Genomic DNA, 69,089 nt, shown 5'->3' on the forward strand with positions numbered 1-69,089 from the left:
ATAATAGAGATCAAAATCTTCATTTAAAAAAACGACAGACAAATCCAAAATTTCCTTTGACCATTATCCCAAATCCTAGTCCTCTCCTTCCAGGGATACATACTGTTTCACTTTGGTTATGTATTCTTCCAGACTTTTTTCCTGTGTATTTTACATGGATATATATTTCATGTGGAAATATGTAGTTGTAAGATTTTTAAAACATAAATGTATCAAATGATTTGTACTATTCTACATCTTTTTTCACATTAACACATTACAGAGAACTTCTCACATCAGTATGAATAAAGCCATCTCCCTTTTATAACTGGCAAACAGTGGCCTGTAGTATGGAGGTAATGGTTTAACCAGTCTCTTGTTGCACACACAGTGTTTCCATTTGTTTTGGTTATTACAATGTTTCATTGAAAATTCTTTATGACTCTTAGTGCTATACAGGAGTATCTCTTTGGGGTAAAAAAAAAAAAAAAAAAAAAAAAAAAATTAAGTAGGCATCACTCAAGAGATTGAGACCTGAGCTGAGATGCTGAGATCAAGAGTCAGATGCTTAACCAACTGAGACTCTTCAATAAATATTCAAAGAGTGAACTGCTAGGTTTAAGGATATGTACTTTTAAAATTTTAATATGTACTTAAAATTGCCCTAAAATGATTTATATTCCCACCAATTTGTGTGAATACCTTGGACAATTCCCCATACTTTTGCTAACACTTGGTATTAGCAGTCTTAAATTTTTGCCAATAAGAAAGATGAATAAAAGTTATCTCCTATAATAACACACACATACATGTATATGTATGTATTTATATAGATATGAGTGTGTATGTATGTATATGCCATTTGTATGTCCTCTCGTTTATTTATTTATTTATTTATTTTTAATTTATTTTTTTAAGATTTTATTTGAGGGGCATGTGAGTGACTCAGTTAAGTGTCTGCCTTCAGCTCAGGTCATGATCCCAGAGTTGGGCTCCCCCCTCAGTGGGGAGTCTACTTCTCCCTTTCTCTTTGCCTCTGCCCCTGTTCCTGCTCTCTCTCGTGCACACTCTCTCTCTCAAATATATAAATAAAATGTTAAAAAAAAAGGATTTTATTTGAGAGAGTGTGTGTGAGCATGCAGGGGGTGGGAGGAGCAGAGGGAGAGGGAGACTTTTTTTTTTTTTTTAGATTTTATTTATTTACTTGACAGAGGTCACAAGTAGGTGGAGAGGCAGACGGGGGTGGGGGGCCTCGGGGAGCAGGCTCCCCGCTGAGCAGAGAGCCGGATGCAGGGCTCAATCCCAGGACCCTGGGATCATGACCTGAACTGAAGGCAGAGGCTTTAACCCATGAGCCACCCAGGGACCCCAGGAGGGAGAGTCTTAAGCAGACTTTGCACTAAACACAGCCCAACATGGAGCTTGATCCCACCACCCTGAGATCACCATCTGAGCCAAAACCAAGAGTTGGAGGCTTAACCGACTGGGCCACCTAGGCCCCTCTACTTTGCCCATATTACTATTCAGTTTCCTAAGTAATTTTCCCAAATCATATTATGCCATATCTCCCATATCATACACACACACACACACATAACCTTCTTTGTGCTACACTTTACATTTAATCCATTTATTTTTTTTTAAGATTTTATTTATTTATTTGACAGACGGAGATCACAGAGAAGCAGGCAGAGAGAGAGGAGGAAGCAGGCTCCCTGCTGAGCAGAGGGCCCGATGCGGGGCTCGATCCCAGGACCCTGGGACCATGACCTGAGCTGAAGGCAGAGGCTTTAACCCACTGAGCCACCCAGGCACCCCACATTTAACCCATTTAAACTAAATCTTGTTAGCTTTGGTCTAGCCTGCCTTCTCTTTGCATTCTGATTCTGCTCTCCAACAATATATTCATTATCTCTCCCATATTCTTCCTATCAACAAATGTGACCATCTGTCATCAATGTTCTTTTTCCTAAAATTAATTAACTGATTTTTAAAGTAATTTCTATACCCAACATGGGACTCAAACTCATGACCTCAAGATCAAGCATCAATGCTCTACCAACTGTAGACCACCATACACAGCCAGGTGCGACTGCCATCAGTTCTAAACTAAACCATTTGTACAAACGTTGAACATGACAGCTCCCAGGTCAGAGCCAGGTGGAATGTACTAGAGACCTCTAATTTGGTATTAATCTATTATTAGTTAATGGGATTCTGGATAGTACTCACATTGCCTTTTCAGCTTATAACAATCAGGAGCCTGGTTCAGTTGGAACCTGCAGCTGCAGGTCCCATTGTCAGACTTTATAGAAGAGAAGTCAATCTGAGTTCCATGTCACAGGCCAAAAGGAAAAATGCTGAGGGGCGCCTGGGTGGCTCAGTGGGTTAAGCCTCTGCCTTCCACTCAGGTCATGATCTCAGAGTCCTGGGATCGAGCCCCTCATCGGGCTCTCTGCTCAGTGGGGAGCCTGCTTCCTCCCTCTCTCTCTGCCTGCCTCTCTGCCTACCTGTGATCTCTCTGTCTGTCAAATAAATAAATAAAATCTTAAAAACAAAATTTCATTCATTCTTCAGTTTTGTATCACTTTCAGCCAACCACAGTTCCAGCCTAACAGATCCTTTGTGGCTTCACTTTTTACCTGGTCCACCTGAGGCTCCATGGACAATGATCTACCTCAAGACACTTGCCACACCCTCAATTACCTTTGTCTTTTGTTCTTTGGTCCCAACTGCCTCACCACTCCCCATTTCTAATGCTAATCTTTGTTTGTTTATTAAGAAATACTTACCAACTGCCTACTGATGTGCCAAGAGTTGTTCTGGGTATTGGGGATAGAGGTGTGTTTTCTCTACTACCAGTTCTAGGCTGCTGCTTTATGGATACCACTGATGGGAGTCAGAACTAGTACTCATGTGATTTCCAGCCTTAATGTGGCAGTCTGCATGGGAAGCTAGATTCCTTGTGAGTTTCCCAGAGCTGTTCTCCTCAAGCCCCTCACTGTAGTCCAAGCCTCTGGCTTTTGTAGACCACCTTGCATTCCACCTGAAAAGGAGTGGGCACCCCATCTTGCCTAGTTAAATGATAGGACTCCTTATAGAGGCTTTAATTCTGCCCTCCCATCTGTCTCTTCTGGAATACCGTGCCCTATCAATTGCCCCTTCTCTCTTCCTTTTTTTTTTTTTTTTTAAAGATTTATTTATTGGGACACCTGGGTGGCTCAGTCAGTTAAGTGTCTGCCTTCGGCTCCTGGGAGTCCCAGGATCAGGTACTACATTGGGCTCCCTGCTCAGCGGAGTATCAGCTTCTCCCTCTCCCCCTCCCTCTGCCTGTGCTCTGTCTCTCTCTTTCATTCTCAAATAAATAAAATATTTTTAAAAAAGATTTATTTATTTGAGAGACAGTGTGTGTGTGAGTGGGGGGAGGGGCAGAGGACAAGGGAGAGAATCTCAAGCAGACTCCCCACTGAGCACAGAGCCCCACTGGGGGCTCAGCACAGGGCTCAATTTTATAACCCTGAGATCATGACCTGAGCCAACATCAAGAGTCAGACACTTAACTGACTAAGCCACCCAGGTGCCCCCCCTTCTTTCTTCTTTCTAATTTCTTTCATGCCAGAAGATCATTCTCTCTAACCTATAAATGTTTGAAACCCCCATTCTTAAAAAATTCTTCCTTCTTTCTTCAACCCAAACACCCTCTGCTTTCTCATCACTCTAAAATTTCTTGATAAAGAAATTTTCAATTACTATTTACTCTTTAATCCAGTGAAATTCAGCTTTTGCCCTCATTAATGTACAAAATCTATTCTCAAAATTACTTAATTGCTAAGTACAATGGACTATTTTCAGTCCTTACCTGAATTTTGTCCTCTCTTTTCAGGGAACTCCTTTCTTTCTACTTTCATACAGTCAATAAATATTTATTGATCACTTTCTGTGTGCCAGAAAATAGCAGTGATAAGATGGATCTACCCTCTGCTCTCATGGAACTTTGTAGTGAGGGAGGCAGGAGGGTGTGAGGGCATCAACATTCAACAAAGAATCTAGCAGTATAACAGACCAGTTACCCTGACAACTATTCCACAAAAAAAACACCTCAAAACACCAGCTCAAATATAAAAAGCAAAAGCATGAGTCCGAAAACATAAGGCTGAAATTGGTGAATATTCTAGAGACATCTGCTAACCCCCAGAGACAGAACTTCCATCTTAATGGTTTCTCAAGGGATAGCAGACAAAGTCTAGGGCTTGTGCAAAAAGAGCAACTGGATTGGAATGCCCCAAAACAAGGCTAGGACTCCTGCAGACTCCACTCTCAATGGAAGGGCAAACTAGAAAATATCCACCCTGAGACAAGAGATGGAAAATAAATGTCCTTATCTCAGTCTTGGCTCAAAATGAGAGGAAAAAGATCTCCCCTTAGAATTTACAAGTTAGTCCTCTCATGGGTTTATAGCCTAAATTCATATTACCTGAATAAGCAGAAATACATAAGCTCAGATTTTATTTTAAACTCATTTACAAGTTGGTAGTATCCCTAGACACCTGAAAGAAACAAACAGGGATGCCTGGATGGCTTAGTCAGTTAAGTGTCCAACTCTTGATCTCAGCTCAGGTCTTTTTTTCTTTTAAGATTTTATTTATTTATTTGACAGAGACACAGTGAGAAAGGGAACACAAGTAGGGGAAATGGGAGAGGGAGAAGCAGGCTTCCCACCAAACAGGAAGCCCAATGTGGGGCTTGATCCCAGAACCCTGAGATCATGACCTGAGCCGAAGCAGACACTTAACCAAATGAGTCACCCAGGTGTCCCTCAGCTTAGGTTCTGATCTCAGGGTCATGAGGTCAAGCTCTACACTGGGCCCCATGGGGTCCATGCTGGGTGTGGAACCTACTTAAAAAAAGGAAAGAAAAGAAAAGAAACACAAATCCTCTCTGAAGAAAGGCACCTTCAATCCAGACCTCAAAAATTCCCTAAAACTTCTTCAAATAGGAGTTCACAAATACAAATCCCAAAACACAAGGCAACAGGAAATAAGGCACCGTGGATGAGAATGAGCAGAAGTTATAAATAGCAGAACTAAGCCCACAGAGACTTTGGTTACCGGAATCATAATACATCATATAAATAAGTATGTTTAATAAATTTAAAGGAAATGTAAGTATGACTGAAGGATAAAAGACTATAAAAATGATAAGAGATTTTTAAAGGTACAATTAAGATCTAGAAATTTTGGGTGCCTGGGTGGCTCAGTGGGTTAAGTCTCTGCCTTCAGCTCAGGTCATGATCTCAGGGTCCTGGGATCAAGCCCCGCATCAAGCTATCTACTCAGTAGGGAGCCTGCTTCCCCCGCCCCCCGCCCTGCCTGCCTCTCTGCCTACTTGTGATCTCTCTCCCTCTGTCAAATAAATAAAATCTTTTTTAAAAATCTAGAAATTTAACATATAATAATTAAAATAATTTAGAATTATTAAAACAAAATTATTCTAGATGCTGTGAAGGAAAATTAAGAATGCTATAACATATAATAAAGTAGATTGTTTTTCCCCAAATGCATGTGTTGAAGTCCTAATCCCCAGTAGCTCAGAATTTGACTATATTTGGAAATAGGCTCTTTACAGAGGTAATTGAGGTTAAATGAGATGGGGGGGGCTTTCATCCAATGTAACTGGTGTCCTTACCAAGGGAGTTGGGACACAGGTGTGCACAGAGTAAAGAGCATGTGAAGACAGAAGACAGCTACATGTGACAAGGACTGACGCCTCAGAAATAACAGCACTGACGATACCTTGATCTCAGACTCCTAACGTCCAGAACTGTGAGAAAATGAACTTCTGTTGATTAAGCCCAGAGCACTTTATGTTATGGCAGCCCTAAAAAACTATTATCTCTGATTCTTCTTTGATGCGATCTCTTTTCCTGTCCACTCCTTAAGTTTTGATATTCCTCAGAGTTCTGTATGGTTCTCCTCCCTTTCTCTATATAGTTTCTATGCAGGGGAAAGGGCTCTAAAATTAGTTCTTTTCTTTTTTTTTTTTAAGATTTTATTTATTTATTTGACACACAGAAACAGAGCGAGAAAGGGAACACAAATAGGGGGAGAGGGAGAAGCAGGCTTCCAACAGAGATCCTGACACGGGGCTCATTCCCAGAGATCCTGACACGGGGCTCATTCCCAGGACCCTGGGATCAGGACCTGAGCCACAGGTGCCCTAAAATCAGTTCTGCATTCAAATGGTAGCCACCACTTAAAAGTTGACTGTAGGGGGACACCTGAGTGGCTCACTCGGGGGAGTGTCTGACTCTTGGTTACCACTTGGATCATGATCTAAGAGTCCTGGGGTTGAACCCCAAGATCTCTCTCCTCCCTTGCCCCCTGCCCCACTCATGCACACTTGCTTGCAAGAGCTCTCTCAAATAAATAAATAAATCTTAAAAAAAAAAAAAAAGGTGACTGTAGGAGCGCCTGGCTGGCTCAGTCAGAGGAGCATGTCATACTTGATCTCAGGGTTGTGAGTTCAAGCCCCACACTGGTTGTAGAGATTACTTTAAAAAAAAAGGGGGGGTGGGGCACCTAGGTGGCTCAGTTGTTAGGCGTCTGACTTCCGCTTAGGTCATGGTCCTGGGGTCCTGGGGTCCTGGGATCGAGCCCCGCATCAGGCTCCCTGCTCAGCAGGAGGCCTGCATCTTCCTCTACCACTACCCCTGCTTGTGTTCCCTCTCTCGCTCTCTATCAAATAAATAAAATCTTAAAAAATAAATTAATTAAATAAAATCTTTAAAAAATAAAAATAATAATAAAAGTTGACTGTAGATAAGTTTCTGAATCTATGTTTAATTTTCTTCTTCTGTAAAAATGGGGATAATTAATTTTATCTCACAGAGTTGTGGGAGGAAGATGATGATGAAGACAGTACCATTTGTTCAGTACTGATTATGTATAAAGGACTGGGATAATAATTGTTTTACCCTCTTTATTCACTTAATCTTCATAATAACCCAGCAAGGTAGCTATTTTACTCATCTTATAGATAACAGAAACAGGCCAGAAGGTTAAATTACTTGACCAGAATCACTCAACTACTAAGGGACAGAAGCAGATTAAATTCAGTCTCTCTGGTATCAAAGCTATGCTCTGTGAAGATAGCTAAATTTTAAGGTAAAGTAGAAAGGAATTTCCATCCTTTCCAATGAATTTTCCATTTCATCAGAAGGAAAGAACCTCAGCCAAGACAGGCATGTTGTCTGTGTGAATTTTTAAGTGGTTAAAGTCCCAAAGTACAGTCCCAATGTCTTCTCATGAAGTCCATGTGGCTGCCCACGCCTCCATGCCCTCACATATGGTTTCCCTTTCAGAGAAAACTGGGGCCATCAATTACAAGTGCCCTACCCACGCATATCTACTAGAGTTACAGCATCCAGCTGACAATAAATATTATTTTTCTCCCTTTTACACTGTCATCTATCTCTTAGTAACTCCTGAAACAATATCTATAGCCTTGTCAATTTCTGGAGCCTCAACTCTACATTCCGCCAGCCTCTTAGATGCCCAACCTACGATTCTCACCAGCACTTCAGGCTCAATACATGTCGTCTTCCCCAAGAAATCTTGTTTTCCAAATATATACCTTTATCTTATTAAAAGCTTACTAGTTACCCAGTCTCCCATTATAAAAATCTTAACAGTTATCCCAGTTCTTTCCTTTCTCTCACGTCACATCCAATCGAGTATCAGATCCTGCTACTTCTACCTTGAGAAATGTTTCTCAAACCTAGGTCTCTTCCTCCTTTCCTGTTCTAGATACATTCATTCAAGTCCTTGTCAAATCTATTCCAGACAATAATGATAACCTCCTAGCTAGATTTCCAGGAACTAACCTCTCCCAGGTCTTGCCTATGGCTCTCAGATTATTCAATCCTGTCATTCCCTGCCTAGAAAGCTATCAATGGCATTTCACAGTCAATCTGGCGCCTGCCACTTCCCTGTGCTCCTTCCCACTGCATATTAACAGCTATGATTTAGGGACACCTGGGAGGCTCAGTCGTTAATCGTCTGCCTTCTGCTCTGGTCATGATCCCAGGGTCCTGGGATGGAGCCCCATATCAGGGCTCCCTGCTCAGCAGGAAGCCTGTTTCTCCCTCTCCCACTCCCCCCGCTTGTGTTCCCTCTCTCGATGTCTCTCTCTCTCTCTGTCAAATAAATAAATAATATCTTTTTTTAAAAGTTTGGTTTTCTTATCTGCTTATGCACTGAATGTTTTGATATGTTTTGACTGAAGTATTTAGAGAAAATCTGTCCTTATATAGATAAGTAATTGGAAAAAGGAAGAGAAATTTTAATATCTTTTCAGATAATTTTGGGTATTCTTCTTTGATAGTACACCAAAACACGACAAGTAGTAGTTACTTCAAGGTGAATTGTAATGTGGTATTTGAAACCATATCAGTGAACTTTCTGTATTCTATTAATTAAAACCCATTGGTGTATCTTGCAATTTTTAAAAAGACTTTATTTATTTATTCGAGAGAAAGAGAGAGAGAGGGAATGAGTGGGGTGGAGGGACAGAGGAAGAGGGAGAAGCAGTCTCCCCAATGAGCAGGGAGCCCAATGCAGGGCTCGATCCCAGGACCCTGAGATCATGACCTGAACTAGATGCTTAACCCACTGAGCCACCCGGGCACCCCGTATCTTGCAATTTGAATGAATCTTTTATCCAAGCATGACTTTAAAACATCATGTATTAGGTCATTTGGAAAATACTGGTTCATTCAGTTATGCAGATATTCTAAATGTTGACACATTTCATTACCTAATTAAAAAAAATTGATTAAGGGGCACTAGGCTGGCTCACTCTGAGGAGCACACACCTCTTTATCTCAAGGTGGTGAGTTCAAGCCCCATGCTGGGTGAAAGAAAAAGAGAAAGAGGGGGGAGCCTGGGTGGCTCAGTGGGTTAAGCCTCTGCCTTCAGCTCAGGTCATGATCTCAGGGTCCTGGGACTGACCCCCCACAACGGGCTCTCTGCTCAGGAGGCGGCCTGCTTCCCCCTGCTTCTCTGCCTACTTGTGATCTCTCTCTGTCTGTCAAATAAATAAATAAAATCTTAAAAAAAAAAAAGAAAGAAAGAAAGAGAGAGAGGGAAAGGAAGGAATAAATTTAAAAACACATTTATTAAGAATCACAACCAATCCCATCAGCAAATCTTTAAGCACTGGGAAGCTGTCAAGCTCACTGTAGTAGGTGTAAGTTTTCCAAAATTAAAAGTTTTGCTTGAAATCTCAAATTTTATCATTGGTACAAATGCTGTTAGTTGTTTTCCTTAAAGTGACTGGCTCACTATGTTTATTTTGAGAAAATACCAATTCCCAGGAGGGAAGGAAATAATAAAGATCAGAGTAGAAATAAATACTTAAGAACAATAAAAAAGATCAATGAAACTAAGTGCTAGTTCTTTGAAGAGATAAACAAAATTGATAAACCTTTAGCCAGACTCATTAAGAAAAAAAGAGAAAGGACTCAAATAAAAGAGAAGTTACAACCAATACCACAGAGACTACCACAAGAGACTAGTATGAACAATTATACACCAACAAATTGGACAACCTAGAAGAAATAGCTAAATTCCTAGAAATGTAGTTTTCGAAGACTGACTCAGGAAGAAATAGAAAATCTGAACAGACCAATTACTAGTAAAGAAATTGAATGTATAATCAAAAAATTCCCAAGAAACTAAAGTCCAAGACCAGATGGCTTCACAGGTGCATTCTACCAGAAATTTAAAGAAGAGTTAATACCTATCCTTCTCAAACTATTATAAAAAATAAAAAATGGGGCGCCTGAGTGGCTCAGTGGGTTAAGATGCTGCCTTCGGCTCAGGTCATGATCTCAGGGTCCTGGGATCAAGGCCTGCGTCGGGCTCTCTTTTCAGCGGGGAGCCTGCTTCCCTCCCTCTCTCTCTGCCTGCCTCTCTGTCTACTTGTGATCTCTCTCTGTCAAATAAATAAATAAAATCTTTTAAAAAATAAATAAAATTTAAAAATTAAAAAATAAAAAATGAAAGAGGAAGAAATGTTTCTAAATGAACAGAATGAGGAACACAGAAATAAACCTACACTTGTATGGTCAATTAATCTACAGCAAAGGAAGGAAGAATATACAATGGGGAAAGGATTCTTTTCAATAAATGATGTTGGGAAAACCAGACAGCTAAATCCAAAAGAATGAAACTGGACCACTTTCTTAAAACATACACACAAAAAAACTCTAAATGGATTAAATACCTAAATATAGGAGTTTTTAAACATAAAACTCCTAAAGAAATAGAGGCAGTAAATTCTTGGGACATTGGCCTAAGCAATATTTTTCTGGATATCTTCCCCCACACAAGAGAAACAAAAGCAAAAATGAAGTAAATGAAAGTAAAAAGCTTTTGCACAATGAAGGAAACCATCAACAAGATGAAAATGCAACCTCCTGAGTGGGAGAAGATATTTGCAAATGCTATATCTGATAAGGAGTTAATATGTAAAATATATAAAGAACTCATATAACTCAATACCAAAAAAATCATAATCCAATTTAAAAATGGGCAAAGGACCTGAATACATTTTCCCAAAGAAGACCTACAGATGGCCAACAGGCACATGAAAAGATAGTCAACATCACTAATCATTGGGGAAATGCAAATTAAAACCACAATAAGATACTACCTCACACCTGTTAGAAAGACTAATATCAAAAAGACAGGAAATCAATCTATTTCTACCATAAATACTAAAACAAACAAACAAAAAGACAGGAAATAACAAGTGTTGGCAAGGATGTGGAGAAAAGGGAACCCTTGTGCATGTTGGTGGGAATGTAAATTCATGCAGCCACTATGGAAAACAGTGTAGAAGTTCCTCAGAAAATTAAAAGTAGGAATACCATACAACCCAGTAATTTCACTTCTGAGTATTTACCTGGAGAAAATACTAATTCAAAAAGCTACATGCACCAATATGTTCACTGCAGCATTATTTACAATAGCTAAGATACAGAAACAACTTAAGTGTCTATCAATGGATGAATGGATAAAAAAATTGTGGTATATGTCCACAATGGAATATTACTCAACCATAAAGAAGAATGCATCTTGTTATTTGGGACAACAGACAAAGACCTAGAAGGTTTTATGTTTTCATCTTTTGTTGTTGTTTTTTTTTTCAAGATTTTATTTATTTGACAGAGAGAGACAGTAAGAGAGGGAACACAAGCAAGGGGAGTAGGAGAAGGAAAAGCAGGCTTCCCGCGGAGCAGGGAGTCCTACACAGGGCTCATCCCAGGATCCCAAGATTGTGACCTGAGCCGAAGGCAGATGCCCAACAACTGAGCAACCCAGGTGTCCTAGAAGGTTTTATGTTAAATGAAGTAAGTCAGACCAAGAAAAATACCATGTGATATCACTTATATGTAGAATCTAAAAAACAAATAAACAAAACAAAACAAAACCCAGAAACACTCATAGAGAACAAACTGGTGGTTACCAAAGAGAAGGGGAGTGGGAGATGGACAAAATAGGTGAAGAGGATTAAGAAGTACAAACTTCCGGGGCGCCTGGGTAGCTCAGTGGATTGGGCCACTGCCTTCAGCTCAGGTCATGATCCCAGGGTCCTGGGATCGAGCCCTGCATCGGGCTCTCTGCTCTGTGGAGAGCCTGCTTCCTCCTCTCTCTCGCCGACTTGTGATCTCTATCAAATAAATAAATAAAATATTTCAAAAAAAAAAAAAAAAGAAGTACAAACTTCCAATTATAAAAGAAATAAGCCACTGGAGTGAAAAGTACAGCATAAGGAAGATAGTCAATAATACTGCAATAACTTCATATGGTGATGGAAAATAACTACACTTCCATAGTGAGTATTTTGTAATGTATATGATTTTTTTAAAATTACTATGTGGTGGACCTGAAACTTAATATATCAACCATACTTCAATCGATCAACCTGTAAAAAAAGAAAAAAAGAAACTAACGGCATCTGGGTGGCTCAGTTTGTTGAGTGTCTGGGACTCTTGGTTTTGGCCCAGGTTGTGATCTCAGGCTCGTGGGATCAAGTCCTATGTAGGGCTCAGCAGGGAGTCTGTTGGAGAGTCTCCCCATCTTCCTCTGCCCCCACTCCCACTCACACACACACTCTCTCATTCTTAAATAAATATTTTTAAAAGAAAAGAAAAATAAAAGAAAGGAAATAATTGCCCAAGGTCACTGATGTGGTAATTGGCAGCGCTGAGTTGATCTGATTCGAAAGGCCGTGTTGTCACGCAGCCCCCTCTACTGTGTATTTCTCTGTGGCAGCTCCTTGAACACACCACACTGTTTCCGCTCTGTGCCTTTGCACAGCTTTTCTCTGCTTAGAATGTTTTGCCTCATGTACTCCCAATGAACACTCACACACAGTTCAAAACCCAGCTCAAAATCACTTTCTCCCAAGGCAGAGTTAAACAAGGCACTGTTCCTTCCTCTGGGTGCTTATACATTTTGCTCATAAGTCTACTTTTGGCACCAAACATGGTTTGATTTTAATGTCCTTGTATTTGCCAATTTTTTCCTCTATGGTTACTGCTTTTTATATTGTTTAATAATTTTTTTCCTACAGAGTTCATGAAATATTCTCCTATATATAATGTTTTCAATTTCAATCCCCCTGGAATATTTTTGTATATACGGTTATGAGGCAGAGATCCAGTTTTACTGTGTTCTATATGAATATCCAGTGTCCTAGCTCCATGCAGTGAGCAATCTGTCTTTCCCCTACTGATCTCCAATGCTGCTTCTCTTACCAAGTTTCCATATACATGTAAGTCTACTCGTGGGTTCTCTATTCTATTAATCTGTTGGTCTCTCCCTGCTGATACCACACTGTCTTTTTTCTCTATAGACTCACAAGTCATGTCCAACATGTTGTTCTATTGTCCTTTTTTTTTTCTCTCTCAAGAGTGTCTTGGCTAATCTTGGCCCTTTGGTCTTCCCTGTAAGTTTCAGAATCAACTTACCCAGCTCCTTATTTGGAACTGCATTCAACATGTGTATCAGTTTGAAGGAGATCTTATTTTAACAATTATGAGTCCATCTACATATGAACATGGTTTATGTCTCTATTTGGGTTTGTAAAATGTATTTCATAGAGTTTTATAATTTTCTCCACATAGTTTTGCACATAGTGGTAGAATCTACTGGTTGTGCTTCCTTTTTTCTAGAATAACAGAATCCCCAATTTTTAGCTGGGCATAGAGACACTCAGAACAGATTATACTTCATAGCATCCCTTGTAGGTAAAAGATCATGTGACTAATTTCTGACTTACATGATAATAACAAAGACAGTATGCAGAATAGTATGGGAAGTGTCATTAAAGGAAACTAGATACCCTTTAAATACATCATTCAAGGAAACTAGATACTCTTTTCTCCTTCCTGCCAGTTGGAATGCACATAACATGGGTGAAGCTTGCCATCTTGGGCCATGAAGTAAAAAAGCATGTATGAAGATACCAGAACAACATATTAGAAGAAATAGGAGTTTCTAATCATAACAGATCCACCATGCCAACTTTGGGTTCTGTCAGAAAGGAAGAAGAATGAATACTGGAGAGGGCAACTAGTAATGTTTGTCACACCTTCTGAGAGGCTACTGAACCCTAGTTATATGCTAGTTTAACCTGTGGGGACTAGGGTCTGAAATTGCAATCCTCTAGGCAAAGACGACAATTATGGTGTTGCGATGGGAGGGCAGGCAAATCCTGATGCTAAAGGCACGGGATATGATATGCAGTAAGAAGTGTAGAAGTGTCGAAAATGGCCAACTAAGCAAGAAGTTCAATTAACAATTTTGACAAAAACCAGGAGATCAACCATTTTGGTGTATAAGCAAGAATAGCCATTAGAGAATATGATCACAGGAGGCTGTTTAGGAAAAATTAGGTACACCTTAGAAATAAGGCCAAAAAATGACCATGTGGTCTTTTAATATCGTGCTAGAGCATTTCCAGGTAAATCTGCCTGAGGGTCACCAACTTATCTTGGGGAATATAATTTTGTTTGATTAGCACCCAAAAAGTTTTATAACCTTCAAAAGTTAGAGGGTAATATGCAGTAATGTTTTTCTCATCTACTAAAGAAGATAACCCCAGGGGTGCCTGGGTGGCACAGCTGGTTGAGAGTCTGACTCAGTTTCAGCTCAGGTCATGATCTCAGGGTCCTAGGATTGAGCCCTGCAGCGGGCTTTATGATGCTCACCTCGGGGTCTGCTTGAGATTTTCTTTCTTTTTCCCTCTGCCCCTCCCACTTGTGCTCTCTCTCTCTCTAAAAATAAATAAATAAATCTTTAAAAAAAAAAAAAGATAACCCCAAAAGTTAGTTTATTGCCCTATAAGAATTAACTGCTTTTGTATCTAATTTAGCATCCTTCTTCAACAGTTCTTTCTCTAATAATACAAATCTCAACTTTCGTATCTTCATGGAATCAGTTTGCCATTGTGTTAATTTCTTTATTATTGAGGTAAATTAAAATGTGAAATGTGTTTAAAAAGAAATAGTATGGCATAAAGAGGCCTTAGAGCTTAAAGGCAAAAGATTAGCCTCACCTTAGTGGAAGAGAACAGGTGCTCCAGTAATTCTGGAAACTTCTATCAGCAGAGTTGAGATCCTCCCAAAATTCAAGTTATATATAGGGCTAAAAAAAGGGGGGAGCCTGGGGAGCTCAGTTGGTTAAGTGTCTGCCTTCAGCTTGGGTCATGATCCCAGGGGCTCCCTGTTCAGCGGGAAGACTGCTTCTCCCTCTCCCCCTGCTTGAGTTCTCTCTCTTGTCTCTCTCTCTCTGTCAAATAAATCAATAAAATCTTTAAAATCTTTAAAATATATATATATAAATAAAGAGCAAGAGTTTTTTCATTACAGAAGGGGAAAGGCAACATGAAATATTAAGTATACCCAATTTCAGACCCCAAAGATGGAGAACAATGCTATTAGAATACATCTTAGTTCTGAGGCACCTGGGTGGCTCAGTCAGCTGAGCGTGGAACTCTTGATTCCAGTTCCCTCATGATCTCAGGGTCGTGGAGTCGAGCCCTGCCCTCGGCAGGGAGTCAGCTGGAGATCTCTTTCTCTCCCGCTGCCCCACCCCCTCTCTTATAAGTAATGCCTTAAAGATTTTTATTTATTTAGAGAGCTGGGGGAGGGGAGGGGCAGAGGGAGAGGAAAGAGCGTCCTAAGTAGACTCCGTGCTGAGCATGGAGCCCAATGTGGGGCTCCACCCCACAACCGTTAGATCATGACAGAACTGAAATGGAAAGTCCAAGCTCAACTGAGCCACCCGGGCACTCCATTTTTTGAAAGATTTTATTTATTAAGATTCTCTCTCCCTCTGCTCCCCACCCCCCAACCTGCACTCTCTCAAACAAACAAACAACAAAGAAAGAATACATCATAGTTCCTAAACTGGGACCTACTTTTTTTTTTTTTTCTATTTTAAAAGAAATGATGTAAATGGGTTCTCTGAAACAAAAGCACATTTTAAAGAGGAAATGTGCTCACAGTTTGGGAAAGTCTCAAAGGATTTAATACATGCTTACAGAAAGATTGGCACAGTCAGGATGTCAACAATGCTTTTCTACTGAGGGTCAGGACTGTGGCCAAAATAGTTATCCTAAGAACAAGAACCATTCTTGATAGGTATGTATACAAATCCGGAGGTTACTCCGACTCTGAACAATACTAGGGATCAGAAGTCCTAAGCGAACTCAAATTCCCTGAGGACAAGACCTTCCAGATATCCTGGAGATAGGCTGACTCTTTGCCTCTAAGCCATACAGACTGGTGAGACTAGTGGTTTTCTAACGCAGTCCACAGGAGTCTGGAAGGGGGTCTACCTGTTAATCTTATGTAATATGGATGCCTACATTATGATAATGTCGCACAATGTTCTGTCATCCTCTTAGACATCAACCACTATAGACTCTGCCTCCAGAGTCTCTCCATGTCATCCTTTTCATTTCCACTGCCATCACCTAAGCACAGTTCACCTATAATTCTTGCCTATCACATTGTAGTACCTCCTAATTTTATTCGCTTCCAATCCTTTTTCCCTCAATCCATTCTACAACCCACAATTAGAATACTGAACCTAAATTACAGCATACATCACAGTACTCTAGTGCTCCGTGGATCCCAACTGCCTGAAAAAGTTCAAAGCTCTTTGACCTACTCTCAAAGCCCTCAGTGGTTATCATCCATCCTACTTTTCTAGCCTTTACATAGCCTATATTAGTAAACATTCAGATTCATCCATTCAACAATGGAGTGTCTAGGCATGGCTAGGGTTACAGAGGGAAACAGTAAATGTCCCCATTAAGTGGACAGCCAGTGGAAGAGACAAATAAAACTGAAGAGTAGCCAGGGTGGGAAAAGGAAAACCAGGACAGTGAGGTGCTCTAAAAGCACATAAAGAAAGTGTTTCAGGGGCGCCTGGGTGGCTCAGTGGGTTATGCCTCTGCCTTCGGCTCAGGTCATGATCCCAGGGTCCTGGGACCGAGCCCCGCGTCGGGCTCTCTGCTCAGCAGGGAGCCTGCTTCCTCCTCTCTCTCTGCCTGCCTCTCTGCCTACTTGTGATCTCTGTCTGTCAAATAAATAAATAAAATCTTTAAAAAAAATAAATAAAAGATGACTGGCATAAAGGAGAGAATCAAAGAATCTGGGTTCTAGGAAAGGCTTTTTGAGGATGTGAGAGAGGACATCAGGTTTGTATGTTGGCAGCAATGATTCAACAGAGAGAAACTGACACAAGAACATAAACGGATAGGGACGCCTGGGTGGCTCAGTCCATCAGGCGTCTGGCTCTTGGTTTTGGCTAGGTCATGATTTCAAGATGGTGAGCTCCAGCTCAGCGTGGACTCTGCTTCAGATTCTCTCTCCCTCCCCCTCCTCCTCTGCCCCGCTCACACATGTGCATACTCTTTCTCTCTAAAAATAAAATCTTTTAAAGAAACAAAACAAAACAAAACATAAAGGGAAAACTGCAAGTACTTGAGACAAAGAAGTGGGATCCAATGCACAAGTGAAGAGGCTGGGCTGGAAGGGTTCATTTATTTTACCCGTACAAAAAAACAGGCAGAATGGTGGCAGGAATAAATTAGTAGATTTGGTGGTGAGAAATGAAGTTTTTCTCTTTTGTTTGCTTCCATTTTCTCAGTGAAGTAAGTTAAACAGTTGAGAATGAGGAGGGCAGGAAGGAACACTGGAGGTTTGGGGACAGAAGAGAAGGTGTGCCATAGTCATCTTGGACCATAAGGGAGTGAACTGAAGAAATGCAACAGGAATGCTGAGCACTTGAGATTTCTGGCTGTAAACTTAAAATGAAACCAGCAATGCATTTCCTTTTTCAGCCTTTAGAAAGATAAAGCATTTGCACTTGCTGTTTCCTCAATCTCTCTCCCCTTGTCTAGCTGATAAAATTGCATTCTAGAAAGCCCACTAAAAAAAGCTATCTTCCATAAGGTCATCTGCCTCTCCTAGCCCAAAGTGATTTTTCCAACCTCTCAACTCCAAATATAAATTGTTGATGCCTCCTAGAGAGCATATATTTCATCCCACATGGTTAGTACTGTGCAAGATTAAAAGTTTCATAAACTAGGGGCGCCTGGGTGGCTCAGTTGGTTAAAGCCTCTGCCTTCGGCTCAGGTCATGATCCCAGGGTCCTGGAATCGAGCCCCGCATCTGGCTCTCTGCTGGGTGGGGAGCCTGCTTCCTCCTCTCTCTGTCTCTGCCTGCCTCTCTGCCTACTTGTCTGTCAAATAAGTAAATAAAATCTTTTTTTAAAAAAGTTTCTTAAACTAGAGAAATGATTCTTTTTAAATTTTTACTTAAATTTTAATTACCATACAGTGCAATATTGGTTTCAGGAGAATTCAGTGATTCACCACTTACACATAACACCCAGTGCTCGTCACAAGTGCCCTCTGTAATGCCCATCACCCACCTAGCCCATCCCCCACCTCCCTCCCTCCATCAACCCTCAGTTTGTTCTCCGTCATTAAGTCTCTTATGGTTTGTTTCCCTGTCTCCTTCCCCCCCCCTTCCTATACTTCCATCTGTTTTGTTTCTTAAATTCCACATGTAAGTAAAATCACATGGTATTTGTCTTTCTCTGATTGACTTACTTCACTTAGCATAATACGCTCAAGCTCCATCCACATTGTTGCAAATGGCAAGGTTTCATTTTTTGATGGCTGAGTAATATTCCACTGTGTGTGTGTGTCTACCACATCTTTATCCATTCATCAGTCGATGGACATTTGGGCTCTTTCCATAGTTTGGCTGTTGTTGATAATGCTGCTATAAACATCAGGGTGCATATACCCCTTTGAATCTGTATTTTTATACCCTTTGGGTAAATGCCTATTAGTGCAATTGCTGGATCACAGCGTAGTTCTATTTTTAGTTTTTTGATGAACCTTCATACTGTTCTCCGGAGCGGCTGCACCAGTTTGGAGAAACCATTTCTTATTCATTACAACCACGGGGTATTTCTCTCCATCCTCTCTGCCACATATTATAAATCCCCATGGTTCTAGTTCTTGCCCAAATACATAATTATGGGATATAGGTGCCCTATTTCCTTATTAAACTGTGATATTTTGGGGAACAGGAACCTTGCTCACCTTTCCAGCTTATGTGCCTCAATCACCTGGCTCTTGAATTTTAGGTATTATGATTATTTCTACAAATGTTTTTAACAAAAAAAGGGGTTGCTTCCTTTAATGTCAACTCACACATATGGCACACAGCAGGATCCCTATCCTCAAGAGGTTTTTACCCCTAGAATCAAAAGTGCCTCATACTCAGTAAAAAAATAAAAGGTTTCCGGAGTCTCGGAATAGGTGCCAATAGAGTAAGGCTTACACATAAATAACCAGAGACCGTGGAGCAAAGATGGGGGATGAGAGGAAGCAAGTAGGGAGGCAGGAATAAAACGTACCAGGGGCAGAACAATTTCATTTAGTCAACTTACATATAAATGATCCATAGGGCAGTTCTTGGAGCGTCCCCATCTCCAAACAATGTTGCACTGAGAGCAAAGGTTGTGCAAAATAACTTCAGGTCCCCAACAGTGCCCCTAAGGACCCGTATAGCTAGACTGTTGCTCCCCAGCCGTGCCAGAACTGCCCCATCCCCTCTCCTCAATCTCCGAGTGATTCAATGGGTTAAGACTTTGGTACCGGGAAAAAAAAGCCTCTGCCGCAGAAGCAACAGCGGGGGCTCGAAACCAGGTATTTGGGAAGGAAAGCGAGGAAACCATTAGCAGGCCCAGACCCGCACCTGCGAAAAACTGGAACCCAAGAATCTAAGCGTCCGCGCCGCCCTTACGTAACCGGCCGCGCTCCCCTCGGGCGCCGGAAGACCCCGCCCAGCCCTTAAGCCCCGCCCCTACCTCTACCGGCCGGTGAGGTGCCGTGCGCAACCTCCGGAAGCTGCCGCCCCTTTCCCCTTTTATGGGACTACACTTTTTTTTTTTTTTTTAAACTTGCTGACGCCACCATAGGACTGGCCCTAAAACCAAGATACAGAAGCTCCTCTTACAGTCCTACTTCCGCTTCCTTCCACCGAGGGGTTAGGGCCATCCCCCATTTTTCTCACCTAGGAGGCGGCGGCGGCGTCGGCAGCTTGCGATGTTTGGCCTCAAAAGAAACGCAGTAATCGGACTCAACCTCTACTGTGGGGGGGCCGGGTTGGGGGCCCGCAGCGGCGGCGCCTCCTCTTCGGGAGGGCGGCTTTTGGCTTCGGGGAAGGAGGCCACGGCCCGGCGGGAGGTAGGGGGAGGGGAAGCCGGTGCGGTGATTGGCGGAAGCGCCGGCGCGAGTACCCCGGCCACTCTCGCGCCGGACGCCCGGAGGGTCGCGCGGCCCTCGCCCATTGGCGCCGAGGGCCCCAACGTCACCGCGACCCCCCCGAGGCTGCTGTTCTTCGAGCCCACCCGCCGCGCGTCGCCGCCTGAAGAGATGGAAGGCCCAGCTGCCGACGCCATCATGTCGCCCGAAGAGGAGCTGGATGGGTACGAGCCGGAACCTTTGGGGAAGAGGCCTGCTGTCCTGCCTTTGCTGGAGTTGGTGGGGGAGGCCAGCAGTGGCCCCTGCACGGACGGCTCACTGCCCTCGACGCCACCCCCAGCAGAGGAGGAAGAAGACGAGTTGTACCGGCAGTCCCTGGAGATAATCTCTCGGTACCTGCGGGAGCAGGCAACGGGCGCCAAGGACGCGAAACCACTGGGCGGGCCTGGGGCTGCCAGCCGGAAGGCGTTAGAGACCCTCCGACGGGTCGGGGACGGGGTACAGCGCAACCACGAGACGGCCTTCCAAGGTAAGGGGGTTAGTCGCCGAGGCTGCACTGCCTTGTTTCACCTGTCCCTGGACTCACCCACCAAAGGTGGGTGGAAACCGAAAACAAGTAAGTGTTGAAATGACTCGTAATCTATTTCTGAACCCAGAATTTTCTGGCCGTGAGTCATTGTATCCGCCCATCTTAATTCTTTTGGAAATGGCAGCTCTGTTCAAAGCCCGGAAAGGGTGGGATGTCAGTTTTCAACTGGGGTCGGCCTAAGTTCTATAGACCCCAAATAGCAATTTCCCCCGCCGTGGGTGGGCGGACAAATCATGCCCTGGTTTAGACAAAGGAGGCCGTGAGAACCTGCATGCTTTTCTTCCTCTCAGGCATGCTTCGGAAACTGGACATCAAAAACGAAGACTATGTCAAATCTTTGTCTCAAGTGATGGTCCATGTTTTCAGTGACGGAGTAACAAACTGGGGCAGGATTGTGACTCTTATTTCTTTTGGTGCCTTTGTGGCCAAACACTTGAAGAGTATAAACCAAGAAAGCTGCATCGAACCATTAGCAGAAAGCATCACAGATGTTCTCGTAAGGACAAAACGAGACTGGCTAGTCAAACAAAGAGGCTGGGTAAGTTTGTTTTAAGGTTGAAGAGGGGTCTTGGAGTGGAAATGAAATGAAGGATTTTATAGAGAAAGTCTGGGGCTCTCTAAAGCATTTTAGGATGCACAACTCCGGTTTCAGCCTCCAACTTAGGATCTCTGTTTGCCTACGTTGATTTAAGTAGTGAGTTCACAGAGATAGTGTGTATGACCGACTTGAATTGTTTCATCAAAAATCCGGTTTTCTGTAGGCTATTTTACTGGGTGTTGAGTCTTTTGCTTTTGGTATTGTAATTCGACTGGATATTTTTCAGTGGATTCAAATTATGAAAAAACTAATCACTTGAGGATAATAAGTAAACTAAATTTCTGAGAGCTGCGCTGTAACCCCCCCCCCAAATGAATGTGTCTTTTGTAGGCTGGGTAAATGATAATTGGTTCATTATGTTTTGAGGGGGGCAGAACTTTAGATTTTTTAAATTCTTTTCTTTATGAATAGTGTTTTTAAGCCAACGGAAACCCATATTTGAAAATGTGCTTTTCTTTTTTGTTTTCTAGGATGGGTTTGTGGAGTTCTTCCATGTAGAGGACCTAGAAGGTGGCATCAGAAATGTGCTGCTGGCTTTTGCAGGTGTTGCTGGAGTAGGAGCTGGTTTGGCATATCTAATAAGATAGCCTTTTAAGTGCAATAACTGACTTTTAACCAACCCCATGCAACAAAAACATGTGTGACTGCTGTGAAATCAAATGTATTTATGAAGTTGGACTTTGAGCTGTCCAGGCTGTAACCTCCGAGAGTTCTCCAGCAACGTAGAACAGCAAGTGGCAAGAGGATTATGGCTAACGGGAATAAATACATGGGAAAAGTAGTCCCCCTTGAAGAGTCACTGTCTAAAAGAAGCAAAGTTCAGTTTCAGCAACAGGCAAACTTTGGGAGGCCATGGAGAAGAACTTTTAGATTTAGTGAAGATGGTAGGGTTGAAGAAACTTAATTTCCTTGTCTAGAACAGGAGAGTGGCCAGTAACCAGGCTAGTCATAGAGTCCATTAAATATGTCCACTGAATTCATTAACTTCTTAAAGTGTTACAAGAGAAGCACTAACAATGGCATTGATCTATATAAAATGGATTTAAGCTACAGGTAATAGAATATGACTAGAAGCCTCAGTACTGTACAACAGAGTGTGAAGGGAAGCTTTTTCTCTGCAATTAGCCTTCCCAGGTATACTTCTTGAATGGAAAGTCCCAAGTGTTCAGGACTTTTATACCTGTTCTACTTTGGCTTGGTTGAGTGGTTTAGTTTATTAGCCTAGTAATGGCCAAGAATACTTGACTTAAGGCTCAATAATCACAGTTGCAAATATGAGAATATCCTCAATTTTTAAGGCAAAAACAACTTGTAAATGTATTGTCTGTAAAAATTGTATATATTTTTACAGAAAGTCTATTTCTTTGAAATGTAAAGGGATGAAGAGTCTCGAAGTACATTAGTTTTTTCATACCCGTTTGAAATTTACAACTTCTGTAGTTAGGAATCTATTTCTTACAGCTTTTCTATTCTAAATTTTGTCTTGGTCAGTTGTAGATTGTATACAGAACCAATTGGTGTAGTTGTACACAACTTGGTTGTAATGGAACAATACTGATTCATAACTATGCAGACTTTAATTTTCCTATCTGGTTGGTAAGTATTCCTCAGTTTTTGTTTTTGTTTTTTTAAACTTGGGATTGAGAAATTGAGGAGTGGAAATTCATCCTTTCACCTCCTTACATGCGGGTTTTCAGTAATTGAGTCAAAGTGGAGTTTAAGTTTGGGGCAGGGGGCATGGGCTGATAACTTACAAAATAATGGGCTCTGGTTGGTGAGTAACTACTCACTTGAGTTCCTTATATTTGACCTAATTTAACTGGTGAAATTTAAATTGAATTTATGAGCTCATCTTCAAAACTTTTGCTAAAAGATTTTCAGCTGTTCCAAGTGGGACTTACTAACAGTATGTATATAAAAAGATCACATCAGTGGATGAGAGATATTTGATCCCTTGTTTGCTTAATAAATTGTAAAATGATGGCTTGGAAAAGCAGGCTTACACTCTAACCATGGTGCTATTATTAGGCTTGCTTGTTTAAACACAGGTCTAAGCCTAGTATATGAATAAAACAAATACTTATGTTTCATTTCTATTAATGATTCCCAAACTTTGTTTCAGATTTTTGTATTGGCATCTCTTTGGATTTCAGACTTGACATGTTATTGAACCTGACTTTTTATTTTCTGTCTTTGCTGCTTAATTCTCCCTCTATAGATAGTTATTTCAGTTCTTAATATCCTTACCCTGCCATCCCTGAACTCTTACTAGCCCTTTTAATTTTTGGCACTATGAACCCTACATAAGCCCCTAAACCCCCACCCCAGGAGACCAGAGACCTTCATCCTTAATGAATTTTATTCTCGGGATGTGGTAGTACAGTGGGTGCCATGACCATAACAGTCATGTGGTAGGAGGAGTCCCTTTTCCGTTGCTTTTCAGTTGCTTCATCCTGTCTTGGGGGGGAAAGTTTTAAAAGCCCCTTTAGGAATTTTCAGTTCAGTTCAACCTTTCAGTTGCTTCATCCTGTCTTGGGGGGGAAAGTTTTAAAAGCCCCTTTAGGAATTTTCAGAAGCCTCTGCCTTCGGCTCAGGTCATGATCCCAGGGTCCTGGAATCGAGCCCCGCATCTGGCTCTCTGCTGGGTGGGGAGCCTGCTTCCTCCTCTCTCTGTCTCTGCCTGCCTCTCTGCCTACTTGTCTGTCAAATAAGTAAATAAAATCTTTTTTTAAAAAAGTTTCTTAAACTAGAGAAATGATTCTTTTTAAATTTTTACTTAAATTTTAATTACCATACAGTGCAATATTGGTTTCAGGAGAATTCAGTGATTCACCACTTACACATAACACCCAGTGCTCGTCACAAGTGCCCTCTGTAATGCCCATCACCCACCTAGCCCATCCCCCACCTCCCTCCCTCCATCAACCCTCAGTTTGTTCTCCGTCATTAAGTCTCTTATGGTTTGTTTCCCTGTCTCCTTCCCCCCCCCTTCCTATACTTCCATCTGTTTTGTTTCTTAAATTCCACATGTAAGTAAAATCACATGGTATTTGTCTTTCTCTGATTGACTTACTTCACTTAGCATAATACGCTCAAGCTCCATCCACATTGTTGCAAATGGCAAGGTTTCATTTTTTGATGGCTGAGTAATATTCCACTGTGTGTGTGTGTCTACCACATCTTTATCCATTCATCAGTCGATGGACATTTGGGCTCTTTCCATAGTTTGGCTGTTGTTGATAATGCTGCTATAAACATCAGGGTGCATATACCCCTTTGAATCTGTATTTTTATACCCTTTGGGTAAATGCCTATTAGTGCAATTGCTGGATCACAGCGTAGTTCTATTTTTAGTTTTTTGATGAACCTTCATACTGTTCTCCGGAGCGGCTGCACCAGTTTGGAGAAACCATTTCTTATTCATTACAACCACGGGGTATTTCTCTCCATCCTCTCTGCCACATATTATAAATCCCCATGGTTCTAGTTCTTGCCCAAATACATAATTATGGGATATAGGTGCCCTATTTCCTTATTAAACTGTGATATTTTGGGGAACAGGAACCTTGCTCACCTTTCCAGCTTATGTGCCTCAATCACCTGGCTCTTGAATTTTAGGTATTATGATTATTTCTACAAATGTTTTTAACAAAAAAAGGGGTTGCTTCCTTTAATGTCAACTCACACATATGGCACACAGCAGGATCCCTATCCTCAAGAGGTTTTTACCCCTAGAATCAAAAGTGCCTCATACTCAGTAAAAAAATAAAAGGTTTCCGGAGTCTCGGAATAGGTGCCAATAGAGTAAGGCTTACACATAAATAACCAGAGACCGTGGAGCAAAGATGGGGGATGAGAGGAAGCAAGTAGGGAGGCAGGAATAAAACGTACCAGGGGCAGAACAATTTCATTTAGTCAACTTACATATAAATGATCCATAGGGCAGTTCTTGGAGCGTCCCCATCTCCAAACAATGTTGCACTGAGAGCAAAGGTTGTGCAAAATAACTTCAGGTCCCCAACAGTGCCCCTAAGGACCCGTATAGCTAGACTGTTGCTCCCCAGCCGTGCCAGAACTGCCCCATCCCCTCTCCTCAATCTCCGAGTGATTCAATGGGTTAAGACTTTGGTACCGGGAAAAAAAAGCCTCTGCCGCAGAAGCAACAGCGGGGGCTCGAAACCAGGTATTTGGGAAGGAAAGCGAGGAAACCATTAGCAGGCCCAGACCCGCACCTGCGAAAAACTGGAACCCAAGAATCTAAGCGTCCGCGCCGCCCTTACGTAACCGGCCGCGCTCCCCTCGGGCGCCGGAAGACCCCGCCCAGCCCTTAAGCCCCGCCCCTACCTCTACCGGCCGGTGAGGTGCCGTGCGCAACCTCCGGAAGCTGCCGCCCCTTTCCCCTTTTATGGGACTACACTTTTTTTTTTTTTTTTTAAACTTGCTGACGCCACCATAGGACTGGCCCTAAAACCAAGATACAGAAGCTCCTCTTACAGTCCTACTTCCGCTTCCTTCCACCGAGGGGTTAGGGCCATCCCCCATTTTTCTCACCTAGGAGGCGGCGGCGGCGTCGGCAGCTTGCGATGTTTGGCCTCAAAAGAAACGCAGTAATCGGACTCAACCTCTACTGTGGGGGGGCCGGGTTGGGGGCCCGCAGCGGCGGCGCCTCCTCTTCGGGAGGGCGGCTTTTGGCTTCGGGGAAGGAGGCCACGGCCCGGCGGGAGGTAGGGGGAGGGGAAGCCGGTGCGGTGATTGGCGGAAGCGCCGGCGCGAGTACCCCGGCCACTCTCGCGCCGGACGCCCGGAGGGTCGCGCGGCCCTCGCCCATTGGCGCCGAGGGCCCCAACGTCACCGCGACCCCCCCGAGGCTGCTGTTCTTCGAGCCCACCCGCCGCGCGTCGCCGCCTGAAGAGATGGAAGGCCCAGCTGCCGACGCCATCATGTCGCCCGAAGAGGAGCTGGATGGGTACGAGCCGGAACCTTTGGGGAAGAGGCCTGCTGTCCTGCCTTTGCTGGAGTTGGTGGGGGAGGCCAGCAGTGGCCCCTGCACGGACGGCTCACTGCCCTCGACGCCACCCCCAGCAGAGGAGGAAGAAGACGAGTTGTACCGGCAGTCCCTGGAGATAATCTCTCGGTACCTGCGGGAGCAGGCAACGGGCGCCAAGGACGCGAAACCACTGGGCGGGCCTGGGGCTGCCAGCCGGAAGGCGTTAGAGACCCTCCGACGGGTCGGGGACGGGGTACAGCGCAACCACGAGACGGCCTTCCAAGGTAAGGGGGTTAGTCGCCGAGGCTGCACTGCCTTGTTTCACCTGTCCCTGGACTCACCCACCAAAGGTGGGTGGAAACCGAAAACAAGTAAGTGTTGAAATGACTCGTAATCTATTTCTGAACCCAGAATTTTCTGGCCGTGAGTCATTGTATCCGCCCATCTTAATTCTTTTGGAAATGGCAGCTCTGTTCAAAGCCCGGAAAGGGTGGGATGTCAGTTTTCAACTGGGGTCGGCCTAAGTTCTATAGACCCCAAATAGCAATTTCCCCCGCCGTGGGTGGGCGGACAAATCATGCCCTGGTTTAGACAAAGGAGGCCGTGAGAACCTGCATGCTTTTCTTCCTCTCAGGCATGCTTCGGAAACTGGACATCAAAAACGAAGACTATGTCAAATCTTTGTCTCAAGTGATGGTCCATGTTTTCAGTGACGGAGTAACAAACTGGGGCAGGATTGTGACTCTTATTTCTTTTGGTGCCTTTGTGGCCAAACACTTGAAGAGTATAAACCAAGAAAGCTGCATCGAACCATTAGCAGAAAGCATCACAGATGTTCTCGTAAGGACAAAACGAGACTGGCTAGTCAAACAAAGAGGCTGGGTAAGTTTGTTTTAAGGTTGAAGAGGGGTCTTGGAGTGGAAATGAAATGAAGGATTTTATAGAGAAAGTCTGGGGCTCTCTAAAGCATTTTAGGATGCACAACTCCGGTTTCAGCCTCCAACTTAGGATCTCTGTTTGCCTACGTTGATTTAAGTAGTGAGTTCACAGAGATAGTGTGTATGACCGACTTGAATTGTTTCATCAAAAATCCGGTTTTCTGTAGGCTATTTTACTGGGTGTTGAGTCTTTTGCTTTTGGTATTGTAATTCGACTGGATATTTTTCAGTGGATTCAAATTATGAAAAAACTAATCACTTGAGGATAATAAGTAAACTAAATTTCTGAGAGCTGCGCTGTAACCCCCCCCCCCAAATGAATGTGTCTTTTGTAGGCTGGGTAAATGATAATTGGTTCATTATGTTTTGAGGGGGGCAGAACTTTAGATTTTTTAAATTCTTTTCTTTATGAATAGTGTTTTTAAGCCAACGGAAACCCATATTTGAAAATGTGCTTTTCTTTTTTGTTTTCTAGGATGGGTTTGTGGAGTTCTTCCATGTAGAGGACCTAGAAGGTGGCATCAGAAATGTGCTGCTGGCTTTTGCAGGTGTTGCTGGAGTAGGAGCTGGTTTGGCATATCTAATAAGATAGCCTTTTAAGTGCAATAACTGACTTTTAACCAACCCCATGCAACAAAAACATGTGTGACTGCTGTGAAATCAAATGTATTTATGAAGTTGGACTTTGAGCTGTCCAGGCTGTAACCTCCGAGAGTTCTCCAGCAACGTAGAACAGCAAGTGGCAAGAGGATTATGGCTAACGGGAATAAATACATGGGAAAAGTAGTCCCCCTTGAAGAGTCACTGTCTAAAAGAAGCAAAGTTCAGTTTCAGCAACAGGCAAACTTTGGGAGGCCATGGAGAAGAACTTTTAGATTTAGTGAAGATGGTAGGGTTGAAGAAACTTAATTTCCTTGTCTAGAACAGGAGAGTGGCCAGTAACCAGGCTAGTCATAGAGTCCATTAAATATGTCCACTGAATTCATTAACTTCTTAAAGTGTTACAAGAGAAGCACTAACAATGGCATTGATCTATATAAAATGGATTTAAGCTACAGGTAATAGAATATGACTAGAAGCCTCAGTACTGTACAACAGAGTGTGAAGGGAAGCTTTTTCTCTGCAATTAGCCTTCCCAGGTATACTTCTTGAATGGAAAGTCCCAAGTGTTCAGGACTTTTATACCTGTTCTACTTTGGCTTGGTTGAGTGGTTTAGTTTATTAGCCTAGTAATGGCCAAGAATACTTGACTTAAGGCTCAATAATCACAGTTGCAAATATGAGAATATCCTCAATTTTTAAGGCAAAAACAACTTGTAAATGTATTGTCTGTAAAAATTGTATATATTTTTACAGAAAGTCTATTTCTTTGAAATGTAAAGGGATGAAGAGTCTCGAAGTACATTAGTTTTTTCATACCCGTTTGAAATTTACAACTTCTGTAGTTAGGAATCTATTTCTTACAGCTTTTCTATTCTAAATTTTGTCTTGGTCAGTTGTAGATTGTATACAGAACCAATTGGTGTAGTTGTACACAACTTGGTTGTAATGGAACAATACTGATTCATAACTATGCAGACTTTAATTTTCCTATCTGGTTGGTAAGTATTCCTCAGTTTTTGTTTTTGTTTTTTTAAACTTGGGATTGAGAAATTGAGGAGTGGAAATTCATCCTTTCACCTCCTTACATGCGGGTTTTCAGTAATTGAGTCAAAGTGGAGTTTAAGTTTGGGGCAGGGGGCATGGGCTGATAACTTACAAAATAATGGGCTCTGGTTGGTGAGTAACTACTCACTTGAGTTCCTTATATTTGACCTAATTTAACTGGTGAAATTTAAATTGAATTTATGAGCTCATCTTCAAAACTTTTGCTAAAAGATTTTCAGCTGTTCCAAGTGGGACTTACTAACAGTATGTATATAAAAAGATCACATCAGTGGATGAGAGATATTTGATCCCTTGTTTGCTTAATAAATTGTAAAATGATGGCTTGGAAAAGCAGGCTTACACTCTAACCATGGTGCTATTATTAGGCTTGCTTGTTTAAACACAGGTCTAAGCCTAGTATATGAATAAAACAAATACTTATGTTTCATTTCTATTAATGATTCCCAAACTTTGTTTCAGATTTTTGTATTGGCATCTCTTTGGATTTCAGACTTGACATGTTATTGAACCTGACTTTTTATTTTCTGTCTTTGCTGCTTAATTCTCCCTCTATAGATAGTTATTTCAGTTCTTAATATCCTTACCCTGCCATCCCTGAACTCTTACTAGCCCTTTTAATTTTTGGCACTATGAACCCTACATAAGCCCCTAAACCCCCACCCCAGGAGACCAGAGACCTTCATCCTTAATGAATTTTATTCTCGGGATGTGGTAGTACAGTGGGTGCCATGACCATAACAGTCATGTGGTAGGAGGAGTCCCTTTTCCGTTGCTTTTCAGTTGCTTCATCCTGTCTTGGGGGGGAAAGTTTTAAAAGCCCCTTTAGGAATTTTCAGTTCAGTTCAACCTTTTCAGTTGCTTCATCCTGTCTTGGGGGGGAAAGTTTTAAAAGCCCCTTTAGGAATTTTCAGAAGGAGGGGACAGCAAATTATGTGACTTTCTTTAGGTTCCTTTGCGTTCAAAAATGCTCATTTAAAATCCTAGAGACAGGCTCTGTTAAACTTCAAAGAGTTACATAAAAGCTACTGGTAAACTGAAGAAAGCTTCTATAGTAGACCAGGGTCATTTGAAAGCTTCATCCATAGAACATGACCTTTAGTCTATGGACTCCAGATGAAAATAGGTATGAATAAAATGACTAAGAATGTAATAGGGAAAGATTGCCCTGCCTGCCCATCATCGAGCCATAAGGTCATCTAGCTAGAGCTATTTTTACCTATGTATTTATCATTCTTGATCATGAACCATTTATTTATGTCAGGTTTATCTCTAAGGACCTAAAAGCACTTTATGTAGTTTCTAATTAATCTTAAAATCTGGTAAAGGTGACTAAAAGGCCTGTCTCCCCATATGCAGTTGTGGAAATAAGCACATAGATGTAAATTGGAGGAGTTTAGGGAACCCACCTCCCTGTTTACTAGGTGTTAACTGCTGAAATGTAGAGGAGGATGTTAGTTGAAACTTTGGGTCGGGCTCTCAGGGCTTAGGGAGCCCAAGTGCTTTAGGGAAGGGTGGGTGGTTTTCTAGGGAGAGGAGGAGGCACGTGTTCTAAGTGCTGACTAGCTGCATAGTTCAAGCAAATCCTCCAGAATGGAAAGGGAGGGGCTGCTTGGAAAGCTGGCTCTCAGCAACTTGTCTTATGCTTCTCTCAGGGAAAAACATGCAATCCTCTAGTGTCCATGTACACTCTGTTGGGGGTGAACACCTTGGTTCTGTTTAAAACCGCTAACGCTGTTGACAGCTGTGCCAGGAAGGGTTAGGACCAACTACAAATTAATGTGGGCTGTAAAATGTAGTGTGTTTCCCTAACTTCCTGTTTTTCCTGAAAAGAAAATAATAAATCTTTTATTCAAATGCAAGGTGTGGTACGGGTGTTTTCTAATCCATGACTGTCTTCCTTCCCCCACTTAGACCTTTTAAGGAAGTCCGGCTGAGCAAATAAATACAGGTGAATTAACAAGCAAAAGCCTCATAAAGCTGATTTGCTTTAGCAAAGGATGGTTCCCTTCCAAAAAACTCCTTCCTTCATTCAAATTAGAGGTATTGGGTTTTGAAATGTATTAACTGCTGTAATTCGTACATTTTTTTTTTTTTAAGATTTTATTTATTTATTTGTCAGAGAGAGAGAGGGAGGGAGAGAGAGCAAGCACAGGCAGACAGAATGGCAGGCAGAGGCAGAGGGAGAAGCAGGCTCCCTGATGAGCAAGGAGCCCGATGCGGGACTCGATCCCAGGACGCTGGGATCATGACCTGATCCGAAGGCAGCTGCTTAACCAACTGAGCCACCCAGGCGTCCCTGTAATTCGTACATTTTAACAATCAAAATCCCTGTCCTGATTTCTCTTTTAGTCACCATGAGCTGGTTCATTACTGTGGTTCCTCTGTTCCCCATCTCCGCCTTCTTAGATGAAGGAGCTAGAAGAATTAGTACCCACAGTTAAGAGTTTTGATAAGGTTCTTGGTACTTTTCCCCCTTCGCCTCCCAAAAACAAAGGTGAGAATAAGTACATTAACTTCAGAAACCCTATCCTGTCTTTTTTATTTTCAGCTACCATGAAAGGGAGCTGAATCACCATGGAAATGTGCAAATGCGAAGTTTGCATATTGGTTTCAAGCCCTGAGCACCATTATTTTGTACTAATAGTATAAACAGGATTCTGTGCTTTTGTGCATTTAGAAGTTCATTTCTGCTTGGAAGCCCCTCCTTTTCTGGAGCCTAACTACTAGGAGATGGCAACTTTTTATCATTACAGAGCTGTTACACATTAGTACACTCCTAAGCAGAGGGTTGGAGGGAGGGTAACATTGGACCCAAGGGTCTGAATCTGGGCCCTTGTTGAGTTCTGTGCAGCGCAGTCGCTCCATTGGTAGGTTGTGATGTAAAGCCAGTTCTGTAGTTGAACATTGGCTTAAATGGGTAACTAGGTAACATGAGTCACTGAGGGAGTCAAAGTAATCAACACTTCCCTTCATTTGACATAACCAGACTTTGTCTTTCAGTTCCTGTTTTGTGACTTTAGAGCTCTTGCTTCATACTGTTTCCTTTCAGAAAATATTAAAGCAGTTGTGACAGCTGGTATATTTTACAAAAATTAAAATGAAATAACTTGCACAACTGGTGTGTTGCATGGCTCCAGCCAGATGCTCAGAGCATGGGCTGTTAATTCCTGGAGTTCAAAATGGTCTGCTGTCTTAATTTATCCCTAGTTCTTTTTGGCCCCACTCGTTCAATGATTACAGAACTTTGTCTTCTTGAATCCTCCCACACTGTTCAAAGGCTTCTCATTTTCAAGATTTGAAAATTTAACTGGACCAGCTTTGTAGTTTCATAGTTGTTACAGTGTTATCTTAGTTATGTGAAGCATGTGGGAAGATGGGGGTTGGGAGTGCAGATGGAACAGGCATCTGAGGATTCAGTGGGGGTTTGGGGGGGGTTGGTTTTGTTTTTTTAGACTTTGGAATTTTGGGGGCACCTACCTGGTTCAGTTGATAGAGCATGCAACTCGATCTCAGGGTTGTGGGTTCAGGTCCCAGGCTGAGCATGGAGCCTAGTTTAATGAAAAAAAAAAGTACCTGACTGGTTCAGAGGAGTGTGTGATTCTTGATCTCCAGGTCATGAGTTTGAACCCTATGTTGGGTGTAGAGATTACTTAAATACATTGTTTTTAAAAGATTTTAAGTAAGCTCAGTACTCCATATGAGGCTCAAATCTTAAACCCCAAGATAAAGAGTCACCTGCTTTACCAACTGAGTCAGCCAATTGCCCTGAGAATTCAGTGTTCCTTACTCATGATTCTTGGGAGGTCAAAAAAAAAAAAGAATACACGTGGCAGGCTTTTGTTCCCACACTATACTTGGTTTCCCTTTGCGGTTCCTTTCTTTATCTGCATAGAATAATCGTTCCTGACTGATGGGAAACCTGCTAGGACCAAGGATACTACTCCAGATTTTACCCCTTCCAAGTTTCCATTTCCATGGTGTATTTCTGCTGTTTCTGTATTATTCACTTTGCCTGCTCTCATTCCTGTTCAAGGATTACTGTAGTTTATTAAGAATGTTTCAACTCAGCAATGAGCTGGGACATTTAATGAGCTCTAGGCAGCCAGATGTTCATTGGAGTCTCTTCATTTATTCATTACATGGCAGTGGACTGCTTGCACCAAGCACTGTTGGACACTGAAATTGTAAAGGGAATAATTCTTCCTCAAGAAAGAAAAGACTAGGGAACTGGGGTACCTGGCTGGCTCATCAGTGGAGCATGCAACTCTTAATCTCAGGGTTGTGAGTTAAAGCCCCACATTGGGCATGGAGACTACTTTAAAAAAACAATAGGGAACAGTGGAAAGAAACATGACAACTAATGGTAGAACGATCTTTGATTGGATCCTAGATGAAAACTATAAGGGACATGTGTACAGTTGAGGAAATTTTAATATGGACAATATGTTAAACAGTACTGTATCAGTGTTAAATTGAGTGTGTTTTAATTATAGTGTGATTGATTATATAAGAGAAGGTCCTTGTTCTCAGGATACGTGCTGAAGAGTTGAATGTATTACAAAACCATAGAATGAGAAAGCCAGTTGTGGCAAGAGTCAAAGCTTAGGGGCACCTGGGTGGCTCAGTGAGTTAAGCCTCTGCCTTGGGCTCAGGTCATGATCCCAGGGTCTTGGGAATGAGGCCCACAACAGGCTCTCTGCTGGGCAGGGAGCCTGCTTCCTCCTCTGTCTGCGCCTCCCTCTGCCTACTTGTGATCTATCTCTCTCTCTCTCTCTCTCTCTGTCAAATAAATAAATAAAGTCTTAAAAAAAAAAGATGTCAAGGCTTACAGTCTTGTAGGAGTGACAACCATGGACAAAAATAGAATACATTGCATAAAGTGCCATGATAAAGATATTCTAAGATAAGGAGTGGGACAAAGGGTGACCACTTCTGGAAGCAGATATGGTCAAGGCCTCAAAAAAACATTTTTAGGGCCCACACTGGGCTCTGCTCAGCACAGAGTTGGCCTGAGTTATTTCTCCCCCTCCCTCTGCTCCTCCGCTCTATGCTTCCTTTCTCTGTCTCTAAAATAAATAAATCTTAAAAAAAAAAAAAAAATTAGGTTGAAACTTAATGAATAGGGAACAAAATGCACAAAAGTATGGTCTTAGGAAAGAACCTCCAGGAGCAAAGGGGAGGGTGGGGAGATGCAGATAATTTTTTTTCTTCTCATTTCTTCCCTCCCTGCCTTCCTTCCCCTTTACCATACATAGCCACTGAATGTAGTATCTGTTCAATTTCTTCCTTTTGGGGCCTTATATAAAAGTAGTGAAAAACACTGGTGGAGGAAAAAAAATGTATCTTTGGTCTTGGAAGTCTACTTGGGTGTAAATGACACAGCTGGGTGGGTTGTGTTTATTTGGGAAGTAAAAAAGACACCATTGATTGTTTCCTCTGTCATGTTCAAGTGGCAGCCCTGAGTACACACAGTCTCTGGGCTCACAGCTATCGCTGGATCTTGGCTGAAGGGCTGGCTTTGGCAAACCTGCTTTAGATCCAGTTGCTTTGAATAAGGTTGTCTTAAGACCCTCATCTAGAGTAGGTAGTTCACTCACCGGGGAAAGGAACCAACTTGAATACAGACCCGAGAGTGCTGTGCTCTCTGCAGAAGACTTTGAGAATAAAGGACAGCCCTCAAAAGTTATTAAACTGGACCCCAAGATACTGAATGGTGGCTCCACGCTCCCTAATCCTATTCCCGTGGGAGACTCGATTACAGCTATTCCCATCCTAGTTAAAAAACCAGTTTGCTCTGACTGCCCAGACTTCCCCACAGGCTGCATTCTTGCCCATGAGCTCATTGTTTTGGCTTCTCTGTCTGTATAAATCCACTGCCAGTGCCAGAGGTCTCAGCCAGGGCCCCCTAACTAGCTGGGGCTGCATTCCATTCAGAATTTCGCCACCCCCACTTGGTTTTCTTCCCGCCCTCCTGTGGTCACATGTGTGTGTTTATTCAAGTTATCCTGGGACAAGGTGTGCTGGGAAAGCCAGCCAAGGAAGCAGACAAGGAAAAGAATGTTTAACTGTTGTGTTTCATCCTGGATTTGATGACTTTTCCACTTTATTTTGATTAAGAAACACCTCAGTTCTGTGCCCCTAAAAAAAAAAAAAAAAAAAAAAAAAAAAAGTTAGTTTCTTTGCTAGTAAGAGGAGCTGGTTTCAAAAATTTTGCTACCCAGTTCAGTCTCCCCTACTTGGCTGATCTGACTCTGGTGTTCAGAGTTCATGAGGAGGTAGGGGTTTTATCTGGGAAACCTTAGCTTTGTGTGCATTTTACTCCTGAATCTCTATGCATCCCCATCCTCAGCTCCCACCTCCACTTCTGAGGTTGCCTGGAGCAATTCCTACCCCTCTCCTACCCTTGGTGGGAACGGTGGGGAGGAGGACAGCTGGGGTGCTGTAAAGAGCAGCTGTTAGGTTTCACTGCTTTGTTATTGACATTTCCTGAAAGGATAGCTTGTTTATTTCCTTAGACCCTGAAAGCCCAGATCTAAGGCAAGGTGGGCCCACCCAGGCTGAAGGGTTTTGGGAAGGGCAATTCTCTCTTGTGGTCAAGTTTTGAATTAATACTGTATGCTTATGGCAGAATAATCCTTTCTTCTAACCCTCTCTCTCTTCATTTCGAAAAACAAAACTGCAGACTGAGGTTGTGGGAGGTGACATGTCATTTCTCAGAAATCCCTCATCAGGCAAAGCAGAGAAACAGAAAGAGGGAAATAACTTTCGTGTCGAAATGAAATGTTTTGTGTGTGTGTGTGTGTGTGTGTGTTTTGAAATGAGGTGGCTTATTTTCAGCTTTAAGGAACAGCTCTGGAGGAGCTGGGTTATAATGGGGAGAAAGGTTTCTTGCCCTGGCTTCCCTGACCCCTTCCCTCTCTTTATAGAGTTTGGCAGTTGGGGTCAAGTCTGAAACAGAAAAGGTCTCTGTATCTTCCTTCCCCATGATGAGCCATGTAGGATGTATCAGTGCTACTGAATAAAAGAAAAACTCCAAATACAGAATAAGGATTTGGTAAGCAATCCCAGATATAGGTTATTTTATTTTATTAAAGATTTTATTTTTAAGTAATCTCTGTACCCAATGTAGGGCTCAAACGTATAACCCCAAGATCAGGAGTCACAGGCTCTACTGACTGAGCCAGCCAGGCACCCCAGACATAGGTTATTTTAAAAAGAAATGCAGCTGCATTCCTTTTAAGGACAGAATTTTGAGCGATAAAGTTTGTCTAAGGGAAAAAGCTGTGACTCTAGTAAAACCCAAGTGTAGGTTTCATGACAGTGTACCTTAAACAAAGACCATGTATATGTAATTATTTCCTTGGGGCTAAAATGCTGAATACATTTGAAAGTATTTTTAATTCCCTGAAACTTTGGGTTGAAAAAGAAAATTTAGATAGGATTTTCCTAAAATGCTGGCAAGTCATGAAAGGCATTTGAAAACAACAAAAACACAGCCATCCAAGTTCTGGATCACTGCGGCCCAAATTACTGAATATTTTGATAAAGGGTGCCTTTTGGGAGTGAAATTGAGTAATAGAACAAAGGAATTAGGTAGAATTTGAAGACTGAAAAGACTACCTTAGGTCTTAGGCATTTGTTTTCTCCCCTATAAACTGGATTTAACTGTCCTCCCTACTTTATTATTGTGATGATTTAAAGAGAATATATACAATTGCTTTACCCTAAAACACTTATCCAAAACATAAGGAATTTTAGGAAATGTCCCTTAAGGGTTTATTCTATTGGCCATTTCCAAGTCACTGAAGAAGCCACTAGGAAGCAGCCATCAGTAGATAGGACCTTGAAAGGGTTCTACAGCTATATTGTGAAGGCCAGAGGTGACACAAACAGGATTCTCCATGGCCAGGTGGAGCAGAAGTTCAGCCAGATGGAAAAAGCCGCAGGGGTCTGTAAACCACTCGCCTGCCAAATCTGCCCTAGTGTCTATGTGGCCAGCAAGCTAAGTGTGATTTTTGTATGTTTCAGTGGTTGGGAAAACACTTTGTGACATGTTAACATGACATGAAATTAAAATTTTAGTGTCATAAATTTGATTTGAACACAGCCATGGCCTATTTGTTTACAGGTTGTCTCTGACTGCTTTTGTGCTACAAGAGCAGAGTCAACTGGTCACAACAGAGAGATACTATGGCCTACTCTGTGGTCCTTCAGAGAAAAAGTTTGCTCACTCCTCTACCAGAGCCAAAAAGGAGTGACACTATGTGATGAAAGAGGCAGGTCAACCAGGAGTCAGTAGCAGGGTGGGGAGGGAGAGATAAAAAAAGGAGGGGTACTCTGGTTCCAAGGGCAGATCAGTTCTGTCCCTCTGGTCAGTGGCAAGGCGTTCAGCACCATATCTTTTCGCCCACAGATCCCAGGGACACAGTCTGCTCCATTTTAGGAATAATCCTACCATCTTTCCTGGTTTTCATTTCCTCCTCAAAGTTCTATAGCGTTGTGTCTTTTTTTTTTTTTCTCTTTAAAGTAAGCTCTACGCCGGGTGTGGGGCTCAAACCCACAACCCCAAACATGCACTGACTGAGCCAGCCAGGTGCCCCTGTGCAGCTGTGTCTCAAAGAGATTCAGGCAAGGCACGGAAGAGTACAGCATTGCACATCTAACCCCAGCCAGGGATCTTCCTAAGTTGCGCCCATCCCGCCTCTAACTACTGAGGTTCTTCCCCAGGCCACTCCAACAGTTCTCTGGTGCTGCCTGAGAAAATCCCCTGGTTTGTCAGCTTCTTACTACATCTCCCCTTCCCCTGAGGCCTGCTTGCTTCGCTGGGATCTGACTGCCATGCCTCATGCGCACCTTGTTCTGGACTAGTGTTACACATTCATCCCTCAAATTCTCTTTACCTTCAGACCTCAGCCCCAGAACACCCTCTAGATTTTCCCCAGTCTCCCAGGTCAAGGGCCCAAAGTCAGATTCAGAACTTGTGCTGTCTAGTTTGAGGTTAACCCAAACTGTTTATTGCTCTTGATAGACTCTGACTTAGGTACTTTCCTGAGGCTTTCCACTTCCTGTGGAAGAAGCCCCTCCCCTGCCCACACCCTTTAAAGCTAACACCTCTTCATCACCTGCCTGTAACAAATAAGCCCCCTCTGCTCTAACTCGCCCACCCAGCTGCCTCCCAGCTCCAGAGATGGTGGATTTGAGGGGTGTTGGTAGGAGAGCGTGGGAACCTGGGAACCCCTACCACATACACCCAAACTACAATCTCTGGTCTAGGCTGATTCTCTGTGGTTCAAGGAGAGGGGGCGGCTCCCTGACTCAGTTCACTCTAGTGCGGGAGCATGTTAAGTTAAAGTGAAGTGTCTAAAAAATAAGTAAAAATAGGGCACCTGGATGGCTCAGTGGGTTAAAATACTCTGCCTTCGGCTCAGGTCATGATGCCAGGGTCCTGGGATCGAGCCCCACATCGGGCTCTCTGCTTAGCGGGAAGACTGCTTCTCTTCCTCTCTCTCTGCCTGCCTCTCTGCCTACTTGTGATCTCTGTCAAATAAATAAATAAAATCTTTAAAAATAGGGACGCCTGGGTGGCTCAGTTGGTTAAGCACCTGCCTTCGGCTCAGGTCATGATCCCAGCGTCCTGGGATCGAGTCCCACATCGGGCTCCTTGCTCGTCAGGGAACCTGCTTCTCCCTCTGCCTCTGCCTGCCTGCTTCTCCCTCTGCCTCTGTCTGCCTTTGCTTGCTCTCTCTCCCTCTCTCTCTCTGACAAATAAATAAATAAAATCTTTAAAAATAATAAGTAAAAATAAAATGAAGTCTCTATCTGTAAAACCAGGCAGAAGGGGAGAGTGAGAAATGAAAGAGGATCTGGTCAGAGAGAATCTGGAGGGGAGCTTCTCCTTGCATGTTGTTCTCACTCTTTTTTTTTTTTTTAAGATTTTATTTATTTATTTGTCAGAGAGAGAGAGAGAGAGGGAGCAAGCACAGGCAGACAGAATGGCAGGCAGAGGCAGAGGGAGAAGCAGGCTCCCTGATGAGCAAGGAGCCCGATGTGGAACTCGATCCCAGGACGCTGGGATCATGACCTGAGCCGAAGGCAGCTGCTTAACCAACTGAGCCACCCAGGCGTCCCTGTTGTTCTCACTCTTATCCCTCCCTCTCTGTCCCACTGTCTAGACCCTCCATATTTCTGCTCTCTAGGGCTCCTGACAGAGGGAGCCTCAAGGCTGGCCACTCACGCCCTGGGGCAGCCCGTAGGCCCTGCGCTCTGCCGCTCCCCTAGTTAGCAGGAAGGTTGAAGCTGGTTCAGTGAAGAGTGCTGGTCTCCACAAACCCAGCTGTGAGCACCTGCTTACAGGGAGGCCCAGGGGGGTGGGGAAGTCTAGGAGATAAATTTAGTTTGAAGGCTGCTGCTTATCGGATGGGTAGTTACCCTGGGGAAGCTGGGAGGGGGGAGGGGAGAGGAATTCTGACCCAGCTGAACTGAGACCTCACAAGTTCACCCCCAAGTACACTGATACAGAACCACAATCCCCTTCCCCCAGCAAGCACTCAGAAATGACGCTGGCCAGTTTCTGCACGCTTGATCTCTCTCGTGCATACCAAGATTGTTCCTATAACCTCCCCACCCCCACCTCAATTCTCAGGGGTCCACTTCCTCTGCGTCCTTCCCTAAATTCCCCCCAGTATGCCAGACCTCGGGGCCACTCTACCACATCTCTCTGGCCTTGGCTCACAGCTTCCTCTCTCCCAAGTCCCTCTAGAGGGTTTCAGAGGTCAAAGGAGAGGTGTCTGGCCACACTACTCCCCTAGAAGGGACTAGGAAAAGGGGTTGCTCTGGGTCAGAGTCCCCTTCCTGAAAGCTTCCACACTGACCCCATACTGACTTCAGGACCAGAGGAAAGAACCCTTAGGGGCTGCGCTGAATCCTAGCTTTAAAGTGAAAGGGGAGGGGGCAACCCCCCAAACGAAAGCCCATATTCTGAGAAGTCAGAGGCTGGTGGCTGTCAGGGAGCTCAGGGGCAGCCATAAAGAGCAAGGAGGTGCTGAAGCTGGGGGTGCCCTAAGAGGGGCTGCGGCTGCGATCCCCACTTGTGATTGGTTCTCAGACTCAGGCCAAACTCCAAACCTGCCCAGCAACAGCCCTAAGAGGCCCTAAGCGGGAGGGGAACTTCGGAGAAGTCAGCTGAGCTGGGGCCACCACCCAGACTGCAGCTTCCAGGAATCGCTGAGAGGGCCCCAGCTAGTCACTGCCACCCCCGCCCTCGGTCTTGGGACTCCGCCTTCTGCCCTCTGTATCTACTGGGCTGGGGCAGATCCCACTTCCCTGATCCCCCACATCTCTGATCCCCTTACAGGTTCACCCAGAGACAGAAGAATAGGTCTAATAGCTCCTCTTAAGGCAGAACAGAGACACCGAGACTGCGCTTGTCCTTTTCCTCACTCCTTCCCCCAGGGTGAGTCAGTTTCATTTTCCTCTCCCTCCACTCCCTTGGCCTCCTTCCTCACCCATTTTCCTCCCAAGATGTTGCCCAAAGTCTTCCTTCTCAGCCACTTCCAACCCAGGAAAAGTCTAAGTCCCCAGGCAACAGCATGACCCCAGTCTGCTGCTAGAGTAGAAATCTTCTATCTTTGGGCAACTCTGGTATCCTTCACAGGGCCTTAGTGTGTTCAAGGAAATGGTTGTCACTGAGTTCAACTGTTTCCACAGGCTTTTATTAATGGCCTTACTTGGTCAGACTTGTAGAGATGCAGAGCTGGGGGAGGGATGCTTCCAATGGGGATGAATCTGATTCTGTTGCACTGCCCCCCTTCCTCTCCTAGACACAGGGACCCCCAGGAAATCCGGCTTCCAGAAGCAGAGACCTGGAACTCAGACCTCAGAATTGCAGAGGTCCGTACTGTGGAATAAGCTGCCCGCTCTCATACCACCTCTAGCAAGCTATTTACCTTGAGTGATGACAAGACCGCAGGAAGGGAGACTAGCATGATACATCTCTGAAGAATGTCTCTGGCAGGACATCCAGTACTGCCTTGGCTCCACCCTCGACCCCGCCCTAAGTCCCCTAGAGCCAGACCAGGCCAGGCTCCTCCTCCTCCTCCGGTCCTTTCCGCAGAGGGAAGCAGGGAGGGGCAGAAGTGACTTCTTTCCCCCACCCTAGCAAAAGCAATAAACCGAGAGCTTAATGCGGAAATGGGTGAGGGCAGAAAAGATGGGTGAAGCAGGCAGGGAGGGCCAAAGAAAGAGAACAGGAGAAAAGACCCCTGCAAAGCCAACTGCTATTCAGCTCAGCCCCAGACTGAAAGCAGAGCTACTGGATTCGAAGAGACTTTACAGAAAGACTCAGTCTATGGAGAAACCCACCACAGGCCATGCAGTTTTTTCCTCAGCGCTGGAACCTAGCTCCCAGCTCCATACCTAAAGTGGGAGAAGTGGCGACCTCTAGTGGTCGATGGCCAACCTGCAAGGCCTACGGTTGGCCAGGATCCTCTCCCGGGTTTGGGGCTCACTTAACACCCTATCTGGGCCCAGACTCTCTCCGCCTGGGCTATAGGTACTATTCCCCCTTCCCACCGCTCATTCTGACCTCACACTGCTTGTTTAGGGCCCAGGTGGATGGGTTCCCATCAGGACAATAAAGAGCCTGTTTCTCATTTGTCATAATCATCTTTAATAAAAAATAAATTAGTTCTGGGGGGGAACCATTTTCGGAGGTGGGGAGTGGGAGCAGGGGCTAGGGTGTCTTGTTCTATTTTTTTCTTTTTCCATCCTCTGCCCAGCTGGTCCCTGCTCTGGGGAGGTAGTCTCTCTTCCTGGGGTAAGGCAGGACTGGCAGTGGCTGACTCCCATCCCTAGCTGATTCTGAGCAGTAGGGATGGAGAGACTAAGTGTGGGGAGAAGGGATCAGATGGTAAATGGTGCTTTAGAAGAGGTGAGGTCTGAACATGAGAACTGAAGTTTAGGGCACAAAATCGGGTTGATGGGGAGACCAGGTGCTAGGCAGTTTGGATTACTAAGGAGCTGCAAATTTGCTTTCCTCTCAGCCTAGAAAAGTCTCAGGGAAACAGGCATCGTCCACTCTCCACTCCTCTTCAGTCTGTTTCACTTCTTTTTTGAAAAATAATATGTGTATGAGCACATCCATCCATGCAGGCTCCCAATACACATGTGGTGCATGTGTGCACACGGACCATCACATCACACCACACACACACACACACACACACACACACCCAGCCACATATCTTGACAGTCGTCTTTGCCACCTTCAACCACCCTAGGGGACATCCCTGATGAGACTAGGGCAGGCCGGAGAGCCAGAGAGTACAGAGTGGGCTGATGGGTGGGTGACTGATGGTGGCATGAGGAAACCATGAGGAGAGGGTCTCCTGTACCCATTTCAGGCAGGCTCTGGGGGAGAACGCTCCAGGACATGGGCACAAGAGCGGCAACAGGTGGCTGTGTAGTAGGGATAGACGCAGAGACGGGCCTGTACCACCAGGGGGCAATGTGGAGAGCTGTCCTTGCATTGATCATCTGGGGACAGAGGAGGCCAGTGGGCACATCACCCAGACCCTTCCCTCTGGAGGTGCAGTGCCCACTCCCACTGGTCCTCTCTCATCCCTCCCATACTTCAGTTAACTCCACTGTTTGGGGGACTTGGGGGGGAAGGGCTCTTTACCGGGGCGCTGGCTGCAGGGCTGGCTGTTACAGGGTCGTTTCCTGGAGGGCCGCAGGTGAGGAGGGCATCGGACGCTGAGGGTCTGGTTGGCGGTCAGACACTGGACCTCCCTCGTCTGAATACCCCCCTGGCAGGAGCGAGAGCACTGCGGACACCCGCTATCAAATCAGACCCTTGTTATGACCCAGGTTCCTCCTGACCCCCAGGCCACCTCCTTCTCTGAAAGTAGTGTGTGCATGTGGGGGATGGGGGGGAGGCCTCTCCTGGAACATTATGAAATCCCACATGGACGGGGCCCACCTGTCCTCCATGTCTACATGGAAATGGGACAATGATAAACCGACTGCAGCTGGCCTCGTCCTAGGACACAGTGGGGATGCCATGAGAGGAGCCTCCCCTTCCCTGGAAGTCTGCACTTAGTAGGACAAGGGGGCTGGCACTCACCGGACTCCAGGGCGTAGAAAACCATCGGTCCTGGCAGTCCTGCCCCTGACAGGGCTGCAAGGCAGGGGGCCTAGGCAGGTGGGAGCAGTTGCTGGGAGAAGTCACGTTGAACTCTGTACCCAGTTTGGATACACAGATGATGTCTCTACGCTGTGTGCCAGAGCCACATTCTGAGGAGCACTGATGCAGAGGAAGGGGAGGGTGTGCAAGAGGAAGGGAGAACAGGGGTGACTCCCTCCAGTCCACAGGGACTCCCACTGATGGACAGCCCTGTCCCAGGCTTTTCGCTCACCTCGGCCCAGGGCCCCGTGTACCAACACCACGTCATCTCACAGGGTCCCAAGCTGCAGGCACGCATGTCCGGAGGACGGCTTCCCAGTGCACAGCTCTGCTCAGTGGTCCCAGCTCCTGCTTCCTCCTGGCCCGCCCCACGGGACTCCCCACTCCCAAGGCAGACCACAGATCGTCGTTGGATTCCTGTCCCACACTCTGCTGAGCACTATTGAGAAGGTGATGGATTTGGGGGGGAGGAGGAGGGGCTGCGGGTGATGCATCCTGGATCCCCAGAGTTAGGGAGGGCCCCAGCTACCACCCAGCTAAGCGGAACCTGTCCTGGGGGCTGAGGACCCTAATGCGAGTTCTTCCTCACTCATATCACAGTTCCCAGTACCAGTGGCATCTAGCCCATAACAGGGCTTGCTGAGTATATGCATACGGAAACGTGTTGGAAACATCTTAGGTTAGGGGCACCAGGGATGCACGACTTGGACGAGGGGTGCAGGGCCCACCTTGGAGCTCCAGTCGCTGTGGAACCAGGCTGTGGTACAGGGCCCCATGTCACAGGCCTCTCTGCTGGGGGGCTGCGGGGGGCCCGACGCACACTCCCTCTCGCTCACTTCATCACCGTTGCTCCCCACACAGCGGACCTGCCGGCTCCTCTGGCCCCGCCCGCACCGCACTGAGCACTGAGGGGAGGAGAGCCTCTGAAAGATTCCCAGACTTCCCCAACCCCCTGACATCCCCGGCAACCCCCACCCTCCCTGGGCCTCTAGCTTCACGGCCTCTGAACCAGGACCTGCCTCTGACCCCTTACTGAGCGGTTCCATGGCTTTATGGGCTGAGGGGCAGGCTGGGGGCTCTGGGCCCCCAACCCCTGTCCAGGGTATTATTTGGGTTTATAGATGGGGGTTTCTCAAGAGGTCTTGTTAGTAAAAAAAAAAAAAAATCTCTCCTAATTAAAAAGGACTGGAGAGACCACTGTGCCTACCCACGGGTGCCCGTTCACCTAGGCTCCTTCCTCACCTAGCAGCCTCCCTGCCAGGTCCCACTCACCTGGCTCCAGGGGGAGCGAACCTCCCAGTGGCCACAGAGGCGCAGCTGACAGGGCTGGGTGGCATTGGGCCGAGGGAGGTGTCCACAGCGCTCGGGAGGCACCGAGGAGCCGCCGCCCCCGAACTCCTGGCGGCAGCGCAGCTGGCGGTGCTGGGTGCCGGAGCCACAGGAGCGGCTGCAGGACGTCCACTCGCCCGCCTCCCAGCTGCGCGCGCACGGCAGACGAGGAAGAGGCAGAGACACAGAGCAGGGAAACAGAGATGGGTGCAGCTGCCACGAGTAGTGGGGAAGGGATGATGGACTTGGGCTGGGGGGACCCGCAGAGGGGAGGGGGAATCTTCATCACTTTGAGTCTGAGGTCCCTTGTGGGTCTCAGGCTGCCAGGGTTTTCTTCCTGTCTAGGGAATGTGAGCCTTTCTCTCTCTTTTTAAAAAGATTTTATTTATTTATTTGAGAGAAAAAGAGTGTGTGCGCATAAGGAGAGGAAGGGGCAGGCAGAGGCAGAGGGAGAAGCAGGTTCCCCGCTGAGCAGGGAGTCAGATGCGGGCTCCATCCCAGGACCCTGAGATCATGATCTGAGCGGAAGGCAGACAGTCAACCTAGTGAGCCACCCAGGCATCCCAGGAATGTAAGCCTTTCTAATCAAACACTGTCATTGATCCCGTGAGCTGGGTGCAGAGCCCAGGGTGAGCTCCTACAGCAGTGTGGATGTGTCTGCCTGGGACAGCTCTCGTGGTCCTAAGACCCTAGCCCTCCCTGTGGGCCGTACTCACTATGGGGGGCATGGAGGACCATGGCAGGGCTCCAGGGGGGCTGGGGGCCTGACACCCATGGCACAGCTGTGTTCATCCAGCTCCTCCCCTGACTCACGAGAAACGCAGAGGAAGACGGGGCGCCAAACACCTGAAGGGGATGAAAGGGAAGCCACAGGAGGCAGGATGGCTCAGAGCTCAGTGGGGTCCCAGATGCTGGGATCTGACTTGTTACAGAGTCAAGGCAAGGAACACAGTCCAGGGTGTGGGATCAGGAGTGCCAAGTCAGGGATGTGAGCTAAGGGTGCCAGGAATACAGGCTGGTGCATGAAGTCTCACCTTTTCCGCAGGATGCTGAGCACTCCGAGTGTCCCACTCGCTTCCAGTATCCAGCTGGAGACCCCAGGGGTGTCCTGGGATGGGGTGGAGCATGCATCTGGGGGATCCGCACCTGACGCTGGAGGGTGCCTGGGGTCCGGGCAGGGCGGGGCATCGAAGCGGGTGGGGGCTCCACCCTCAAAATCTCTGTGCAGGGACAGTTGAGTAGGCAAATCAAATACCCCCCCACTGCCTTGAAGCTCCCCTGGCAGCCCCTCCCCACCTCCTAGGTCTGGGGAGCAGAGTCTCACCTGGTTGGAGTTGGGGGAAGTGGGGCTCTGGGGTGGTGCTCCCAAGGTCTGGAAGAACTGAAGAGATAATATACTGATAAAAAATGCCTGGGTTCTCCTCCTGAAAGATCACCTGGGGAGAGAGAAGATAATGAATTGTCTGGGGGAGGAGGCTGGGGGGGCATACTGCTAGCCTTCTCCGCCATCTTGTGCCCCACAGCTTTGCCCCCAGAGGGAAAGGCCCCCCTCTCCAACAGTCCAGCTTCCCCAGGCCCCAAGCTCACATAGACATCCACAGGCTGGGTCGTGGGGCCTTTGGCTGACAGACTCTCCCCCTTGCCCTCCTCTCGGGAAGGCCGGTTGTACAGGAAGACAGTTCCACTGGCTGTGTAGGACCCAGGGGGATCCACGGCCCAATTTCCATTGATGATGGACTGGCCCCCAGGGCCTCGAAGGGCTGAAGATTGGAGATCAGGGCACGGGGTCAGTCATAATGTCCTCCTCCTACACTCCACTTAGCCACACAGAACCCGATACCCCGCACCCTCTCAGCTTCCTCCCACCTCCGCAAGGGAAGGAGCCCCTGACTTCCTTCTGCTTGGCCCATTTCCTGTGCTCAATGGGGTTGTGGAGGGATGAACCAAGAGACCAGAAGTGGAACAGGGACCCAAGACTCAGAGAATCTGGAGAGCTCACCGAGATAGTTGGAGCTGGGCCGGAGCTGGGCAATCTGGAGCTGCGTGGCTCCAACAGGAATTGACAGGATCTTCTGATAGCCCAGAGGGCCCCCCCGGTCTGTGAGGTTCCCTGAGACGAGGTGGCAGGTGGAATCATCCCCTCCACAGACCCCACAGCCATCTGGACGCCTGCCAGAGCCGAGGATCCCATCACAGCCGGGGCTCTGGGGGAGAGTGAGGCAGGGGCTACCTGAAGCTAGACCCCGCCGCACCCCACCTGGTCCTCTCAGGACCCTCCAGCTCACCCTGCATCTCGATCTTTACATTGTGAGGGAGAAGGTGTTCCTGTGCCAGCCCATCATCCCCAGCCAGCCTCAGGGAAGCGTGCACGCGCCTGAGGGGTTCCTTCTTGCAATTCACTTCTGGCTCTGCTCTCACCTCCAGCTGGGTAGGTGAGAACTTTCCTTTTTGCAATGTCAGCCTGGGGTTTTGTTTCTGTGATGATGACTGAGGAGACTGTGCACATGCCCACGTGTGTGCACGCGTGTGTGCATACATACACACACACACTCCATCCTCTCTCACCAGACAGCGTCCCGCCACGCAGATATCTAGTGCTCCAGGCTGACACAGGGTCCCATCCTGGACCTTTTCCGTGTGACGGACATAGAAACGGAAGCCACGGGGACGACAGTTCAGTTCACAGCGTTGGGAGCCCTGAACTAAGAAACAGGGTGGGAGAGTGGTTAGCTGGGGTCCCGGGTGGGAGGCTGACAAAGGTCCCATCTTGGCTATAGGACATCCTGAGCTCGCCTACGTTGCCATGGATGGAGGAAAAAAAACAATTCTGTATTCTGAAGGGTTGCTTTGAGGGTCATACAAAAACTGAGTCAGGTCAGTTGAGGTCACTGAGATCAGCAAAGGGGTTGTGAGCTGTGAGAGAGAACAGATACCCGAAACCTATGATTACGTGAGCTCATGAAGGGGTTTCTTGGCATTGGGTTGACACAGGCCGAAAATTAAGCGGACAGTAACTTGGAGCAAGTGGTCTAGCATTAGCTAGGGCCCACGGTACACCCCCACTCTGATGTCATCACCGGACAGGATCTCTCTGACCATGCCCTCCTCCTGTCAGGTCCACCTCCTGGGATGGACTTCTTCCCAGAGGAAGGCAGCCGAAGGGCACTTCTGTATACTCCCTCTCCCAGCCTGATCCCTCTGCAGGGTTATCCCTCACCATATGACAGCTGGGCCCTGTCAGAAACCCACTCCCCTTTCCTGGCCTGTGCTGTCTCTTCACCCCAACCCTGAGAAATAAGAAAGAAAATATTACACAGAGGAGAAATGCAAGGGCCTACAGAAGAGAAATAGAGGGGCTGGTGTCTCCCTCTCCCCATCATCCCCCAGTCTGAAGCCAGCTCATCGCTGGAAACCTCACCTTCGGTAAAGGGCTCCCACTGGTAGAGCTGGCCCATGAACTCCTGGGAGTCAAAGGCTGCACACTGCAGGGCCCGGGGGTCTGGCTGCTCAGGGGGGCAGGGCTGAGGTGGGGGGATACAGAGGAGTCAAAGCTGGGGAGGAAAATGGGGGTATGGGTCAGGGCTGGATTTGGGGGTGTTGGGGGGAGGTCAGGTCTGTGGAAGAGCTCCAAGGCCCCTACCCTGAGGAGGTCAGATGCCAAGGCCCTTCACCCTCAGGTCCAGATCTGACAAGCTGAGGACCCAGACTTAGGGCCAGGGAAGCAGAAGTGCAAGTCTGGAGAGGGGATGGTCCAAAGAAGAACTCACCGCTTGGCTGCAGGCTCTCAGCTGCTCTCTCTCCCCAGAACACCTCGGCACAGGCCTATCAGGAGCAAAGAGGCTCCAGAGCGAACCGGAGTGGGGGCCATCATTCAGCAGAGGCAACCAGCCATCTGGATAGTGGGGGGCAGGCTCCATGAGGGACCCATGGAGATTCCCCCCAGGTTTCCAGTGCTCCTGGCTCTGGTGGCCTCTGCCCCGAAGGACAGAAAGGAAAGGATTAGGGTATCTCTCAGCCACCTGGAGACTGGCCGAACCCTGAGAATCTGGCATTCTTGGCTGAGGGGACACATGGAAGGAGTTACTTTCTCCTGGGTAGGGGATGGATGAGGCAGGCTCTGTGCCAGAGGCCTGGACTCTGGGGTGGGGCTGCGTGGGGACAGGCCTGGTTCTAGAGGGCACTTCTGTCTGATTAGTTTCAGGGCTTGGGAGTTCTGCTGGGGGGTGTGGGGGGCGGGCAGAAAGTTCTATAGGAGGGAACTGAGTTTGAACTGTGTGGTTTGTGGAGAATGGCTCTGTTCTTGGAGTCAGGGATGGAAGATCTGAGGTCTGGGAGGTCTCAGCTCCGGGCAGTCTCCTGGGGTGCCTGCGGTTACGATGCAGTGGCAAAGCAAAGGGCACTCTCCCGTAACCAAACATTCCTGGCTTGATGGGGTCTCGAACCCGGGACCTGAGAATGTATAGCAGACAGGGGGTCAGAGTTCTGGCCGACTCCAGCCCTGCCTCCCCAGCCTACTTCCTAGCACCGAAGATAGGCCTCCCTAAGCCACACATCCTTTGCTCCCTTTCCTTCATTCGCTAAGCCCCGCCCCTCAAACAAGGCCCGCCCCCCTTGAAGCCCCACCCTCACAGAAGGCTCCGCCCGCCCCCCCCCAAGCCCCACCCCCCACCCCCGAGCTCCTGTTATCTCCCGGGTTTCTGCTCTCCCTAGTTGGGAAGCAGGACCTCGACGTGGGCCACCTCTTCCCCGAGGCTGTGGCCTGTACAGGGGGAGGGTTTCTCGGGAAGTCTGAGGTCTGGGGCTCTGACCCCGGGGGAGCAGGGCTTCTGGATGTCTTGGGGGCCGGGGTGGGAAGGGCAGGCCCTGGTGGAGTCGAGCTGTAGGGAGCTGACATGTCCGGCTCCTGCGCTGCACCCCAACTCCACAGGGCTGGGAGCAAGAGGCCCACTGCTCCCAAGGACCCCAGACACCCTCAGGGCCCTGACCCTCCTCTGGGGGTGTCTGAAGAGAGTGTCCAGACAACACCTATGTGGACAAAAAGGTCAGACAAAATTAGAAGGATTTTCGAGGGAACTGTACAGGGTATCTAGTCCGGGACCCGAGGGTGGGGGCAGTTGTTACTGGTCCAAGGTCACAGTCAATAGCAGAGGTGAGACTTGATATTGTTTGGCAAGGAGTTAGTGGGGTCGGGGAGAAGGCAAATGTGAAAGGCGCCATGTTTTATCAGAAGCTGCAGAAAACGGGACGCCCGGCCTGAAGAAGTGGGGTGGGTGCTAGGGAGGATGACAGGATCACAACCTCTGGTCCCTGGCGCACCTCCTGATCCAGGCCGAGCTCAGGGAGGGACAGAAGCAGCATCAGACACAACTGAGGCCTGCAAACCAGCCAGAGAAGGTGTTATGACGCCCCCTCCCCCTCAGCAGGCTCCCCACATCCTAATGCCAGCTTCTCAGAAAGCAGATGCTTCTTATCACTTGCCCCACGCCCCAGCCCAGTAATGGCCTTTCCCTCACTTGCAGGGACAGAGCCGTCTCTCTGCCGGCAGCCTCACACTTACCTGCCCGCCCACTTCTCCATCGCTCCTCCCTCGATGCCCCGAGCCTAGGAGAGGAGACCGGAAGTAACCACACTACTTAGGCATCTGGGTATGGAGGGGGCGCGCTCTGTGGGGACAGAAGCCTGGTGGTTACCTCTCCAAGCTCCAGAAAGCCAGGGGTTGGCAGGGATGGCTCCTCAGAAGGACATCTCCGAGTGAGGATGGAGGGGTGGAGGAAGACTGGCCCACCCCTTTATGACCTAAGGGTGACAGCGGGAAGGAATGCTGCCCTTTCCTGTCCACTAAGGCTAGAGGGTGGGGGTCTGACCTCAGCCTCCCAACTGTGGCACAGTCCCCTCCCTTCAGCCTGCAGGAACTTCTCAGCTCCTCCCTCCTCTCAACTAGTGACTGTTTACCGGCCAGATGAGGCCACACAAGCACACGTGTCTTCCTTAAGATGGTTTTTTATCTCGTTTGCCTCCTGCCCTTCCAGAGGTCCTGGACAGTTGAGGGAGGCATGGGTGAGGACTGCAGATACTCACTCTAAGCAGCTAAGAAGAAGTCCCTTGAGGTTTCCTGTTCTTACTTGCCTCCCAGCCTTTTCTTCTGTTTTATTTTAACTAGGCTCCCTCTGGAACTCCGTGGCACATCTCTGCAGGCCTCAAACACTTTCTAGCCAAGAGATAAACTAAATGGGCTGATGCTTTAATCTCTTAGAGAACCAGGTGATTTTTTTCTCATTTTATTTAACCTCCCTCTAGGGACCAGCGTCCCTCAGCACTGGTTCAGTGAGGGCTTATTTCAGGCCCGGTGATGATGGGCTGGGGGAACCTGGGAAGGAGAGATGCAGCCCTTGCTCCCCAGTCATAGTCCTATCATCCTGAGGAGCCAGGAAGTCCATCCTGAAGTCTAGCTTTCATCATCAGGGAAGTGGAGCTTGGAGCCCTAGCCTGGTCTCAAAGCCACAGCTTCCCCAGTCCTCTCCAGCCCCTTGCTGCTCAGTAGGAGCCCTTCCCACCCCCACTCCTCAACCCGCTCTTAGTTCTGCTTTCCAGGAAAAAAAAAAAAATGTTTCTGTTGGATCTGAAAGGCACCCGGGAGAGGAATCCAAGGAGCTAATGCCAAGGTGGGCCAGCTTAGGGGCAGGAAAATGACAGAGGGAAGGGCAGGAATGTACTTGGGGGTAGCAACACTCTCAGTCCCACTCCCCTCCCTGAGACCCCAAGACCTGGAAGTTTGAGGGGGGTTTTGCAGAGGCTGAGCCTGAATGCCCAGGGTCACCTCAGCTGTTTTGGGTTGGGAAGGGGTTGCTGATGGCTGCTCCTTCCCCTGGCTGGGCTAGCCACTGAGGTCAGCAACTCCACCCTGATGGGGGTGTAGGGGCTCCAGAGAAGGGCCAACGGTCCACCCAAGCCTTCAGCTCTCTCCCTGGCCCTGTTGCTTGAGGTCAAAGAGGAGAGATGGGGCTGATGGTCACTGTCTGCCCCTTCTCTACTGCTGGGTACCCTCTCCACTCTCTCTCAGGCTCTGCTTCTCTCTGCCCCCCCTCAGCAACCCCCCCTTCTCTATCTTGCTGTCTCTCTCTCTACGGGTCTACCCAGTACACATAATCCTGTCCTGAGCTGGGTTTGGCTTTGGCAGTTCCCTGGAGAAGTGAGGGGGGGGGGGTGGGGGGGGGGGGTGACGTGAACTCCTGGAGCCCTGGCCAGGCCTGGCTCCCTCTCTGGAAAAGTCCTACCCCACCCCCTGCACAGCTGGGCAGGGGACCGACACCACCTCCACTGCAGAAACAGACACACATTTGTGCTCCTCACCCCTTTTTATGCTCCTCATCTGGTGTGTCTCACCGCCCAGGGTGAGGAAAGGAGAGGTCTAAAGTGGTCATCCCCATGGCAGGCTGGTCTGGACAAACCTGGGCCCCTCCTGGCCACACCTCCACACCAGCCAGTGAGGATCAAGGAGGACAGACCTGGGCAGGGCTAACCCCTTCAACCCCAGAGGGACCCACTTCTGGAAAATGGGCTGCTGCTGCAGGGGAGAGGGTGGGACAGCGTGTTTCAGGGCTGGCTGGAGAGTCCCTGCCCTGGGTCAGAACTCCTTGGTCCTCACTGTGCCCTCCATTCATGGGTCTTGGAGGACGATCCAAACAGGTGTCCTTCCTTTCCAGTCATCAGGCTCTGCCAGATCAAGGGCACCCCTGCGCAACCCTCCCAGCGTCCCTGACCCCAGCTCCTGGATTTACGGGGATGACAGGGGCACACATCCTCGAAGGAGGCGCCGGCGCGTGCGGGGAGGTCCTGGGTATGTTTTCCAACTTTACTCCGTGACTTAGTAGGAATTTTGGCTGATTCTCCGCCCGGGTGATGGGGCCAGAGTTCCACAGGATCCGAAATCCCCTCCCCAGGAATTCGACCCCAGGAACTGGAAGATCTTCCGAGGCTATAGAGCTGGGGCCGGGGTCGCGGCTGGGGCACGACCGCGGGACTCGGGACGCGGGACGCGGGACGCCGGACGCGGGACGCGGGGAGCTGGGGGTGCGCGGGCGCGCGCGGCGGGGGCTCTAACGCGACCCGGGAGAGAGGGCGGCCGGGGCCGGGGGTCCCGGCGGGGTCTGTACCTGCTCTGCGCGGGCCCCGGTGGCCCGTTAACCCTTCTGTGTCCGGGCGCTCCCTGGAGGCAGCCTGGCTCCGCGGCGGCCACTCCGGCCCCTGAGCCGGGCTCGGGACACTGCCTCCTCTGGCCGCGGCTCCGCCCCCACGCCCGCCCCCGCCCGCCAGCGCCCCGCCCGCCACGCGCCCAGCCCGCGCCCCTCGGCGGCCCCCCACCCCCTGCTCGTCTGGGCCACCCACCCGGGGGCTGAGAGCCTCGACCACCCCCGCGTGCCGGGCGCCGGACCACGGCTCGGGCGGAGCCGCGGCGGTCCCTACCCACTGCTGAGGCAGCCGTCGCTGGGCCCGTGCGCTGGACCCGGCCGGGGCTCTGGACTCCGGAACCCCGGCTTCCCGAGCGGGTCGGCGCGGGCTGCGCAAGGGGCGCCGATCGGCGTGGGCGAGCCCTGCGCAGGGAGGAGCTGCGCGCTGCAGCGGGATGAGCCATGGGACCCCGGGCCAGCGGGTGTCCTCGCGCTCGCCTCCCTGAGAGCCCGGTTACCCACTGCCTCTCCGGGACTGGGATGCAAGCTGTGTGGTGTGACAGCTCGGAGACCTCCATGAGCCTCGGTTTCTTTAGCCACAAAATTTTACACATGGGGCGTAGCAGAAAGAATGCGCTGACCTGTGAGTCAGAGGATCTGGATTAGAATCTTGGCTCCCTCCAGGAGCAGCTCTGTGATCTTAGATGAAGACTTCCACCTTTCTGTGCTGCAGTTTCCTCATCTGTAAAATGGGACTAATCTGATAACTATGACAAGGTTGCAGATATGTCTGTCCATCCGTAGCTGGAAGAATGCACCCCAAACCCGGAATGGGTGGCAACACCTGCGGAGGAAAAAATAGGCTTTTGCTTTTTAGTCCATACGCCTATATACTGTTTGAATTTTCACTCAGGAGCATTATCTATGTTATTAGTTATGTTAATAAAACAATAATTTATACAAAATGGCTGACATAGAGAAGAAATGGTCACTACTATTTAAAATTTTTAATTGCCATCTACTCGTAAACCACAGTCGTGCATTGTTGGGTCTACTCAGTATTTTCTTCTCTTTCTTTCTTTTAGATTTATTCATTTATTTCAGAGAGAGAGAGAGAGAGAGACAGGCGGACAGACAGAACTAGTGGGAGGGCCGGAAGGAGAGGGAGAAAAATACTCAAGCAGTCTGTGCTGAATGCAGAACCAGGACTCTGGGTTGGATATCAGGACCTTGAGATCCTGATCTGAGCAAAAACCAAGATACTAAGGCTTAGTGGACTGCACCACCCAGGTGCTCAGTATTTTCAAACTTTTGTTTTTTACATTGACTTTTCAATATTTTAAAACCAGGTATTTCATAGCTTCTCTTGAAAAACAAAAACATGGGGGTGCCTGGATGGCTCAGTGGTTAAGCATCTGCCTTCCACTCAGGTCGTGATGGATGGGGGGATCTTCGGATCCAGCCCCACATCTGGCTCCCTGCTTGGTGGGAAGCCTGCTTCTCCCTCTCCCACTCCCCCTGCTTGTGTTCCCTCTCTCGCTATCTCTCTCTGTTTAAAAAAAATAAAATAAAATCTTAAAAAAAAAGGGGGGGGGGGACGCCAGGGTGGCTCAGTGGGTTAAAGCCTCTGCCTTCGGCTCAGGTCACGATCCCAGGGTCGTGGGATCGAGCCCTGCATCTGGCTCTCTGCTCAGCAGGGAGCCTGCTTCCTTCTCTCTCTCTCTCTCTCTGCCTGCCTCTCTGCCTACTTATGATCTCTGTCTGTCAAAAAAAAAAAAAAAAAATCTTAAAAAAAAAAAGAAGAAAAACATAAAAATAGAAGTTCCAGAAACAACCTCTTACATCCCACAAAATCATAGGGTCCCAGGTGCCCACACCTAAGGATTCTAAAGCACCTTTTTGCACTTGGTGCTGAGGACACAGAAGACAGTATATGGCCTCAAGGAGCTGGGTCTAGTTGGAGACAGCTAGCCATGGGGAACTAAACACTTGAACTCAACAAAAATAAATGTTATCTGGAAAAGATGAGGAAAGGGAAAATACAATGTGCTTTTAAAATCTAAGAATTGTTTCCTTATTTGAAACTCAGCATGCATATTTTGTTTTCTCAATAAATCCTTACATTCTTTCCAGACAAGGACTATTTAGGCTACTTTGTATCATCTCTATTTTTTCATACTTTGTATTTGTGCTTTTTTCCCCCCTGTATTTGTAGGGTTAAAATAAATATTTGAATTGGAATGTTACAGAACAAATGAGTCCCAGGTGCCCAGGCCGGCTCTCCCAACTTTTCAGGGCAGCTCAGAGGCCTCTGAGGTAGGTAAATAAGCCTAGTGGGGACACCAGAGACTGCTGTAATTTTCTGGGGATTCAAGACCATGTTGCTAGAGCTTCTGTATTTTGTTTTTGTTTTTTCAGGAGAAGTTATACCCTGGTTTGAAAATATCTAAAAGTCACTAAAAAAATTTCTTAGGACAGTAAGTACACTCCACAAAACATGACTATTGATCAGATTTGTCTACAAGCCTCGAATTTGTGCCTCTCCTTAAAACATCTTTAGCAATGGTCATGTGTTCCTAAAGGGCTTGGGGAGATAATGGGTTAATGCTGCCCTCCCAGGAGGGCTAGTTTATCTAGGGACTGTTGATGATACAGTCCTAACCCAGAGACATATTTATAGTCCTGGGTTTGGAGGGGAAGCCCCTTTGCTCAGACCTTAGAGCACAGTGCAGGTGACGAAACACCCAGCCCACAGGGCCGGAGGAAGATATTTTAGGTCGGGGATCTTTCAGCGCCCAGGGAATGACATCCCATCAGCATTCATTTATCTAGGAGGAGGCAAACTGCAGAACAGGAGGGAGCCTGGGAGAGGAGGGAAAAGATCTGCCTTTGACATTTGCAACTGCCATGAACTGAAGGTCAGAAATAGTCCTTTCCATTAAGAAGTGGCTGTGGACTGAAGAGCCCACAAGATTTACTATAGCTGTCACCTCCTGTGACTCAGTGGTCTGAAAATATTGTACCGAGGAAAGAATTTCCTATGGCTCAGCAACTTGTGAAGTACCAGATTAAATCTGTGGACACTGCCTCGAGGATAAAAAGAAGTGTTTTTCAAAGATTGTATGAGAATTAGATGTTCACCCAAAAGCATCTGTAGAGATAGGACAGATAAAAGAAAAAGAGGGGGACAGGCTGAGTATTCGTCTGACTTTAACACAGCAGTTTAATAGTAATAGAGCTAACATGTATGTGTACAGCACTTACTCTGTGCACGGTGCTCATCTTAACAGTTCTGCAAAGAACAACACAAAGAGAAATGCAGTACTCTGCCCCAAATCTCACAGGTCGAAGCTATTTTCTGTATATGTATGTATGTACAGATTTTTGAGAAATTTAGCTGAGTTGGCTTAATCATTTTTTTTTTCTAGTAGTAGATTAAGGGAGTTGTGTTTTGAATTAAGTAAAATTTTTAACTAATGTTTCCTGTGAGACATTGTCCTTATTCCAGATAATGTTGCTGTATACAGGTGGGGCCCAGGAACCCATATGAAATCATCTGTCTTTTGGTTTGTGGTCACAGCAACCATTTTCAGAAAACCTGGTGTTGGCTTTTCTGCCTCTTGGAATCATGGTTTGCTCAACTCCTTTGTTCCAGAAGAGCCGCTCTTTTCCCAATCGCTACACACCAGGCTGGTCTCCAGCTGTTGATTCCCAGTGTCCTGTCACATTGGTTCATGCTGTTTTCTTTCACTGAGGCCATTCTTCTGACCATTAGGCTTTGCCTTGGCCCATTTAGTTCACTTCCCACAGGTTATTAAAACAGCCGATTGTGACCTCTTCCCTGCAAGGAACCCGGTGGGTGGGACCACTGGGCACCTCACCCTGAGCATAGCAGGCATTTAATAAAAGCTTATGGGATGAGCCCATGAATGAGAAATAGGGAGCACCGTCTTAGCTCTGGCCACATTCTAGCTCTGATAGCTGTCTTGTCCTAGCATGGCTCCAGGGGCTCTAGGGTCATAAAATGATGCAGAAACAGAATGTGAGCTGTTTGCTAAGTGAGGACCAAGACACAATGGGATGCTCTGGTTTCCTAGTCACTGCTCTGGAGACATTAAATGTGGTCAGAAACTCCCAAAGTCAGAATTCTTCTCAATTTGAGTTCCATATTTCAATCTAATAGTGCCCCTCAGGTAGGTCCTGGGTCCTCGGTGACGGACTTTTCCTCAGTACTTCCCTGAGCACGTGTCTGTCTGTTCTTCAGCATTCTACAGACCGGACACACTCAGCAAATGTCAGTGGAATCGAGTGAATTGATTGGACAGAACTTGGCATCCATTAGGTTTATAATATTGTCGGTACTTTGACAACTGTGTTAAGTGGTTTGGGCTCATATGCATATCTTCTTTCATATGTGTTTGAGACATGGCCATAAAGCTAGGGCTTCTGGATCAGTCCTCTGAGATGTTTGTGGATATTCATTGTCTGCTAAGTTGGAAGATTTCTCAGGCCATATCCTCTGTGATAGTCTCCACACAACCAATTTAACAGGTTTAATAAAATGGTACCTGTCTCCAGGGATGGGAAGGACTGGCCAGCACCTGTCCCTCTGATGCAAGCTCCCACTCAGCCTTGTTATTAGGATCTTAGAGAACATTCAAAAGTATCCACATGCCTTTGCAGCTACCAGGCCCTGGGGAGCCCACAGTGGTCTGAGCTGTTGCTGCCACTGCGAGCTGGTGATACTTGGCACCGGGTCCTGAAGAGATGAAGTGCTGGAGAACCAGCACCAATCCAGACTCCAGTTCCTTTTTTTGCCATTTGGAGACCTGTGTGGCCTCAGGCATGCTCGGCTTCAGCTTTGGCATCTCTAAAAATGGACTAACAACAGTGCCCAGCTTCTCTACTTCGTAGGTTATTATAAAAACCAAAATAAAGATGATAGCATGTGTGTGTGAGCTCAGAGTCCTGGACAAAAGGTGGTCAGTGTTATGGTTAACGATGCTGTTCAAATTGTTTTCCAGCTGACGTGCCATACAGATCAAGACTCTGCCCTGTGTGAAGACTTACAAGCTGTTCTGTCTAGAGGCCCCGAGTTCTCTGCCCAGGGGCGTCCCATAGCCCAGCATGACTCAGCAAGGACTTGCCAGAGATAAAGTGACATATTCGTATGTTCTCACAGCAGGTTGAGATGGCGGGAGGGCAGGGGGTGGGGGCAGCCTCTGTGCCAGGGACTGGGGAAAAAAGTGATGTTGCTGTCTGGGCAGAAGTGTCTTCCTTACTAAGACCTCTGGCTGCAGAGCCACCACCAGGACCGAGCTCTGTGATGTCTTCCCCACTTGGCAGGCTCCTTGTTGCCTTGGGGCTTCTGGACCAGAGTGTGAGATGCTGTGGGCTGGCTTGGGTTCAGCGGAAGCTGAACCCAGGGCAGAGATGCTCTGGGCAGAAGGGCTGGGTCACAGAAAGAAGGGCAGGCACTGCCTAGTGGTGGTGGGGACCAGGCTTCAGGACTCCAAGCGTTCTGAGAAAACAGAGCAACCTATTGTTTCATTCTTGAGTCTGGAAGTGCACTTAGTGTCCTGGCCACACAGAGTACTGTAACCAATTCCAAGATCAACTACAGATGTGAATTAAAAGCAGGAAATAGTGCATGCTGTCCCCAGTAAGGAAGGTGACAGAAACCTATCTTCCCAGCCCAGAGAGGCTCCTACGAGAGAATAAAGGTCCATGTGATAACTGGACCCAATGTCCCACCCCATACCTAATTCCAGAAGTAAATTAAGAATTTTCCAAGCAGAGCAGAGGTAAACAGAGAAAGCAGGTTCTGGAAGTGATGGGGGGGTCCTATTCATGGTCTGAGGAAGGTGTCTCATTCGCAGTTACAGAACAAAACAGGGAAGGGCCAGCGGAGCACCAGATTCTATGGGCCAGAATCCATATTCCTACTTACCTGTGCCTCACGAAATGGCTTCTTTCTCCAATGGGTTGTCACTGGACACAGAAGACTCTAACTGCCTTAAGGAAGGGGTCACGGTAATTCTTCCCACATGACATGAATTTTGCTCTCGTGCCTAGAAGTTTCCCTGCCTTTCCTCTTCCTAGAGAAAGCCAGTTTGGTGTCAAATTAATCTTGACAGATTGTGCTGAAGGCCCAAGAAAAGGCAGACATAAAAGGGTAAGAATAAGGGTACAAACTCAAAACTGTGGCCAGAGAGGCGGGCAGGGCTGCCAAAGGAGAGGCAAGAATTTCATACATACCAAGGCCTTGAAGTCAGAAATAGAAGTGTCTGGGCATGATGTGAAGGCAAGGCAAGTGGAGGCAGGAGGTAGTGCGGGCTTGCCCTCTGACCACAGGCCACGGCTCATTCGGGGACTTCAAGGGCCCTGAGTGGACAAATAAGGGCCACGTCTGCGCCTGGTGCTGGAGATGGTCTCCCCTTTCTGCTCACAGCCTTCCCTACTCTTGGCAGCTTCAGGATCTAGTCTGGCTCTGAGCTTGGCATTCAGAGCTTTGCCCTGTGACCGCAGCCTGCCTCTCCAGCTTCACACCCCGCCAAACAGGCTGAGCCCCTCAGCCAGGGCCTATGTGTCTCCTTCCCTGCCTGGAGTGCCCTCTGCCCCCCCTCCCCTCTACGCTTGGAACATCCACCCCATCCCCAAGCCCCCACTCAGTCTCTCTGAGCCAACTCCTTGTCTCCCAGGACCATCTCCATCCATCCCTCTCCTGGCCCCAACCCCTGGCTGAGGCAGCTGTCTCCAGGCCAGGGAGCCTCTCACCTAGGTGCTACTGACAGCCGCCTGCGGGGATTATTAAATCACAGGAACCGAGTCCCCAACCTGGCGAATCCTGTTCCCGAGGGGCTGTGTTCACGCCCAAGCATGACGCCCCCATCTGAACCACTCACGGGAGGTTTGCCTGTGAACGAGGTACTCTCATGGGTGCAGGAACCCGGGCATGAAGGAACCACATTTCAATTTACTTCCCAACAATTTATTGCTCAAGCTTCCCTTACCCTGGGATGATGGAAACTCAACTATCCCTTTAGGGGATCCCACCCCAGCCTTCAAGCACTCTGCAGCATCAACTCCTCTTCCAGAAAGACCATGTGGGTGACGACAGAGGTGTTTATTCACCAAGGGAGAAGCTGACAAATCTCCCAGAGCAAAGGCCAGTTCCTCTTCCTTGCTCTGACCTTCCTGCCAGCGGGGTCACGCTCCTGGAGGAGGGGACGCAGTGGGACAGACCCAGTCAGCCTGTGCCCATGATCAAGAACCCAGTGGAAGGCAGGGTCATGGTGGGGTCCAGCCTGTTTACTTAAAACTGAAGTCTTCTCCTCAAACCTGATTCCTCTCCTGATTTCTCACCTCCTGTTGTTGGGACTGTTCTTCGGAAGCCTAGAGTCACCTGAGTCCTTTCTCTCCTTGCTCTAGAATAGTGTGGAACATTAGAGACATTTTGCCCAGTCCTTCATTTTACAGGTAAAGCACTTGTGGCAGTTCCTGGCAAACCCAGAGTTAGACCTCAGGTCATTTCACAGATATGAAATCCAGGGCTCTGAGCCCAGAGACTGACTTTCTGGCCTTCACATAGTTATGCATTCTCGTTCTTTCCGTGGCCATCACCTAATGAAGTTCCCCTGGCCTCCTACATGGATAATCAATGCAGAAGCCTGACACTGTGATCACAGCCTCCACAGAATGCCTTCTCGCCTTCCCCTTCCTCACACCCGACCTTCTTCAAGGTCAGCTCCACTGGCACCTCTCTCAGGGAGCCCGCGCTGGTCTGGCCTGACTTCTCTCCCTCCAGCTGCACCCGGCTCTGCTAGTCCCTGCGGCTCCCCGCAGACCGCAAGCGCACTGCGTCAGTAACTGGCTTCTCCGTTGTTCAGGGCCGGAGCTTTGCTTTAGACTTCTGGGTTTCACCTGCAGGGCCGGCTCTCAGTCACCTCTTGTGTGTGGCTTATGCGGAGGGGAAACCTTAGCAAAAGTCTTCGAAATGGCCACAGAGACATTAGTCCAAAAGAACTGGGGACACACGCCAAAAAGGAAGTGTTTGCCCTGTGCGGCGAGCGAGCTCCAAGAGTGTTGGAAGCACTCTCTGGGGAGAAAAGGGTGCATGGGGCCAGCAGGTGTCGCAGAACAGGAGCGGAGGCTGAACACGTTGAGGACAGAAAGGCAGAGCCAGGAGGGTGGAGGCTTTCTGTGGGCGGGAGGCAACTTAGCTCCCGCGGCCCCAGGGTTCCCCCACCCACAGATGCACCGGTGCACCTGGAGTCGGAGGTGCCACTGTCCCCAGGGGATTTCCAGGGCTCTCAGGTGACCACTGCCCTTCCTGGTCTCTGCTCAGCGGCCGCCTGGTCGGTGCAGACTTCAGCCAGGCTCCAAGGCCTTCCCACTCTGGCCTCCCCGGGCCGCTCGCTCCCTGTCCCCATGGCCCGCTGGCTCCGCGCCCCTGTGGTCCTAACATGGGCAGCAGGCCTTCTGCCTTGAGCAGTTTGCAGCTTGCTTTTCTCCTGTCTCGGGTACCTAGTGCCCAAGCGATGACTGTGTTTGACGACTGAGTTGCCTTATCTGGGCCCTGAGACTCTTCCTTCGAAGACTTGAGGAGTAAGCTCCAGGGCGGGTGTCAGGAGGAAAACATCTGAGCTCCTCCTCAGCCCTCCTCGGTGTCTGTGCCTCAATCTGGCCACTGGAAGGCTCTCACACCTGATGTCTTGCTTTCTTCCACCCGCAGGAAGGGTCCCTGCCACTGGAGGCCACTGGCCAGAGGCAGGAGATGGAGTATTGGTGATGCCCACTTCGGCCTCTGTCCTCTCCCTGCATCCTGTCCCGCCTCAGAGGCTGGGAAACGCCAGCAGGGAGAGGCTAAGAGACACACCACACCCCCAAATTCGTGAACTCGTCCTGGGCCTCACAGTCTCCACAGGGTTTTCAGATTCATCGCCCAAACCTCATAAAGTGAGGGCGTGCTGGTAGATAGTCCATGTATCAGATGAGAGAAATGAAGCAGGAGACCCCAAGCACTAAGCCAAGCAGCCAGGCCTCCCTCCAGTCTCCCACCTCCCAGCCGGGCACCTCCCACACACCTACCCTGTGCCCAGGGTAGGGAAGAGGTTTGGAGGGTCAGCCAGGATTTCCAGCTCCGAGCACCCCTGCAGGACGGACTGATGGACACCATCATCCAAAGTGATGAGCAGCCTTTGGGAGCCTGGAAGGCTGGAGAAGTACAGGCTGTCCCCTTATTTCAGAGAAGGGCGGGCCCAGGAGGTTGTGAGCTGCCCTGGGCCACAAGGTCATGGAGCACAGGGCAGGTAGGGAACCTAAGGGGCCCTGACTCCAGGCTGGTAGGCGCCCCACACTGCACGCTCTGAGCTCAGTGTGTGGAACTGTCAAGGACCTGTGCTTTTGTTCTCTGGCTACCCGGCTGAGGACTGGATACCATTTGGTGCGAGGTTGTAGTGTCCTTCTGCAGATCACTTTGTTTTCATTTGTGACCAGCTCCCTGCACGGTGTGCCCAGGCTGCCTGGGTTCACATCGCAGCTCCCTGGTTGGCTATGGGCCAAAGGGACCTCCCTGTGCCGCAACCTAAAGGTTCTGTGGGATTTTTAGGGAGGTGATACACATGGAGTCTTCCACTGAATCAGGCCCCGCCACAGTGACTCCCCACAAAATAGTGGTTGATGTTATTATGTACTTATTCTAGAGTTAGAAGAAGGGGCAGGAACATTCTGTTTGGCTTTGCGAGTGGAAGTGGCTATGCCGGTTCCCCATGTGGTCCAGAGGCCTCAGGAGGGTGTGGAAAGGTCTCAATTGTTCCGCAGCACGGCAGGAGCTCTGGGGTTTAACTGACCTGCATATAGCCACCCTCGTACCCTCCTCAAGTGTGAACCAGGAGGCCCTAGCCTGCTCTGCATCCTGCCAGGGACCTTTCATCAGTGGCTGACTCCACTCCCTGACTCGTGGCCCCAGATTACCGGGGATCAGAATACCTGAGGGTGGCTGGTTCCTACCCCTGGCTGAAGCCTGAGAACAGCTGGGTCCTGAAGGCCCGGCCAGACCTATTTGTGGGCAGGCAAAGCCTATCCAAACCGAGATGTTGGAGAGAATTCGAAAAAAACAGCCCCATCTCAGCTTCCATTTGCCTGGCTAGGGCTGGGCACGAACCCAGGCAGAACCGGGGAACTTTTACTCAAAGCAAAATGACCAACCAAGTGGTTGGGAGTTGAAGTGTGCTTGGATCTGAGCCAAGAGCTCCTGGGGGACTCAGCGGGGTGCTCAAGAGGTCCAGGATTCTCTCTTTGAAGGTGTGGGGTTCTGAGGAGCCTGGGGCCTGGGCAGAGGAGGACAGTGGCTTTGGTGACCTGACCAAAGGTCATCTCTGGGAGAGCTGTTTCTGTCACTCTCCCAGAACAGTGCAGGTGGTGCTCACTGGGCAGCCAAGCCCTCTGAGGACACAGGGTGAGACTGCTCTAGGCGTGAGGCATGTGTGCACAGGCCGGGGGTGGGAGAGTCAAGTTAGGATCAGCCCGTATGTGTCTCTGCCCCTCCCGGGCCACACCAAGACTTTGGCACCTTCTTCCCCACCCATCCATTCCTCTCCAGCTTCGGTCCTTTACACTGAAGTGGACTTTTAAAAATAGGTAAAGCACATGGTACTCAGTGAAAAGTTTCCCGTCCTGCCCTGCCCCCCACTCTCCTCCACAGGGCATCGTGCACAGGTCCCTACTGAGGGGGCACGTGTGTATACAGGCATACAGGTCAATATTCTCCTTTTCTGGCCTTTTTTGGTGGCAGACTCCTCTGGGTTACTCCCTAAAATAAGGCATGCACACACACAGAATTAGTGTATAATTTCAGGGGTTTACTCCATGACCATTTTTGTCCTGCTCAGCAAGGGGTTCTGGCTGTGACTTGCAGCAACTGGGTCTGACCCCTATTTTCTCTCCTTAACGCTGTCTGCCCACATTCACACATCCTTCACCTGCCGGGATCTTCACAAGATTTCATCGGAGGTGAGCTTTGAAGGCCTTGACAAAAGAGCTTTAGCAAAACAGCCATTTTGTGCCTTCCTTCAGTAACTTCCTATTATATTGAGACCAAAATAAAATCTCAACTCTTAGAATGGCTTGGAAGGCCCTTGACTCCCGGTGTCCCTGAACGTCCCCCTGGTCTCATCCCACCATTCTCACCTTCTATCCACGCAGCTCTGGCCACAGCGACCTTCTTTCTGTTCCTTATTGAACATGTCAGAGCCAGGTCTCCCATCAGGGTCTTTGCTTCAGCAGCTCCCTCTGCCTGGAAAACTGTTTCCCCTGATGGCAGAACCCCTGGTTCCCTCTGGGTCAGCCCCCAGGTTGTGGCTCCGGGAGGCCCTCCCCAGCCACCCCTTCTCATGGCGTGTACCTTCCACAGTACCATCCCATCCCACGGTCCTCAGGGCACTTACCACACTGAAGTTATTTTACTTCTTTAGCCATTTACTGTCTTCTCCTACTAGGTTGTGAACTCCCATCTCCAGCACTGCAGAATGGGGCCTGGCACAACCTAGGCACTCAATAAATGTCTGTGGACTGAATAAAGGATCTCAGTGGAGGTTAGATAAGAATCTGGACTCCCCCCCACCCAAAAAAAAAAAAAAAAAAAGAATCTGGACTCCCTTCTCCATCCCACCAAAGCAGCCCCAGGCAATCTCTGGCTCCTGTTCTAGGCAAAATTCCGGCCTCTCCCTTATTTCTCTATTCCCAGATGTCCTACCCTTTTCCCAGATCTCTGGGGCCCCTCCTTCCCAATCAGCATCTAACAAAAACTCTTTTGTGATTTTATGCCTGGGAGATTTAATCTGAGTCAATTTGGCCTCTCCAGCTCTGGCTCAGTGGAGTCCAAAGGTCTGATCAGCGTTTCCAGTGGACCAGCCAGCAGCTCTGTTGTCTGAGGGCTCGAGCTCCACCCCAGGCGAACCGAGTGTACTGACGTGTACTGACGGAGGATGGTCCGAGCCTTGCTCCCTGAGCTGCCATTCCTGGGTCTTGGGGAAATAGACGAACACCAACCAGATAAGAAGAGCAAAGGCTATTTATTCAGAGCTTGCTACATCAAGGGAGTCAGTCAGCCATGGTCACTTGTTCTCAAAGAGACTGAAGGTCAGGCAGAGGGGTGGGAAAGCTTTATTTATAGCAGAAAAAGGGAAGGATTCCGATGTGCCTTCTCTGTAGGCTGTCCGCCTGGGGAAGCTGTAAAGGCAGGTACCTAGAAGCCAGGCGTCCTGTGTGACTGGTTGGGGGTGCATTATTTGGCCATTTACTGTCTTCCACATTGTTTGGCTCTAAGTTGCAATGTGGACAAAACTTGGGGAAGTTGTCCGTTCTGGCCATTTTGAGCCAATTGTTACAGAAAGTTCACGTTTCGCTTTCTGAATTTTAAGTAGAGATAGTCTTCTTACAGATGTGACCTATGGATAGCCTGGCTGTTTTCTTGTTGGATGAAGAGTTGGTCTGCTGGGCAGGTTTCTGCAGGTCATGGGTCGGAATTCTGTTTTTCCATCTGCTCTGGCCACTGCCTGTGTGTTCAGTCTCTTAGTCCACAGTGCAGATCAGTCTCTCGTTGTCTCCTCTTTCCCTCCCTTCAAGATGGGAACATCTTGGGGTGGGAGAATCATCACCATTCTGATTTCCTTCATTCAGCAGCTTTCTGGCAAAGGTCTTGGCTGTGCGAGGAATCTTGGTGAGAGGTGCAGGCTGAGCAGGACTGACTGGACGTCTCTCATGGGATTGGTTCTGCAGGGGGATTCTCAGTTGGGAAGGCTTTGTGATCAGTGTTGTGCTTCAGGAGTGGGATTGCTATAGATGGGAACTGGGGAGAGACGGGGTGGGGGAGACTCTTGGAAGAGAATACGACGAGGCAGGGGCAGGTGGAGGGGCCTAGGGTAGTCACTTTCTCTCTGCCGCTGGGAGGCAGACATGGCATATGTGTGAAGGTGCTGTGTGAGTTGTGAAGTTTCGGTGTGAGGGAAGGCGGTGGGAATCGCCTGGAAAGGGCCTCTCTCAAAACAAGGAGACTGAACGTACCTAGGCAGCAATAATCGTAATACAAGCAGAAGGGCTCCTGGCTGGCTCAGTCATACAGCATATGACCCTTAATCTCGGGGTTGTGAATTCAAGCCCCACGTTAGAGCCTGGTTAAAAATTAAAACAAACAAACAAACAAAAAAAACTATCATTTACTGAATTGGAGCCACTGCTCTGAGCCTGCCGAGAACCCCTACCACAGTCCAGTGAGGTAGTTACTATTATCATCTACACACTGCAGGTGAGATCCCTGAGGCACAGGCCAGTTAAGGAAGTTGCCCTAAGTGCCAGAGGGGAGAGAAAGCTTAGATGTGTGCTTTGCACAAGATCAGCAACAATTGTGCACCTTCAAATGCTGCTTCCTTTTTTTTTTTTTTTTAAGATTTTATTTATTTATTCATGAGAGACAGAAAGAGAGGCAGAGGGAGAAGCAGGCTCCCCGCTGAGCAGGGACCCCCCCCCGACGTGGGGCTTCATCCCAGGTCCCCAGGATCATGACCTGAGCCGAAGGGAGATGCTTTACCATCTGAGCCACCCAGGCACCCTCAAATGCTGCTTTCTGATTCAAGGTCTTTGTCCACGATGTGCATCCCAATGCATCACTAACAATTAGCTATAATAAAAATCAGACCTCACTAAGTGTGAGGAAGCGTCCTAACATTTGCAAGTATTAACTCATTTAATCTTATTATATCATCCCCTGAGGTAAGGAATTTGATTATCATTTCCATTTTATGGAGGAGAAAACTGAGGAGTTACGTGGCACGGCCTATGCCTCAGTCCCTGAGGTCTGCACGCCTACCACCGTGCCACCACCTCCTGTCAACAAGCGGAACCATGACTCCTCCACCATCAAGCCCTGACCCCCATAGTGCTCCACGGCTAGGAGTTAACCCCAAGTCCGTGCTTCTCGCCTTTCTGGACACTCTTCCCAGAAAAACATGCATGTGCACACACACCAACACCCCTTAGGAAATTCACAGATACCCCCTCAAGTCTTTCCATGGCAAGTGGGTAATGGGGGAAGACTCTGGGGGTGAATGCTCCAGCCAGGGGGTATTCTGCAGTTTGGAACAAAAAAGGTCAACAAAAAGTCAAAAAGACTTTGAATTCTAAGAGATTTACTTTATTGAGAGAATGGAAATGAAATTCCACAGCTACTTTTATTTACTTCAATAGAAAACAGCCTGTTCAGGGCACCTGGGTGGTTCAGTCCATTAAGCACCTGCCTTCGGCTCAGGTCGTGATCCTGGAGTCCTGGGACTGAGCCCCACGTCAGGCTTTCTGCTTGGTGGGGAATCTGCTTCTTCCTCCCCCTCTGCTCCTCCACTCTCTCCCTACTTGTGCATGCGTGCTCTCTCTCATATTAATACATAAAATCTTTTAAAAAATTAAAATTAAAAAAAAAAAAGAAAACAGCCTGTCCTGAGAGTCCCCATCTTTGGATAAACTTAATTACCCAACATGTCTCACACATCTAGCCAGCTGGACACTGCTGGAGAAAATCTCTTAATTCTGCCGATTTATGCCAATGCACATTTATGGGGTCTAATCCCAGCTGGGTCTTTAACACAGCTTGGCAGCTCTTACTTGTACCAGATAAACACTCACACCCATGCTCACAATGGCCACTCCAACCCGTCTATAATGACTCTTTGGGCTTTAAGAGTTTTCATGTGTTAGAAGCACAATTGCACAAATTTTAATTCACATCCGCCAGGACTTTTATCCAGTTCCTCCCTCTACTTGGCCTCTTGACTCTTTATTTTGTTTGTTTATTTGGATAATTATTGATTTAGAGGCTAACATGCCTGGCATTGGGCTGGGCTCTAGGCCCCCACCATGGTCTCTCTTCCCATGCAGTTTACAGCCCAGAGAGAAAGACTGTCATTCCACATATAATTACAAATATGAGGGACACTAAAAGGAAAGTAGAGAGCTTGTCAAATGTGTTGATGTGGAGGTTTCAGGAAGGCCTCCCTGAGGAAGTGGCATTTCAAGCTGAGTCCCAAAGGATGACATGTCAGTTTGGAATGCTTTGGGTTGCATACAATAGAAAATCCTACCAAGAGTGAAACCATAAAGATGTTTATTATTTCCTTAAGAAGCCTGGAAGCAGAGTTTCAGGGCTTTTATTTGGCTCAACAATATCAAGGGCCATGAGTGGATATCCCTTCTTGTTTTTTCTTTCAGTCAGAAGAGGGTTGCCATAGATTCAAGTGTGACTTCCTTACATAACATCCTCTCAAAGCCCAAAAAGAGGAGAAAGGGCTCTGGTTCCCAAGCAGCTCTCTTTCAAATGGGCACAAAAATTCACCCACAAATTCCCAGGAGTTTTCCTCTTGTGTCTTTTCTCCCAAAAGTGGGTCATAGGCCCACCTCAGGCACAGAGAGAAGGGGTTTCCCTGACTGACTCAGACCAATCAGGATTGATCCCATAGCACAGTGAGGACCCTACCGTTCCTGAAGCTATTCCTGCCTGTTGGATCCCTCAAATCAAAGGGTCTACCAATTCTGGATTTGGACACCTAGCTATTATGTAAATAATAAATATGTCTGAATGCCAATAAAAACAAATTTTTACAAGTCATCTTAAAAGAATGAGAGAAGTAACAAGATCTGAGGAATTGCTGAATTGAGATGCCAAGATACTGGAGAGGATGGGAAAGCGGAGAAGTGAAGCCTCCTCTGAAGGCTACTTAAGCCTTCCGGCTTTGTTCAGAACAGGCTGAGCTGTTCTGGCAGCCTCCAGAGGCTAGGGTGGAAATTTCAAAGTCAGGTGGTTCCAACTGCTAGTGCCCTCAGGAGATGGCAAAAGAATAAGTTCTCTTTAGAGGAAGACAATATTATCTTGAACGTCAGGGTGTTTCTATAAATAATTTTCTAAAACAATGTCTAGTACACAAAGATAACCCAAGGATTTCAGCACAAGTAAGAACAGTAGGTACAGTAGGTAATAGAAATAGACTCACAGGGTCTCCAGATACTGAGATGACTAGCATAGATTACAAAACAATTATGCTTACTATGTCCAAGGAATAAAAGCCAAGGATGGAAAATTTGGTTGGGAAATAGAAATTTTTAAAAATGATATTGTAGGGGCACCTGGGTGGCTCAGTGGGTTAGGCCTCTGCCTTTGGCTCAGGTCATGGTCCGGGGGTCCTGGGATCAAGCCCCACATCGGGCTCTCTACTCGGCGGGGAGCCTGTTTCCCCCCTCTCTCTCTGCCTGCCTCTCTGCCTGCTTGTGACCTCTGTCTGTCAAGTGGATAAACGGAATCTTAAAAAAAAAAAATGTATTGTAAATATTAAACAGGAAAAAAATGTAAATTCTGGAACTTAAAACCCAGTACCCCAAATTAAGAACTGAGAGTTTTACCAGCAGGTTAGAGATAGCAGAAAGGAAAATTAATGAACTGGAATATATAGGTCAGAAGAAAATACCCAGAATGATGCATAATGGAGTAAAAAGAAAGAAAATGGAGAGGAGTGGGTAAGAAACGTGGATGTCATAATGAAAAGGTCTAAGAAGCATCCGAAAGGAAAGGAAAAAATGGACATAGGCAATATTTGAAGAAAAAAAATGGGTCAAAAATTTCCAGAATTGATGAAACACATTAAATCATACATTTAAGAATCTAACGAATCCTAAGCAGGAAAAATAAAAAAGAAACTCACTGCCTTATACATTAGTGAAATTGCAGAAAACCAAAGAGAAGGAGAA

General features: G+C 47.4%; 3 protein-coding genes across 15 annotated transcripts in view; 2 read left to right on the forward strand and 1 right to left on the reverse strand.

Moving 5' to 3' along the window:
* The first annotated feature begins 19,604 nt into the window (after positions 1–19,604).
* On the forward strand, positions 19,605–23,537 carry LOC111161961 (induced myeloid leukemia cell differentiation protein Mcl-1 homolog). Of its 3 annotated transcripts, XM_022526062.1 has the most exons (4): positions 19,613–19,791; positions 20,251–20,371; positions 20,722–20,969; positions 21,500–23,537. In XM_022526062.1, the coding sequence occupies exons 1-4, from the start codon at positions 19,684–19,686 to the stop codon at positions 21,614–21,616; spliced, it is 594 nt and encodes a 197-aa protein (XP_022381770.1). In that variant the 5' UTR covers positions 19,613–19,683; the 3' UTR covers positions 21,617–23,537. The 3 variants fall into 3 exon arrangements, with proteins under 3 accessions (XP_022381768.1, XP_022381770.1, XP_022381769.1); XM_022526060.1 differs by having other exon boundaries at positions 19,605–20,371; positions 21,500–23,122; XM_022526061.1 differs by lacking the exon at positions 20,722–20,969 and having other exon boundaries at positions 19,613–20,371.
* A 2,004-nt stretch (positions 23,538–25,541) lies between these two features.
* Positions 25,542–30,481, forward strand: LOC111161960 (induced myeloid leukemia cell differentiation protein Mcl-1 homolog). Of its 3 annotated transcripts, XM_022526059.1 has the most exons (4): positions 25,542–25,720; positions 26,180–26,300; positions 26,651–26,898; positions 27,430–30,481. In XM_022526059.1, the coding sequence occupies exons 1-4, from the start codon at positions 25,613–25,615 to the stop codon at positions 27,544–27,546; spliced, it is 594 nt and encodes a 197-aa protein (XP_022381767.1). In that variant the 5' UTR covers positions 25,542–25,612; the 3' UTR covers positions 27,547–30,481. The 3 variants fall into 3 exon arrangements, with proteins under 3 accessions (XP_022381767.1, XP_022381765.1, XP_022381766.1); XM_022526057.1 differs by having other exon boundaries at positions 25,542–26,300; XM_022526058.1 differs by lacking the exon at positions 26,651–26,898 and having other exon boundaries at positions 25,542–26,300.
* Positions 30,482–41,275: 10,794 nt separating this feature from the next.
* The window catches only part of LOC111161954 (ADAMTS like 4), a 32,704-nt gene continuing 4,890 nt past the window's right edge, over positions 41,276–69,089 (reverse strand). The window contains exons 1-24 of one of the 9 annotated variants that reach the window (XM_022526042.1): positions 63,749–63,770; positions 63,492–63,614; positions 59,079–59,217; positions 58,560–58,685; positions 58,252–58,399; positions 52,943–53,145; positions 49,824–49,929; positions 49,691–49,734; positions 49,432–49,507; positions 48,803–49,158; positions 47,901–48,582; positions 47,552–47,654; positions 46,699–46,835; positions 46,133–46,337; positions 45,721–45,893; positions 45,458–45,569; positions 45,168–45,353; positions 44,850–44,979; positions 44,077–44,281; positions 43,533–43,709; positions 43,037–43,243; positions 42,745–42,924; positions 42,301–42,445; positions 41,276–42,155 (exon numbers count right to left, since the gene is read on the reverse strand). In XM_022526042.1, the coding sequence (XP_022381750.1) occupies positions 42,019–42,155; positions 42,301–42,445; positions 42,745–42,924; positions 43,037–43,243; positions 43,533–43,709; positions 44,077–44,281; positions 44,850–44,979; positions 45,168–45,353; positions 45,458–45,569; positions 45,721–45,893; positions 46,133–46,337; positions 46,699–46,835; positions 47,552–47,654; positions 47,901–48,582; positions 48,803–49,158; positions 49,432–49,507; positions 49,691–49,710 (3,231 nt within the window). In that variant the 5' untranslated portion in view covers positions 49,711–49,734; positions 49,824–49,929; positions 52,943–53,145; ... (3 more) ...; positions 63,492–63,614; positions 63,749–63,770 and the 3' untranslated portion in view covers positions 41,276–42,018. Of the gene's footprint in view, positions 42,156–42,300; positions 42,459–42,744; positions 42,925–43,036; positions 43,710–44,076; positions 44,282–44,849; positions 44,980–45,167; positions 45,354–45,457; positions 45,570–45,720; positions 45,894–46,132; positions 46,338–46,698; positions 46,836–47,551; positions 47,655–47,900; positions 48,583–48,802; positions 49,159–49,431; positions 49,508–49,690; positions 49,930–52,942; positions 53,146–58,251; positions 58,445–58,559; positions 58,686–59,078; positions 59,218–61,391; positions 62,101–63,491; positions 63,713–63,748; positions 63,771–69,089 lie in introns of those variants that run through there. The other 8 variants (XM_022526048.1, XM_022526043.1, XM_022526044.1 and 5 more) reach the window with 8 other exon arrangements.

This window comes from Enhydra lutris, unplaced genomic scaffold (assembly GCF_002288905.1).
Source record: "Enhydra lutris kenyoni isolate GAN:26980312 unplaced genomic scaffold, ASM228890v2 scaffoldscaffold88, whole genome shotgun sequence".
In the NCBI taxonomy this organism is placed as follows: domain Eukaryota; kingdom Metazoa; phylum Chordata; class Mammalia; order Carnivora; family Mustelidae; genus Enhydra; species Enhydra lutris.

What these genes read in the sequence shown, in the direction of transcription:
- LOC111161961 (XM_022526060.1), top strand. Translation starts at nt 19,684, where the DNA reads ATGTTTGGCCTCAAAAGAAACGCAGTAATCGGACTCAACCTCTACTGT. An exon ending in CCACGAGACGGCCTTCCAAG is followed by an intron (nt 20,372 to 20,721) that starts GTAAGGGGGTTA and finishes TCTTCCTCTCAG; the next exon opens with GCATGCTTCGGAAACTGGAC. An exon ending in TAGTCAAACAAAGAGGCTGG is followed by an intron (nt 20,970 to 21,499) that starts GTAAGTTTGTTT and finishes TTTGTTTTCTAG; the next exon opens with GATGGGTTTGTGGAGTTCTT.
- LOC111161960 (XM_022526057.1), top strand. Translation starts at nt 25,613, where the DNA reads ATGTTTGGCCTCAAAAGAAACGCAGTAATCGGACTCAACCTCTACTGT. An exon ending in CCACGAGACGGCCTTCCAAG is followed by an intron (nt 26,301 to 26,650) that starts GTAAGGGGGTTA and finishes TCTTCCTCTCAG; the next exon opens with GCATGCTTCGGAAACTGGAC. An exon ending in TAGTCAAACAAAGAGGCTGG is followed by an intron (nt 26,899 to 27,429) that starts GTAAGTTTGTTT and finishes TTTGTTTTCTAG; the next exon opens with GATGGGTTTGTGGAGTTCTT.